The 56943-nt window shown below is 40.0% G+C and overlaps 2 protein-coding genes across 3 annotated transcripts; one reads left to right on the top strand and one right to left on the bottom strand.

Moving 5' to 3' along the window:
* Positions 1 to 1476: 1476 nt before the first annotated feature.
* LOC136962249 (neuronal vesicle trafficking-associated protein 1-like) lies at positions 1477 to 7408 on the top strand. 2 transcript variants are annotated; one of them, XM_067256081.1, is made up of 5 exons: positions 1477 to 1595; positions 1922 to 2071; positions 3133 to 3249; positions 5033 to 5143; positions 5443 to 7408. In XM_067256081.1, exons 2-5 carry the CDS (start codon positions 1943 to 1945, stop codon positions 5641 to 5643), a joined length of 558 nt encoding a protein of 185 aa, XP_067112182.1. In that variant the 5' UTR covers positions 1477 to 1595; positions 1922 to 1942; the 3' UTR covers positions 5644 to 7408. The 2 variants fall into 2 exon arrangements, with proteins under 2 accessions (XP_067112182.1, XP_067112101.1); XM_067256000.1 differs by having other exon boundaries at positions 5440 to 7408.
* Positions 7409 to 7431: 23 nt separating this feature from the next.
* Positions 7432 to 34667, bottom strand: stx18 (syntaxin 18). The gene is made up of 11 exons (XM_067255883.1): positions 34484 to 34667; positions 11716 to 11783; positions 11148 to 11263; positions 10858 to 10935; positions 10392 to 10458; positions 9944 to 10041; positions 9601 to 9692; positions 9329 to 9387; positions 8950 to 9019; positions 8778 to 8858; positions 7432 to 8353 (listed from the first exon to the last, which is right to left on the bottom strand). Exons 1-11 carry the CDS (start codon positions 34634 to 34636, stop codon positions 8258 to 8260), a joined length of 978 nt encoding a protein of 325 aa, XP_067111984.1. The 5' UTR covers positions 34637 to 34667; the 3' UTR covers positions 7432 to 8257.
* Positions 34668 to 56943: the final 22276 nt, after the last annotated feature.

Below are 56943 nucleotides of genomic sequence, written 5' to 3'. Positions count from 1 at the left end.
TCATAACCTCGCCAGACCCCTGCCAGTGGCTGCAAAGCTTAGGGGACACCCCCTTCTTCCGGGTGGGACAACACACCCTGACTTTGTCCCCAGGTATGAAGGCCCGGCACCGGGTGGTGTAGGTCCTCTTCTGCCACCCTCCAGGGTTGGCTTGGGTACAGCAGTCCGGTAGGACCACAGAAACGGGGGCAAGTGGCGATCCTATTGCACCCCAACGAACCATCATTGTGTATAATTTTACCCAATACAAAAACAAATAAAAATGATTTTCTTGATGCTTCACTTTGTTTTTGTATGCGGTAAAGTTGTCGCAATACAACGGTAATACCCACACACCACTGCAAACATGTAGGGTGGAGGGTTCTGTAGGGTTCAGGTACAGGGGGTTCTGTAACCTTGCGGTTACAGAAAGGACAAAGAAGAGAATATGCCAAGTGGACAAGTTAGCTGATACGTTTCCCTGAGAGAAAGACTGTGATTGTAGGCGAGGTCTGAACATTTCTGCCGTGGCAGTGGCATACACATTGTTATGGGTGCATCAGAATACCAGGACATGACAGCATGAGTAGACCAGCTGTATGTATATCCAGACGTGAAGTGAATTAAGGGGGTTTTGTATGATGAATGAATTAAATAAATATGCATGCCAAACTCATACATTTTATATTGACATTTGAAGTACTGGTTTAGGAAGAAGAGACAGGGACGGAAAAGGGGGGCAAGAGGGAGGGGGGCAGGGAGGTCTAACTAAGCTACCTCAAAGCTTTTATTGTTTAATGGTACCAGCTTTTTATATACATGCAATACTCTAGACTGTCATCCATCTATCCCCTGCCATGACAGAGCTTGTTGCTGCTGAGGCCCTTCATTTCTCATCTAATAATAAATACAAACATTAAAAAAAATCCCAATCCCATAAATAGCATTTTAAGATAATGGAAATGTTGTGTTGGCAATGTGCAGACTGATTGCATTTTTTGTTATTCCCAGTTGTAAGTAGTCCATCCTATTTAGCAGACACAAGTTATTTCTTTTTGTCCTTTGCGCTTGAGCTCTCCCCTCTTCTCCATGGCACTGTAGCTTGGCAACAAGCTGAAAGACATGCATGATGAAATTCATGCCATGGGAAGGTTCTCAAGGTTCACAGCACAGTTGAGGCAAAGGCTGACCACTAATCACCCAAAAGCTCAACCTAAATGTGTTCTGTAAAAGCCTTGTTATAATGCACAACCACAGGAATGTGAGTCTGGGCCACAGCAATTAAGTTGAGAATGGTCCTTTTCAACTGTATCAGCATATCTACTCAATTCTTCAACAAGTTTCTTTCTGCCATTATGAACAGCATTATATTGATTGTTATAAAACAAAAAGTAAAATCAAAGTTGTTGGGTATGATTTTTCAAAATTGGAACGTGCAGCCTCTTGTCATGTTTAGTATGGATGTGATGTTGCTACGTAGCCTTGCAGTGCACAGACCTTGGCCATATTGTGTATCCACCTCGTAAATCGGCTGCGTCACACCTTCACTGACTGTCTACCCTTTCCTTAACAACAGTCTAAGAAATCCACTCGGAATAACGAAATAACGTGAAAAGGTAAGCACTAGACTAAGTTTGTTTTCGAAAGTGCAGGCGTCTTTCATTTAAATGTATGTGTTTTATATCTGCGTGGACCGCTAATGGAAAGCAATTATTTACTGCGCTTTATGGATAGCGTATAATTATTTTCTTAAAAGAAATATGCCAAATTCATATATCTTTACAGATCTATCTTTAAAGATAATCAGATGTGATATATTGTGTTTCGATAATGTATTCAGAAGAATTGCACCAAAAGCTAAATACGGAAACAATCATGGCATTCGATATTTAAACGACACAGGTCGTCAGACAGTCACATTTTGCGGATATCTTCTGAACAGGCATCGCAATCGTCTTGGAAAATGGTAAAACTGGGAAATAATTTTAGTGACAAGAATAACGCAAAGGCCGTTTCCGAAGATGGATTCGACACAATTCCTCTCATAACACCGTTGGATGCTAGTCAACTGCAGTTCCCTCCACCAGAAAAGGTAAGCTAATCAAATTACTATGTTAAGAACACAATGCATGCTGCATGGTCAGTGAAGGGTCCTTCTTTCCTGTCCTTTTAAATGAATAGGTAAGAACAGTAAGACCAAGGGGCCAAGGGAAACATACATGGTTGAAATGTTTTGTAAATTATTTTCCATGGTGCCAATATAGTGCGCAAGTCAATCAATGTGTCATCAGGGAAAACATCTGGAAACACTATACATACTTTTAGCTATGCCTTTATTTTATTTGTTTACAGTATATTATCCCCTCTCATACAGCAGACAAATGTAGCATATATCATGGTTTCTCGGTGTGTATAGCTATAGAATAGTATGTTGTGTTATTGGTACCAAATTAACGTTTGGTGGAACTCTTTAGTACCCTGTGTGTGGATAGGAAGATAGACGTGTAGTTTAGCCAATAGATACAGTACCATTGGGGTAAAAAAACATTTAAAGGTTGGTTTTTACAGAACGTTTTTTAGATCCCAAGATAGAAGGGAGATAACAAAGACATGGATTGCTGAAGATTTCACAACATTCCCCCCCACCCTTGTATACACTGACACCAATACACATTGAGAAAGGGTTAGGAGTTAAACTCTTGATGAATTTCATTTAGTGCTTGAAACTGAAACCACATGTATGACATTTTTGGAGAGTACAAGTAGTATACTGTATACTGTACATTAGAAAGGAGTGTCTACATGTATGGACACTAAATAGCAACAATGCTATGGAATGTGTTTTTTATGGTTCAAAAACAGAAATATAAGCATTTAAATGGCCATGTGGCTTCCAATTAAATAAAATGTGGTGCAAATTTGCTGAATTCTGAATTCAATGTATAGGTGACACTTTTGAAACATCATAAAAACCAAGGGTACTTAGCCTCAAATACTTAAAACATTATAGTTGATTAGTCTTAAGGATTCAGTGTAACAAAGCTAAAAAAGGCCAAATAGTAGACACTGTAAAAACAATCACCTATGTAAAGCACTTAATAAAGTAATGACAATGTTTTATTTCCTCTGACACCTGTGATATGTTCCTTACAGGTGGTGGTAAAGACCAAAACAGACTATGATGGGGAGCACAAGAAAGGCAAGCTGCGCCCCCCGAAAATAGCAGAGTTCTCAATAAGCATCATTGAAGGTGTCTCTGAACGACTCAAGGTAAGACACACATGAGGCTCATAGAAAGTAGAAAACCTAAATCAGAAACAGAATCAAGTTCAATCGGAAAGTAAGTGTACACAAACAAGGAATTTACTTTGGTCGGCAGGTGCATACAGTTAACATATAATAAACATATAAGAATCTTAAAAAGGTGCGTGCAGTCCTTATACAATATAAAAATTAAAAACATGTACAACAAAATACTGACAAAACTGTACAATATAAAATATAAAGTCAAAGTCTAAATAAAAGAGTACAGTAGGGCTGTATACAGTAAAGTGACACAGTAGCATTCATTTAACTGACCATCGTTCTGTTAGCTGTACCTGTATGATCATTTTAAGAGACTACATAATCTCTTAAATACTGCAATGGGCACATGAATACAAATTCCGCCTGGCACTCGTTCAGACAGAGCACCTTATCAGGGTTGTCATAATACTGTAACAACCGTCTACAATATTTTAAGCTGTATCGCTAAGAGTCAGGGGTGTTTCTGTCTGCTTTGCTCCCCCTCCCCACTTCTTCTTCTTCTCATTCCCCTGTTAGTGGTGCTATCCTGGGAGAAGAAATACATTGTGAGTCATTTAACCCCGCCCCAACCCTTCATTAATTCAGCTGCTGCTGCCATGGCAATGCCCCCTCAATGCTTGCCACTTTATCACTTCCTGTAACGTCCCTGCGACTGACGCAGATATGATGCTTATAGATCACCTCAAAGGTGTTTAGATTTTTGCAACATATGGTCATGGGGTGAGTGGTTGTGTCAATAAGGGCCGTGATTGTGTTGAAAGGTCAGAAGAGGGGGATGGGTAAATTGGCCTGGTAAATTAAACAGTAGACAACAGATGAATACATTTATGGATCATACATGTTCATACATTCAAAATGATGTATGGTTTGCCACTTTTTGATAATCCTCAATCATTTGATCAGTCCCACCAATTTGCTCCCGTCAAAGAATGTCGGTCATTGTAAAAACACTATACATGATTTAAAAGGGGGGAAAAATCATAATAGATTAATGTGCTTTCAATAACAGACAGTAAGAGACAGAATTGGTTAATTTACTTTACAATTTTGCACCTTTCCTATTAGACTTTGGATTTATTCATTTGATTGTTGTCTGCAAGATTGAGACGTAATGTTGCACTGTCACCTGATGGCTGCCTCTGGCAGTATTTTACAAATACTGCAGTATACTGAACGTTCTGAGGTCTGAAATTCAGATGTCCATTTAAATTCTAGCCATATCTATAATACATCAATAGATGATCTGGATTTACACAGTAGAACCAAATCTACGCTTACTCATGAACATCAAATACAAATCTGTGTGTGCGTCTTGGGAACTAAGATTGAGCCTCATCAGAGAAACTAAGTAGGACAGCCACCAACACCTCACTCGCCTTTCGTCCCTCACTCCTCTATTCCTTCACAGACCATTAGTCATTACTCAAGTATCTCTATGCAGTGAAATTTAGAGATTGCAACATGTTACAGATTTCTCTTACCTGCACTCCTCTCTAGACACTTCTAGATCCACTGTTTGATGGGAGAGATTTGACCTCTTAAAGTAACTTTTACCATATACTTTTTTTGTGGTTTTACATTGAGAGCAGTGTGACCAAAATGCTAATAAATTAGCCTACTGATTGTAGTTCTAAATAATGTGAACATCTTACAAATGCATAATTTCATTTAAACATAAACTACTTTGGGTTTTATCAGAATTTCTACATTTATTGAGTAAAGCCTGACATCTTTTTTGTCTCCTCAGGTCACTCTGTTGGTGATTTGTGCGTTGGCCTTCCTGGTCTGTGTGGTGTTTCTGGTGGTCTACAAAGTCTACCAGTATGAACAACCTTGCCCCGAGGGCTTTGTGTACACAGTAAGTATCTCCTGTAACTGAATAGCCATACCTTTACTGATGCTACACCACCCTACAAGTACTCTCTTGTTTAGCCTTCTCTTTATTCTCATATTTTTGTATTGTCTTATCTAGAAGCAGAAAGTGTTATACTGTAACAATTGGTAGCAAAATAATAAAAACAATATATCACAGCGAGTAATTTTTTTTTTAATCAGTTACCACATTAGGGGCAATTAGGGGCAACATTTTTTAATCACTCTCTCCCACTCTCCTGTTATTGCTGTCCACCCCTTTCCCTTCCCCCTTCCCCACAGCAGCAAGGCCGGTGCATGCCAGCGGGGATGTATGGCTACTACCCCCCTCAGGGCCCAAGCGGACGTGGCCGTCTCTTCACCATCATCAACCACTACAACATGGCAAAGCAGACCATCACCAGGTCTGTGTCTCCCTGGATGACTGTCATGTCCGAGGAGAAGTTCACCCAACAGGAGACAGAGACCACCCAGAAGCTGGCCTAGGAGAGGGAGGGGGATCTGGGTTCTGACTCAACCATTTAAAAGATAATGTGGTGCAATTCAAGCAAACCCCAAATCTGGTCATCATGGATCTTATTTGAGGGGGTTTAATGACAGGTCCTTAGCTGCGGCACTGTTTTAATCGTTAAAAAACCTTTACTGTGTTGTGTTTGAGAACTACAGAATTATTTCAAGTGGGAAGTGTAGTCATATTGAATTTGGCTATTTCGGGCAGTGCAGGGACATCACTTGGGTGGATTTCTGGTTTGTTTGAATGCTGTAGCATTTGTGGTTATTTATTATTATTTTTAAAAGTGGCAGACACTTACACAAAGAAACAACTCGCCACTGGTACACAAATATACTGACATGGACACGATCGCAGACACACCTTTGTACATACACATATGTAACAGAGCAACTCTCAAATTGTGAAATGACTGTCAAACATTGTGTCTGCATATACACATGCACGCATGACTTTAAGCTACTGCCTTCCACACAAAACATCTTTAACAGTATTTAATACCTTAATACCAAGTACTACATATCAGAAGTCAGAGCATGCCAGATTTTGCCTATGATATCTGGGAATAGGCCTAATCTTTCATTAATTTACTCCCATTCAACGTTTAGTAGAAAGTACTTAAAAATTACATTGCAGACTGTAGTATAAACTGAGTATACTCAGATATATTTAAGATTATAGTCACATTATATAATGGGTGTCCTTTTAAATGTCATATTTGGGGTTTGGCAGTAAAAGGTGTAAAAACACTATTGCTGTTTAGAAAAAGTTGTTTTACCAACAATAACAACAGCCAATTGGCCTTTACATATTTTTGTTCCTACACACTAAATTAATTCCACATAATGGTTTGGTTTTCTGTGCAAGAGTTAGGACTAGTCCAGCACTAATAAAACCTAATTTAATGGATCAATCTGTGTCAGGGAAATTAGCTCTCAAATTGGCAACAAAGTAGACCTTCAGACGCAGTCACTCTATTTCACGGCATAACGTTAATGTTATGTTGTTGTCTATGCTCGTGAAAATAATTGTACAGTGCTTTTGGATGATTTACGTAGCTGTCACCGTAGAAGGCTATGTATTATATACCAGGCAGAGTGAAGCATGTAGTGGAAGTCCAGAAGTCACGTAACATTGCTGAGAAGTACTGCAGTTTCACGCTCTATTGATTTTACATGTCTTACTGTTTTTAAGTAGCGCCTTTTGTTGGTGCGGAATGTGTAATTTTGTTTAATAATGAAAATCTGAGGACATGATCTGTTACAAAGAAGGAAAACATAAAAAATGTCCACCTTTCATTTCCTCTTCATATTTTCTGAATCCTGAATGTAAAATTATATTCCAACAAGAAAATGTGAATTCAACTTTCCTGAGCCTTGGTGTGTCAGTAATGCTTTAATTTCAGTCTAAAGATAGATTAAATAATAGCTTTTTAAACAACCCTGTTTCACTTAATCAAAGTAATATTTGGAAGAACTGCACTGCTTTCACTGGTTCGGATAACACAAATGAACAGATTGTCAGAAACATAATCTCATGAATCCCCCCCCCCCCTTTCTAAGCATGTTTTCTGGAACATAGATGCTGCCTGAGCCCACATTTCCACAGATCTTTATGTAATCCACATACTTTTGATTTGACAGCAAATGATGAGGAAAGCTCAGTCTGTATTATCTATCAGCTAGTGAATGTGTGGTTCTCATGCTGTAATATGGGGTATGTAATAAAAAAGAAAAGTGGACAATTTCATTGATGAACTGTATTTTGTTTTATTGGTTTAGGGGACCACATAATAGCCCATGCAGTGCAAAATGTTAATAACAAGAGCAATGTCAAAACATAAATCCTATAAATTTGTGTTGCAGCCATTGTACAATGGCTATCATTTTGGAAAACTGACAACCCCTCTTGAATCATAGATTGGAAGCAAAAGTTGTACTGTAGAGAATTTTGAATCTGCCCTTGGCGGCAAAACAAGTTTTCATTATTTAAAGAAATACACATATCTACAATGGTTTTGTACAGCATGTGTGGTGAGATTTCTTTAAATTATTTCTAAAACAGCAAAAGTCTACATAGTACACTCATGTGCATTTAATAAATAAAAGAATTTAACGGATCTCAAATGGTAACCCAGATGTAACCATTACCGTGTTATTCAGAGTGTCATTAAAGACCATACACTATGATTTCATTTGCAGCAAAACAGTAACTGTTGTTGTAACTGTTTAAAGCATGGTAGTGGTCTTGATTACAGATTGGACATATGCTCAGTGCAAGATGAGAGCACATTATATTTGGCCAGCACCATTCTTCCCTCTACAGGAAGTGCTTCCATGTCGCCGTCTGGTGGGTGAAAGTTTGTGAGTTTGTCATTGAGTGCACTGAAAGGACAGTCCTGGACAGTTAGTTCCAGTCATATCAAAATTGTTAGCTATTAATTAGCACAAGCTGTTCTAGATTCAGTATTGTAGCCTCTTAAACCTTCCATTTAGTCCAATTGTATCAGTATTTCAATGTGAGGGCCAACCAGGGCGAGTCCCATGGTGATGTCCTTTCCTGCAGGGAGCTCTGTCAGCAGTATATGGGTTAACTGTCGTACCAATCCAGGAAAAGCAAAGAGAACGAGCACATTACAAGGAAGAAGAGGATCCAAACACGAAAGCCGGCGTTGTTTTGGATGGCCTAAATATGGAATTCAAACATGAAATTACTTTACATACATAAGGCACTTGCTCAGTAGTGACAAGTCAGTCTTCAATACAGCGTTTTACAATGGTTTGGTTAACAATTATATCTGCGTTTTTAAACGCAGATATTTTTTAAATTCAGAATAAAAACCAACAACCACTCTGCACGCTAAATATCATAATGTTTGATTTTAACTTAAACATGTTGTGTTGCATATGTGCATAGGCAAAAAAACTAATTAAAATCTAAGATGAGCTAGCAAACAAGGGATTGTTTCCAACAGAACAACTTTCCTGAAATAGGACACTGCTCTTTTCATCTGTTGCAGTGGATGTGCGACTGATGTTTCAACTGCTGCATTTCAGTATTTGCAAGGTCTGTCTTGCTTGAAAAAATGTAGGTAAAGCTGTTCAATTACCTCTCTAATATCTTCATTTCCTTCTTTGACATTCTCTGTGGCGCCAACCACCAGCTGGTGGATACTATCTATTTCAGTTTCCTGTAAAAAAAAAAAGAGGGTTGATATGGCAAATTTACTTTCAATTACATTTTAAATGGCTTTCAGAGGACGGTACAATGGTAGAACTTACTTGTTGAAGCACCTTCTCTGCAAATATCTCCTGAAGACGTGATATTTCAACAACTTTACCCTCTATTTGCCTGGAGGATAGAAGCAGGGAACAGGTCACACACCTTGGACGTGTTTGAAAGACAATTTACACACTGTGGATCATTAACAGTTTCCCTACACCTATAAACACAAAATCGAAACATATTTATGGAAGTGGATGTCAAGGGAAGTTGTTGTGGATAATTCAGAGATTGCATATTTCCATAAAAGTATACCAGATGGATACTTCAAACAAAAACAAAAAACAGTGCCACATTAGGCTCTACAGCTCTTGCGTTACAGTAAACAAAATAAGACGACTCTTAAGGGGAATAGACCTTATAGGGTACAAAACTAACCTCACTTCATCCACCAGGTTGCTCATCTCACTCACCAGCCTCTGGTTCTCATGTTCAAACTAGACAGTGAGAGATAGACAAAAGAGTAAGACGGAAGAGTGAAACACATTCAGTAAATTACTTAACTAATCAACTAACTAACTAATAACTTAAAACTGGAATCAACTACAGTACAGTTAGTGTGTAGGGGTGGATGCATTTCTACATTTGAACTTAATGTACTCAATAAATGGGTAGCAATTTTTTTTTGATTCCTATGAGTGCATCTGTACCATTTGGATCTCCTCAGGTGAGAGTTCGTCCTCCACCCTGCCCTCCTCCCATGGGTTGATGCAGCTCTCTGGCACCTCGGTCACACTTCTCTCTATGGGGAAACAGAAATAGAAGGTCAGTGACTTCACACTCCTCACCAAGAAAGTGATTCTCTTTCTTGTGAAAAGTTGAACAATACATGGCTGATGTGGCTGTCTTGAACTTACCTTTCTACCTGGACAGTTTACCAGTAAATTGCAACTGACTAAGACAGAATCAGCCATTAACAGCCAGCTTGTGCCTCCATGGAGCAGCCTTCACCTGACCTTGTTCCTCCCTACCCCCACCCCTCTCTTCTCTCACCGGTGCTCTCCTCCTTGGCCGTCTTCTCCTCTGTGTGCTCCATCTGCTGCTGCACACCTTTCTCCGCCTTGCTGTGGTGCTCCGGCTCAAGTCTTGACCTGGAACCACGTCACAGTGGTCGTTTTGGGCTATGCGTTGAGTGAATTAAATGTGCTACGTTCATTACAGTAAATGTATCATTTGAGTATATTGAAAGTAAAACGTTAAGGCTTAAAAACCTATTAAAAGCTATGCCACAATGATTTTAATTCAACTACCAACTGAAGTAGTCCCGGTGCTTTGGCCACGTGAAATATGTTCACTTTTTGTAACACTATGGCCCATTAATAAAAATCCACCAGCAGTTCCCTTCCCTACTTTGCTATACACATTTTATATACACATATGTGAATGAATAACAATGATTAATCTATATGAATGTAGTATTTACAGTTCCAGAGATACTTACAGTCTCTTCTTGTCCACGACTCTCTTCACCCTTATGGCCCTCTGCTCAGAGTACAGTTTACACACTTCTAAAAACAATTACAACCAACATTGGGTTAACTTGTTGTAGGGGTGCTGATCATCTCTTCAGAATAATATATTGGTATGAAATCTATTCTGCCATCAATCATATCCAGACACTTGTCACCATTGGTCTATGTTAAGTAAAGCACTAGTTAGTACATCTACTTGAAATGAACACAACATAACAAGAATACAGGGGGCATGGCAAGTATGTCTAATCTAGACCATCTCCATGATCCAGATGTTCCCCTGACTACATACTCTGAACAGTAAAATCTAGGGGCCCCATTGGGAAAACCAAAGTCCATAATCACTTTTTTTCTTTTCTTGAGGATCATATTTTTGACCAGACCATTTAGATGGAAAAGGAGTGGAAAAGGCTGACCTATCAATGGGAAACTCACCTTTTAAATACATCTCGATGAGGTCTAGAACCCCCCTTCTGTGCTCCTTTATCTGGGCTGACAACACCTGCTTATCGGCTGTAGGGGGAAGAAAACACTGATTGACTCTGGCTCCTTTCATCAACCATGATTGTCAGTACAATAACACCCTCAAAAACTTGTTCCTGATTTTTTATCGAGTGCATAGTGAACACATCCAATTTTAAGGGCCCTGCATGATGGAAGTCATGTAGGCAAGAGACAATTTGTTGTGAAAGATAAAGTGCGTTCACACGCTCCCTTGCACACACCTTCAGTGCGTAGCTGCTTGATGGCCTCCGAGCAGGTCCTCATGAAGATCTGGGCATCCTGGTCAATCTGGTCTCGCTCATTGTCCGTCATACATGTCAGGTCTGATGAGATGAGACTGTGAACAGACACACAGTCAACTCATTCAAAGACTCCGAAAGATACATTGAGTATAGTGCTGTCTCCATAGTGGAATGAAAGCCTAATGTCTCTCTATGCTAGAAATGGATGTCTGGTAATTGGTGTCAGTAATCCAATCTCTCAAAAGTACACTTAGGAGCAGTAAATAACCTGTCCCGTCACTTCTAGCTTCTGGTCTGGGAAACCCTTAAGGGTGACATTTTAACTAGGTCAGCTAGGCAACAGCTTGCAACTCGCTATTGGGAGAGTGGAGTTGAAGTGGAAATGTTGGTAAAATGAAAAACTATTTATGCAAATATGTTTCAATAAGTTACATCTTACACCTATGTAAGATGCTAGTTTTCATGTTAGGCAAACAGAGAATTGTACTGTGCTAGTCAAATGAATGCCAGTATAGACTTTGCACCAGTTGTAAGTTTTACAACTCACCTTCCTGCATTCACATAGTCTTTCCTGTGCTGGAGAAGAAAGTCTTTCAGCTTGGTAATGTTTGAGATCTGCCAAAATGAAGGGAAAATATTAATTACATTCAGTATGTGTCTGGTTCATCATTGTGCTTATGTGTGTGTCCCTCTCAACTCCTAGCAGTTTCTGCTAGGAGTTGGTTCCTCTTCTAAGGCCTGGATCTGTCAACAAAGCTTAAGAAAGCTAAAGAAAGTCGCTGGCTCAGGAAAAAAAGTACTTTTCGCTAATGTCTTTCAAAAGGCCAGTATAAACGTTTGAATTTGTATTTATTGACCGTGACATGCCATTCTAAATACATGCATTCCCATCTGCATGAATTTAGAATGTTTGCTTTTTAACGTTAATTTAACTACAGGACATACCTAAATCAAACAGGCAATTTCCTTGACAAATAACTTATGTAAATAAAATGTTGAAGTCCTCTATATAGGTCTCTGACTGAGGAATCTTAAATAAATCTGAAATTCATAATCGGTTGACTATTTACCACAGGTAAAATGTCCAAGAATATGTGTGCATAAGTAGCCCAACAGGAAGCTTCATTCCATCCAATATTTGCTCCTGTAATTTGGTTGAAAAAGACAAAATTGTATCCCTGTCCACAGAGTGGTGCTGGAAGGATAGACATGTGAGTGAGGGCACACACACAGGCTAAGTTTTAGGAAGAAAGAAAATAGAGGGAGACAGAATCCAGGAAAGCCAGGGATTGAAACAATGACACAAGGAGTTTGATTGTGGCTCATAGCACCCAAGATAATTTTGGTAACATAACCACCGCTGTCTCCAACCTAGTCTGTTTTGTTTTGCTACCAATTAACATAATTGACAAATTGACATACCACAACCTAGTCTCAGGCCTCAGATGGCATGTCTAAATATACAGGCATGAAAAGAGACAAGAATGGTTCTTGGTCTAACATGAGACAAAGGTGAAAGGTGATTTTTTTGTACTTGAGTAGACATGAAGATAAATAAGCTGTCAACATTGAGCTGTCAACATCTGCCTGGTTGGCGGTCTGCCAACGTTGGCAGACCGCCAACCAGGCAGATGTTGGGACAGTAGGGCTGTCCCCGCTCAGTTGACTAGTCGATTTTCTGGTCGATATGCTCTTGGTCGACTAAGATTTTTTTAGTCGAGCTGCCTATGGCAGTGTGAGATCTGATTCCCGCTTGTGTCATCATTGCTGAATTAACGAAATGTTCTACATAAATTGTAGATTATATTATTTAAGACAAATAAAGCAACTCTAAAAATATATAATTTAAAAGAAAAGGTGTTACTGTTTTCCCTTTCGTTAATCTGCGCTTTGTTTTGTTTTGGTATTTTGCACACGGCACAAGCACAATTGGCTGCCGAACTACAAACTCTGCCATAGCCTACTTTGTCGGTGTTATTAGTCAAAATGGCAAAGAAATCTGTGTTATGGCAGCATTTCATTAAAGTACATTTACATTTACGAAGTACCGGGTGACTCGAAAAACGTTGAATGCAAACTCTGCCAACAACGGTTTATGTTTCATAGTTCGACGTCGAATATGATGTAGCCTACCACCTGAAAAACGTAAGTTGGCCTAGCCCTACTTCGCTCATGCTAACGCGCTGAGTTGAAAAATGAATATGCCTATTATAAGAATCACATCCAAATCGAATGACATTATCTTCTCCGGCCAAGACAACAAAATCTTTCTCTGTTGCACCGTTCCCCACTCAGCTTCCACGTAAGTTCGCATGCTGCAAGTTTTCAGGCAGTGATAAGCGTGCTCTGATTTGCATGTTAAACAAACAATATTTTAAATGTGTAGTACATTGTAAGAGATACATTCGGTTACAACAGGACTGGTGATACGAGCCTTATGATTAGTAGGCTATTAGCGGCTGAATCTGCAATGAACAGCAGCCATTAAGTCAGATTTTTTTGTGAAAAAAAAAAAGCGTTTCAAATTTCGATTAGTCGATTTTCAGACGTTTTAGTCGAGTCTTGGTCGACCAAAGAAAATCTTAGTCGGGGACAGCCCTAGTTGACAGTGAATATCGGTCCCCTTTGACAGACAACAGGGAGTTCCTGGTCCCTTCCTGTCCATCCATCTACCGGCTGCCTTATGATGCTGCGCCGATCACACGCCTCCAGCCCTGTGGCTACCACTGCTTAAACTGACAATCGACAACTCTGACCGGAGTTGAATTTTGTATTTCAACATCCACTGGCACTTTTCGTTTTTCTACTCCTGATGTATGTTTAGCCTGTGTTCTGCACCTCTCCGCGTTCACTCACCATCTCTGGAGGAGGGGACCCATCACTGAATTGATACCAAGGTTTCTTAATTTTTTTTTTCTCAAATTTGTTTCTCAAATATACAAATAACAATTGATTTTATTTGAAATAAAAAGAATGCTGCAACTAACGTGAAGTGTATCTCCTCTCTTCGAAAGCAAATAGAGGTATAGAGTTGCTATATGTTGCAAGTGAAAGGCTGAGTGAGGTGGGGCTTTGCCCTCAGGTGAACTCTTGTAATAATACAATCATTAGAGGTCAAAATGTTAATCGTTGTTCTGAGCACTTGAGCTCCTGGAGGTTTGAGAGCTTTTCACATGGTTGAAATGTATGAGGAACATTGTATTGTCAGAGCAGCGTCTTTTTGGGCTCAAGACTAACACCATCTCAAATGACCTAAACGCAGTTCACAGGCTCTAATTATTATACTTTTGTAGACTGTAAAACTGATTGAAAAGGCAATGAAAAAAAATCAGTACAATGACACACTATTGCCTCACAATGTTGCCAAAAGCAAATACGCTATAATTTCTTGCATATACTGTATACAAGTGCAATATTTTCATAAAATCGTTATTAGGTACAGGTCCAAAGCTCATTGCAAAGGACCCCCCTCTCCATCCAACTCTTCGCAACATATCTCTACCACCAACAGGCGGCAGTAGCTTCACATTATTGGGGCCCACCGGCTAATAAAAGGTGTATAGGAAAGAAGAAAATTCAAGAGTGCTGCTGTAGGGGCTTGAGTCATCTCCTGTGTATACACAGGGGCTCAAATTCCCACTGCAACCTCAAGGGTTTGCAGGGGGTCATGGGGATCAATTGCTCTTGTAACCTAAGACTCTAAAGAGCGAGTAATACCCAAACAATGAGGAAAGGGGTGGCCCTGTGCTTGCTGCCGGCTGTAAGAATGTGAGTGTGTATATTGTGCTTGATTGAAGGTGTATGTGTGCATGTGTGTGTGTGTGTATGAAAGATCTTAGTGAGGCAGGAGGAGACAGTCTGCCGGGCTACATCTAATCTCATCATCATAATCAAGGACCCCCACTTTAGCTCCTAACTTTCTCCCTACCCTGCAGCCTATACAGAGCACAAACAAACCATCAGTGGGAATTATTATGAGGTGGAAAATAAATAAGGGCGTAGCCAGGAGATTTTGGGGGTTTGGATAGATCTTTCTTTAGCTTAAAACATTGATAATGACTGGCCAACAGCTGTTTGGGTCTCGTCCTGTCTACCCCCCTTGTCATGTTTGTGTATTAGAAACTGCAAGTGGCAGCTCGGATCTAAGATGGACTCGAGAGACCGCAGATAGAGTGCGGCTAGTTTGGTTTGTTAAACGTTTCAGATCAACACTTGTATTATTGTTTTTGTTGATTTTATGTAAAGCACTTTGAGCTGCAATTCTTGTATGAAAAGTGCTATATAAATAAAGTCTTACTTACTTACTTACTTAAGCTCTGACCATTGTCTATCTATTTTCAAGGTTGCAAGGCAAAATATGTTTAACTTAAGAGAATCATGCCACATGTTGACGCTATTATGGTGTTTACGTCTCAATCACACAGTATTTTCTGGAGTTAGGAGCTTTGGTCAGTTGCAACAAGAGTCAACAACTTAGGACCACACAGAGCACTTAGTTGAAATAGTGAATGAAAGTATGTGCAGTCCTCTGCTTGTCACTACAATCTCCTGAAGACTTACGTTAATTTAAAGAACAAATGAGAGAAGATAATATTTGGCCAATACATTGCCCAATCATAGCCTTGTGTACATAAAATCTGTGGCCAAAATTGGCACTCTTTATCTGCATTTTATTCAGTCAAGGTTCGGGCTGATAAACGTAAAATAATTGTAGGTAATTTTGTATTTTATTTTTGCCCCAGTCAGTTCAGTACATTTTGCTACTTCTCAAGGATTTGCGAGGAAAATGACAAAGCGCCAGATTGACCAATCAACAAGCTGCATCAACTGCTATCGTTTGCTGGCAATAAAATGCTCAGAAATCTCCAAAAATGATGTGCCACACACTTGATTGAGACTATATTGAACATATTTAAACAAACATAACTACCTAGCTACAGTATAACAAATATTCCCAGTGTAGGCCCAGATGTACTGAAAAGAAGTCACACCAAACAACGTATAAAAAGTGTAGAATGAAGTTGTTTGCTGCAAACACTCAATAACAACTGAGTGTTTATAATAACAAATACTAATAGACAATAATACTTTTTCAACAGAAAAGGCCAAGTGCTTTTTTGTATTCTTTTTGTGTTGTCAACATACAGAGCTTTATTTTGGTCGCATATGCTCCCGAAATTGTGTCTTTGCAACCTCAAAATATCTTTGGGAGCATTGGTGTGAGTGCAAATAATTGTTACGGTGCAACCTGTTTGTATTTCTTTACAAAACTCTCACTAATCGCTAAAATAGCAGGAAAAGTTACCCCTTACCCCCTTAAATAAGCATGAGAAATATAAGGTGTTGAGACTTGAGAGCCCTGCATCAGCGTTACAGACTACAGAAAACTAGAAATCTAGAATACCTTGTATCAGGGGTCGACCGATTATCGGCGTGGTCGATTATCAGCGCCGTTATTAAGCATTTTATGGTTATCGGTATCGGTCATTTTCAAAACAGATTTGCCAAAATCTTTTTGTTCATTTTTTTTCTCTTCATTATTTGTTCATTTGTTGCTTGTTGTGGTTAACATTTACTTCTGCAGACACGGTCAGTCATAGACAACTGTGTGTCAGCTGTAAAAGTTGCTCCCGGCAACGTTGTGGTAAGTTTGAATGCACGGCAGTGGCTCTATGAGGAATACTTTAAGCCCTGACCCCTACATTGTATACCTTAAAGCCTGTATGTGATTGCAAATGAACTAACACAGTGTTTCCTCTAGGATTTTTTTTTAGCAGTGGGGGCAGGTCTGTCTGATACATTCAAGCAGGAGGAGAGCGCATCTGTGTCCAGGTGTGTCTCCATCAGCGCAGATGATCTGGACTCAATTGAAAGGAGCCGACATGAAGCTAATACGGTGAAGCAAACGTTGTGGTCCGTTGACTGTTTTAAAACATGGCTAAGTTGGCTAACACTAACATGGCTAACACTCATCTGGAATGTTGGTTACGTGGCAACCAAGACATTGACAATGGAACTATTGTTTTTGTTGCGGAGAAACAATGGCGAAATAAACATTTTTTTTTATCAATAACTGCGTGTTTAAATGTTAATTAGTTGACTATAAAATTGTTTTAGAAAAGCAATATAGTACTCAGAGTACTATAGAGACTGAACAGATGCACTCAGTCTCTCTGTATCACAACTCAAGTGGTCATATCGTAGCTGAATACACAGCTATGACGATAATAAACATAGGCCAACAAAGTCGACAGTGAGACCACAAAAAACAGGCTTTTGTAGGAACTTGTGAGATGTGAACCATATTTTATTAACTTATTAAATTAACAGATCCACAACTTATTAACTTTAAATTAAACAAATGCTTTGATACTCAAAAAGGTATATTGGGAAAAAAAAATATATAGTGCAGGAGACTTGCAAAGGATCTTCCATGAACATGATAACATCAGTGGACCAGAAGTAGTAGTGTGCAGTATTGGAGCATGTCAAGCCTACTTCCTTTTATAAGTGTACTTCTTATAACGCGGGGGGGTATCTGGAGCTGCCTGCGCCATTCTTTCAAATCGACTCTCCGCCAAGAGACCCGCCCTCCTCTGACTCTGATTGACCGTGACCCTGCAACAAACGGATCAAACCATCATTTCCAAATAAATCTCCCTACCCCTCCATTTTAGTAAAGTGCTGGCTGACTGCCGCACCTTTGAGGGATACCTTCTGGGAACAGCCAGTATGACTGCAGAAATGCAGAGGCCAACATTATTTTCGACACAATATTTTAATATTTTGAAGCAACCGCCTCTAATTGAAACTTGATATGGCTGTGGATGCTGTTGTGAGCATTGAAACTGAGATCACAGCACCCCAAACTGACCCCTAGGAGAACAAATTTTTTCTACCAACCCAACCAAACCTGTATATACTAGCCTTTTTGTAAGTTAACTTCTTAGCTTCAAAAGATGTCAAAGTTTCTAACATTTTGAATGAAGAAAGAATTCATCAACTTTTCCCATTTTTATCTCTTTTTGAGGAACGTCTTTGAAAAATAGGAGAGCCCTGCATGTCTTGAAGGGCACACATCTGTTGTACATTATGTGCAGGCCGTCAACATTGTTACTGGGGACCTAATTTAATATTTTCTGTGTTTTGATCTTCCACCTTTAATCACTGGCTCTTGGGAAGGATCGGCTTTCCCAGAGAAATTGTTTGAGAGCCGAAAGAAAATGTTATTGCAGCATGTTTATGGAATCATACATGCAAAGAGAGGGCTCTTGCAAAAAACTAAAATGCAACCTTGTGCGTTGCGCAGAGAGAAATATGGGGGGTTGCATAGTCGGATGAAAGCCACAACATAACTGTACACAGCCACGACATTCCAAACTTCCAATTTCAATTTCTTTCAATGTTGGTTTACCGAGACAGTTGCTGATGATATCTGTAGCACGGGGGTTGTGGGTCGAGTTTGGGTGGGGGGGTGGGGGGGGGGGGGGGGTCGGGGGTGGAGAGAGCCAAGGGCAGCCACCACAGACGAGGTTTAAGTTTCCTTGAATCAGCATCACCGTTTTATTAAACCACTACTTCCAATATCAACTTAACAAGGATGCACAGAAAGTAACAAAAGCATGGTTTTGCTGAGCTAGATGACTGAATGGATTTAAAGCACTAAAGCCCTTGGGACAAGTAGGCCTAGTTCCTAAATTTGAATCCTAGCCCTACATTTCACAGCCATCAAGCTTTATTTGGCTACTTATTCTATAAACTAGTGGTTTGAAGAAGCCCATCTCTCCTAAATTCAACACCTTTAAGATAATTGTTTAGGCTAATATGCAAATGTTTCATACCAGTGATCTTTAAAGGGGTTATTGCCTGAAAAAACGAGTTTACCTTGTCATAGTTGAGTAACGACAGTTCGGTGGGTAAAATGGACATACAGTGAACCTCAAAGTCCATTGACACCTCTTTCCTATGCATATCTCACAAACTGCTGCTGGAAAACGGTCGGTTTCCAAAAAGGCTTGAACCTTTTTTGTCTCTGGTCTGTACCTTTTGTCACACCCCAAAATTTAGTTAAGTTAAGACACTAGTTTAGCTGCGCGCTCTGTGTACTTCCACGTGAATTACAAAGAAGGAAGTTTGAACGTTTTTCAAGGATATTGAAAATGGAACAAGGTCGTAAATGCAGTGTTCCAGGCTGTACAGGGAATGCTAACACTTTTCATAGTCTTCCCAAGGAACCAAACACACGACGGGCATGCCTTATGTTTGTTTATGAAAATATCCCTGTGAAGTTCGACACTCAATTATTAATTTGCTCGAACCATTTCACCAAAGACAGTTTTGAAAACCTTGGACAATTTAAAGCAGGATTTGCTAAGCTGCTGTTGCTGAAAATATGTGCTGTTCCGACCGTATTCTCATCACAATCGCAAGCTGTAAGTATTATTTTGTCGCTAATAGTTATTAGCAATGCTAACGTCTCCTGTATCTAGCATAGGTAGAATGTGTGATTTAGTTTATTGTCAATGGGGCTAACGTTTTTTCATTTTACTGACTGTTTCAGACAAATAAATAACCTGTGTTGTCATGTAAATATACAATTCACGATGCATGTTTGGCTATGTTGCGTCTTTGCTCTGCAGCTTCGCTCGTTGTAAACCAACCAATCAGCGTGCATCATGAGCATACCATAAAAGGGAGAAAACCTCTAGTTTCATTCTAGGGCTATTTCACAGGGTTGCATTAGGGTACATAGAACAGCACCCGGGCCATTTTCAGCCCAACCAATGTGTATACCCTATTCGGAGACTTTAAGGAACAGTGTGAAATACCCTATAAAATCAGTCAATGACCCCTTTAATTAAGGTCTTGGAATTCACTGCACTCATTGTGCATGATTCCATCAGATGGGTAGGCTAGTTCTTTCTTACATCACCTGTAGCCTTAGCAGTAAATTACTGCATTTTGTATTCACCTACTAAAAGTTAATGATTAATGTGTCAGCATTTAACATGGAAATTACAATCTCTCTTATAATGCCAGGAATCTGTGTGTGTACAAATTAGAATGGGTTTAGTTTCCCACGATCAGCTCAAGAACCGGGCACTCTGCAAAGTTCATTTTCTGCATGTGTCCTCTTTATAATCCAATGGAGTGCAGTGCCGCGATTGACATTGTTTGGATAGGCATTTCAACATTAAACTAGAGAGGGTACAATTTCTGGGGAAATTGTAGGCCGTTTTTTAATGACATTTTTACAACTGATATTTCTGTATATTTTATATCAAAAATGCATAACCTACTTATTATTTATAAAGATTACATAGATTTAAAAGCATAATTTTTTCTGCTCATTCACAACTCAAAATACTAAGGCCACGTTGAAGGCCGAAATATGCTTCTGCGTCGCCGTTTACGGATGGGCGGTCGCACGGATACGGACGGATAGACTTTGTTTATGGTTCTCCGTAGGCTGTGGGTGCTGAAAACGATTCACCGCCAGAAAAGTAGGTGGCGCAAAGTTTTTTTGTAAGTCGTTGTCGAGTGTTTAATTACCTAGGTTATCGAGAAGTCGGAGCAAATTTACAAATTAGCCGTTTTATCAATAAAATACGCAAATTTTCAACAACTACACTGCCCATTTCTCGTCACATTTTAATTCAGATGCTGATTTACATGTACTGTTTAGCTGAAATATGAATTCTAAAAACTTAGAGCAATGGCGGTCAAAGGATTCTGTTCGTCCTGTTTATTACGGCAACCCCGCCCCTGACGCAAGCGGTTCTTAATACTGACCAATCACAGCCATGGGGGACTCCGTAGCTCTGAAATTACGACGGACAGTAAGAAAATTCAGGAGGTGCACGTCAAGGTGTCCGAGGCTGTCCGAGGGCTGACGGAGAGCTCGTAGAGGGCGTTCCACGGAGACGAGGGCGTTGCCATGTGTCCGTTTTTTGAAAAACGCAGAAGCATATATCGGCCTTTACACATACCCGGGTATTTACAGAAACAAATATTTCTGCCCCTCCGTTTTCAAAAATAACGTTGTACACACAAGATCCGTTTTCAAAAATGTTTCTGTTTACATTAACCCGCATAAATACGCACCCGAGCGCTATCATAACTATGCCAAAACCTGTAGGCGGCAGTGTAACGAGAAGGATAAAGCCATGCAAACCAATCAGAATTCTCAAAATCAACAACAACTACGAATAACACGATCAACTTACTTTTCCTTTCAATAGTAAATATGGCGCGAGGTTCATTTGTTTGGATGATTCACAAATAAATGTAACGCTTTGCACAAATGTAAGGAGGACCGGGGTTGATTGGCACACTTTTCACTGTCTGCCATATTTCTTTGGCATCATTTATGTTAGAATATTCTAACCAGCAGCAAATTAAACATTATGGTCTAAGCTATAATTAATATATAATATGTTTAAAAGTACACAAATATTTTCTAAAATGTGGTAATTTGTGATAAAGTCATGTTGTGCATTTGTGCCAACCAGCCCCAACACGGGGTTGGTTGGCACACAATATGGGGTTGGTTGGCACAATGTTAAAATGCTATAGTTACACAAAATGAAGCAAGCAATAGAAACAATTTGAACATTTAATAAAATAGTTTAACCAATTAATCATTCCATAACATGTTTTATGCAATTCATTAGAAGGAATGTATGTATTAACCCTATCCCTAATCTACAGGATTAGGCAAAAAAGACTGAAGAACAGAATGTTGACAACAATGTTCTTATTAGACAACATTTAAAAGGGACAATAACCCCAACAGTAGCCTAACAGTAGCCCTCCTAGTAGCCCCTCTCCCCCATCACACCTATAATACATGTCTTGCCACTTTTTGATTAAATTCCTATATCTTCAAAATCACTGTGCCAACCAACCCCGCTCAAATTTAACCCAACTTTGTGATTAAATGATGTTGGCTAGCTACCATCACTCATTACAAACTTTCCAATTTTAAATGAAAATGTAGCTGATTCCTATGTCTATTAACTACATGTAAAAAAATATATATATATAGCTTTAGCTGACACAGTTATATAATACATTTTGTCCACAGACCACTTTTTTACTTTTGATACTATAAAAGTGAAATGTTACCCTCACCAAAACATTTTGTGATTTTCAGATGTTTTAACATAGTAGATGAGTGCAGGTCGAGAAAGCAAACATTTTGATGTTACAATTTTGTTTCTGTGACCTTCAAAACAACCAAAAAATGCTGTGTGCCAACCAACCTCTGTAGCCCTGCAAGAGGGAATGGTGATCAGCAGCCTCATAGTTGAACCAAAACGAATACATTTGGCAGACTGATGTAAAAATGGACCTAATCTCTATGACTTAAACGTAATTTTAAGTTTTTCCCTTGTGACATTTTCAGGCATTTAGCCTAAAGAATGCATTCATTCATTAATAAAGAACCCCCTTTGAAGCTTATTCTAACAACGACGTTACCGGCAGATGGAATCGCGTTTCAAACAGTACCATCTGCTAACTGAAAATATGCCCCCAAAAACGTAAATAAGCTTGACATTTATTAAGGGGAAATCCCTCATTCATAAAAAGCTCAATGGTAGCGATCATTGCCAGAAACAACGCAAAATGAGATATAGCCCTGTGTGGAGAAGCTGCCCCGGTAAATTGTACAACTACAGTACAGTACTAGACTGTGTTGTCTTGGTAGCGATTGCGTTGGTTGAATTCGATGTAACGTTCCGTTGTACGGTTTAGGCTGAAATTAATTATTTTCATGAACAGATGGACAACGTTTAGGCTGTGGCAATGGAGTTCAGGTTAGTAGTCACAGGTCAGATAGTTTCACCTATTGAAAGACTTTTGATTTAAGTAAGGGTAGTGCCGAACATGTTCTGTCGCCGTTTGACTTCCTACTGTAAACAGCTGTGGAGATGTTTTTGTTAGCAAGCTACTAGTGTTTCACGTGGGCTACAGGCTGTAGCCTACAGCGTTGCAATGAGCAACACTGGTTTGAAACCACAGGTAATGATAATTTCACCCACAAATTGTTAACTTGTAATCTAATGTCATAATAAATCCTACAACGAAAATGCATTTGTGAGGAATGTTTATTTTAACGATTGAAAACAGATGCATCATAGACCACTGTAGTATGTGTTGCCCGGGCAACAGAGGCTAATGTCACCATGCTAATGCTTCAGTGAAATAGTAGACTACTGTTTCCGAAAGTAGATGTACTTCCTTAATAATATCAGCTTATATTGTACATTACACATCACAATTGTGTGTCATATCACTAACAGGGTTTTTCCTGCATAGAGAACATTTTGGCCCTAACCCAGGACACCAACTTATCCTAGTGAGCTATTCTCAGTGCTGGAAATCAGATTTCAGTGAATTGTTCCTGTGGCAAGCTGTTGTCAGATTTGTCTCAAGTTTAAACAGCTGTAATTCAGTTCTATTTTGACATGTCAAGGTGATTGTGGTCTGAAGATAATTTGTGCCAAATTAGGTGAATATTTGGTATTCACCAAAAACGTTTTATTCATTCATGGCAGTCACATCAATTCAGCTGGTATCACAATTTAATATGTGTCAGACACGGGATCGCCCCCTAGAGGTTAGATGACACAACCTTTTGTGGACCTCTTTGAAACAGGGTCCCGAGCACCTGTACCAAGTTTGTTGTCAATTCAGCGAATATTTCCTGAGATATGATCTTCATCGCCGACTTTGATCAGCTTTACCGGAATGTGAAAAGGTTTGTGAGGCTTGATCTGAAGATAAATGGTGCAAAAAAATTTTTTATTGCAGCGCCACCTAGAGGTGAAATGGCATGACCTATTTTGGACCTCTTTAGAACAGGATCCCTAGTCCTTATACCAAATTTGGTGTCAATGCAGTAAAGAGGTGCTGAGATATGACCTCACTTCTTTTATGGTGGCTAGGTTGACGACTTTGATTGGCTGTTCCAGTCAAAAGGTTTAGATAATCAAAAAACATGTGATGTCTTTTGTGAGGCTTGGTCTGAAGATGATCTGTGCCAAATTTGGTGAAGATTGGACAAACTTTATAGGAGGTAGCGAAAAAACATTATATTCAAAATGTCGGCCACATCAATTCAGCCACATCAATTTGATTGGCTGTAACTAACAAACGGTTGCGAAAATCAAAGCTCCAGGGGATAACTTTTGTGAGGCTTGGTCTGAAGATCATCTGTGGCAATTTTGAAGAAGATTCATCAAGAATTGTAGGAGGAGTAGCGAAAAACCGCTTTTCCTTAACATTCAAAATGGCGGAGAATCTATATGACTGGGTATGACGTCATAGAGTGCGTTGAACTTGTCTTGATCCAGGGAATACAATGATACCTCATTTTGGAAAATGCGGCATATGGTTCAAAGGTAACGTGTGTAAACACACCTTCAACTTTGACCCATTGGTGGCGCTAGATGGTTAGAATGGGAGACATGAAACTTGGTGAAATTGATGATGGGATTGGTCCCAAAGAGTGTGCCAAATTTCACAACTTCTGACCATGTGGTTCTAGGGGCTGCCATAGACTCCCATGGCAGATGTAAAATAGAAAATAGAATAGAAACACTTGAGGTGGCTGCGCCGCTTCGCGGCTTGGCCACTAATAATAACTAGAGAGGGTACAATTTCTGGGGAAATTGTAGGGTGTGCTCACTTGCGTCAGTTGCAGGTGGGTTTGTCCCCTTAAGTTTTTCCCATCTAGTGATATTTTCAAGCATTTAGCCTACTCAAGAACCCCCTTTGAAACAAGCTACTGTAACAACGTTGTCACCGGCAGTATTTCAGATGGAATCGCGATTCAAACAGTACCGTCTGCTAACTGAAAATATGCCCCCAAAAACGTAACAAGTTTGACATTAATTTAGGGGAAAATGGCTAATTCAAAAGAAGTTTGCTACGAGCAAGCTAGCTGCTGTTGCTAGCCAAACGTCATGAGGGGATTGTTTGAAAGCGCCGGAAATGAGAACATTAGTTTTGACACAAAGTTTAGGCTGTGGCACTGAAGCCAGCGACGCACCACACAAGCTTGAGTTTAAACTTTACATACATTCTTTAATGTGACATTACTTACTGTACATGCAAGTCTTGATTTGCTTAAATGTATGATGCTGCTAGTACACCACGGCACAATACGATACTCGCTGTGCAACAGCACATCAATCCATGCGTCGTTGCCAACGTCTGCTGACGTGGTGACGTAGCTAGCACTGAGTACCCTTCGTTGACTAAAGGCATTTTTTGCCACAAAAACGTTCTTGCAAGCATCCTTGCAAGAATGGTCTTGCAAGTCCGCAAGTCCGCAAGGACTTCTGGGAAATCAGAAGCGTTCTCGCTGGTCAAGTCACCATCCAATGCATCCTTGATAAAAGGCGCGGATCAGGAACATTTCCGGGTATTTTGGGCGTTCTTGGTGACTTGTGTTCTTTGGATTGGAACTGTACTTGGGCAATGAAAGGTGACGTCAAACGAGTTCGCAAGAACACAAGAACGGAAAAAAACGTGGATTGATAAACAGCCTCTGTCTTGTGACTCCACTAATCAGCTAATACCAATCACCTGTGTGAGAGACTGAGTGGTGCGTGTCTGTCGTTGCCACGGTGATGGTGCAGCTATGATTGCTAACGCGCTGAGGGCAGAGAATAACAAATGTAGCTAGAATCCACACCTCAAACAAGTTAACCTACACGCAAAACTATACGTCCAATCCCAAAAATAAGGATATTTTCCGAGACCCCAGACTCTGCCGAAACCAGAGATGTCCGAAATACGACTCTACCGGCAGTTTCAAAATCTTGTTCTTTTTGCTTTCTCTGACGATGTTGTGACCAGATTTGCATTGGTCTCTATGGGGCGAGAGTTGGACTTTGTCTCGCTTTCGTGGGGCTCTGAACAAATGTGTACGTCTGTTGGATTCAACAGACCACTGTCTACGACCAGCACAAAATTAGCTATCTATTGATCCAAAAACAAAGCATGAACAGCGAAAATTGTGGCAATGTTGGCAAACTAGAAATATTTTTTCAACGACATCCGAAGCTCCCATCCACTCTAAAGGCCCTTGCACATTGAGTGCGAAATTTTCGTATTTGTTTTTTCGCAATCGTCAGCCTCAACATTCGGTGGCTCTGAATTGCCCAAAAAACTATAAAAATGCTGGCTATGGATGCGAATACGCAGAAAATCGAACCCGATCCTAACTTTTTTTTGCCGGACGAAGGTTTCGGAGGCAGTGTGTCAGCGCGATTGACATAACGTGGTCGTATTTATTTTTTTACGTGCGAACATTTCGTATACGAATTTCGGACTCAGTGTGCAATGGCCTTAAGCGTTTCAGTCTGCACTCTAGGGTTTCACGTAAACACCCATGTAAATCTCAGAAACGGCTTGAAAAAGTCATGAAACATAATCAGTGATATTGAAAAAAGTTGAATAGATATCAAAAAGCTGAATTATTAAAAAATAGTTTAGGGTTTTGTCAACATTTTAAAGTTTAAATGGTGGCTCTAGCTGAAAGATTGAGGAAGAAGGATTTGGAAGTTGAAGAAGTTTAAAGAAGTTTGAGGATTTGAAAGAAAACTCCATTGGAAACCCATGTTAAAAATATTATGAATATTGATTTATATTAATTCAAGCATAAGAGGTACAAAGCTGAAAAGTCACAGCACCCATGGCCTGAAACTGCTGAATTTTTTGATAGCTGAACGGTTTTAATAGCTGAAGATTTGAAGACGCTGAAAGGTGCCACGGAAGAAATATAAGAAAAACTAGAAAGGCATTTCCTGCTGAAAATGCGTTGGAATGCTGAAAGATGAAATTATTTTTCTTAAATTGCAGAAAATACAGAAATGAGAAAATACCCGCAAGCTGAAATGAATGTCAAAAATGTGTGAGTCACACAAAAGAGGCAGTGTGGAAACTGAACTGCATCATCTAACAACGCTAAGAGCTGAAATACAATGCGGGAGAAGCTGAAAGCTGAACTGTTAAACAGAAGAAGAAGTAGGCCTAGGCTAGCTAGTCATAAAAAGAATATTATAGTGTTAACAGCTGAAATTATAGTTGGGATAGTAATAGCAGTAGCAGATGTGTGCATTGAGTGCGTTTACTCGGCTTTCTTAGTAGGATTCAATGTGTTGATTGAATGAAACATACAGCAGTAGGGCCGATACAGGAAGACACGGCGACACTTTGTTGCTGAAGGATGATGGTGCAAGTTTTGTCCGTGGAGCATACAACGATAAATAAAAAGAATCATGTAGACGCGCTTATTGAGTAATCGCATAACTAACTAGAAAAGGCTGTTCCTGCGAAACAGCAGTGAGAATGCCGAAAACCTGAATGGGGATAGCTACTACTAATCCTCTTCGTCCCTAATGGGACATAAGGCTTCGATGATCTGCCTCCATCTGGACCTGTCTTGTGCCGCATGCTGTGCCTCGGCCCAGGTTAGGTTAATCTCCTTCAGCTCCGCTGTCACCGTTCGCCGCCAGGTGTTCTTGGGTCGGCCTTGCTTCCTTTTCCCAGGTGGAGTCCATCGTAGGGCGATCTTGGGGATGCGGTCCTGGTCCTTCCTGAGAACGTGTCCGAGCCATGAGTCGGCGGCGTTTGATCTCTAGCACCACACTGTTGCACTTAGTCTTCTTGTATAGATGTGCATTGGTTATTTTCTCAGGCCAGAAGATTCGACAGAGTTTCCTGAGGAAAGCCATCCATTATGGAAGGCTTCGACTTTTTTCATGTCGTAGGATGCTACTCGCCAGCACTCCGAGCCGTACAACAACACAGATTTTACGTTACTGTTGTAGAGTCGGACCTTTGTTCTTAAGCTGTATTGCTTAGACTTCCAGATGGAGTGTAGCCTAGCAAAAGCACCCTGTGCCTTTCCGAGTCTTGCTCTAATATCTTTTTGTGCAGAGTTGTCTTTGCTGACGAGGCTTCCCAAGTATGTAAATTCCTCAGCATAGTCAAGAGCGTGCCCGTTCACTGTGATTGGTGCATCTGGGGTGGCATTGATGCACATCACTTGGGTTTTGGGTGCAATTATGTTCAGCCCTACCTGTTGGGCAAATTTGTTCAGTCTGTCAGTTTTCTCCTGCAGGTGAATGTGCTTTGGTGCAAGGACAGCAAGATCATCGGCAAAATCTAGGTCTTCAAGTTGGGAGAACAAAGTCCACTGGATACCCCTGGGTCTGTCAATTGTATTCCGCATGACCCAGTCTATGGCAATCAGGAAGAGAATGGGGGAAATAGTACACCCTTGCCGCACACCAGACTCCACAGTGAACCATGTGGATGGCTCACCACTAACAATGACGCTGCATTCAAAGTGACGGTAGAACAGCCCTATGAGAGTGACCCGTTTTGGGGGGACTCCATAGGCCCTAACAATCTTCCATAGGGTGTCACGATGTAGGCTGTCAAAGGCTTTGCGAAAGTCGATGAAGTTGATGTGCAGGGGGGTGTTCCATTCTACGCACTGCTCAATAATGTTCCTCAGAGCAAAGATCTGGTCTATGCAGCCCCTTCCTCTCCTGAACCCTGCCTGTTCTTGCCGTAGCGTCCGGTCAATAGCAGCATCAATTCTGTCCAGTAGAATCCTGCAGAAGACCTTAGATGGTACTGACAGCAGGGTGATGCCCCTCCAGTTGTCACAGTTTTGGAGGTTTCCTTTCTTGGGGAGTTTGACAATCAGGCCCTTGTCCCAGTCTTGGGGTATTACTTCCCTCTCCCAGATGTCTTTAAAGAGATCAGTAAGCACCTTGACCGAGGTGTTAAGGTCAGCTTTCAGCATCTCTGCATGGACAGAGTCTATGCCGGCGGCTTTCCCATTCTTCAAGGCTTTGATGGCGAGTTTGACCTCTTCCTTACTTGGGGGGCTGGTATTGATGTCAAGGACAGTTTCTGCTGGTGGAGGGTTGGCAGGGTCGTCTGGCTCTGGGCAGTTGAGTACCTCACGGAAATGCTCAACCCATTTCGCGATCTGGTCACTCTCAGTGGTGAGGATGTTGCCTTGCTTGTCTTTGACAGGGGCCGGCTGGCTGGTGTACTTGCCTGTGAGTTGCTTTGTGATCTTATAAATTGTACTCAACTCGCCCTGCGCAGCTGCACGTTCAGCTTTCTCTGCCAAGTCCTCAACAAAGGCCCTCTTGTCACTCCTCGCACTCTTCTTTACCTCTCTATCCTTTTCCTTGTAGGCTTTAACCGCTTCAGTGCTCTGGCCAACCCTGCGGACAAAGACTTGGATACCCAAGACAAGTGGGAGAACATCAAAAAGTCCTACGTAGGGGCAGCCACCAAAGTCTTGGGCTATAGAAAGAGGGGTAATAAAGAATGGTTAACACCTGGCACCTGGGAAAGAATAGAAGAAAGGAAAAAGCTGAAAGCCAAGATGCTTAGCACCAAATCGCCCGGGCTCCATGAGCAGGTCCAGAAAGCCTACAAGGAAAAAAATGGGGATAGCTGACCATGCTAAAAAAGCTGAAAATAGTGAACATTTAGTAGAAAGTTATAAGCTGAAGCTTCAAAGCGCCCGAAAGGTATTTTTGAAAGGGGCAGGAGCTGGACGAAGGCATAAAACTACAGAAAAGAGAAGAACAATGCAAAAAGAGAAATAATTCAGAAGAATTTGAAAGTTTAGTAGAAAGTCATTTGCTCAGGTTTCAAATTGGTCTGAAATGTATTTTAGAGAGGACCTGGAGCTAACTGATTAAAATGCTGCTGCAAAAAAAGTTGAACTATTGTGGGTAGTAAATAAGATCATGCTACATCTAACCAGTGGATCATCTTGCAAGTGTGTCAAAGTGGTATTTTTACAGACTGTATTAACACCGTAGGTGTGAATATGCATGCATAGTGATTGTTGTCCATCTGTAGCCGAAGCTAAGCTAGAGAGAGGATGCAATGGGAGACTTTCTACAGTAAGCCATATCCACTGCTTCAAATTGAAAACGGAGACCATCTTTTGATTAAAGACAAGTTCCTTAACCTCTGTTGTCAATCTCGCCAATAAAAAGTAAATACTCTTCAATTACGAAGCATTTGTTTGTAGCTAGGTAACGAATATTATGTCTGGAAAAACGTAGCTAGCTATGTGACCTGGTTTCGCCGTATGATGACAGTCGTAGTGTCACTAGAATGGCCATAACAAAAGATCATATTTCAAATCTGTCTGCTGTTCTACATTGCCCACACAATTCAACTCTAACATGGCCTGTATCTTGAATCGAAAGTGCTCGAAAATTAGCTCGTCTAATGTATGGTGGACTGAGAACATATTTGTTAGTCAAAGCAGAGCGTGCGGATGTCGTGGGAGAATTCCTACTGTGTTAGATTTACTGCTTCAAATTGAAAACGGAGAATATATTTAGAGTAAAGACAACTTACTTAACATCTGTGTTCAATATCGTCAATTAAAAGTAAAAACTTTCCAGTTACGAAGCGTTTGTTCGTAGGATTAACGCCAGCTGCAGCAAACACATGCCCCAGCCCCGGTTTTTGGCTGTTCGTGACGGTCAGCTATGACAGTCTTGAGCCTCGATTTTTGCAGATTTCTGTGAAACTTGCTAAAATAAAAACGATCTAGCTAGATTATGTACACTTTAAGCTCAATGTACATACCTTGTTTGGCCAATTTGGTCGATTGTGGAAAAAAAGTTGAACCGTTTTTAGTTATGGGGAGCCATCGCGCTAGCTCGATTATACGAGAGAATAACAGAAATGTAGCTAGAATACCTCACACAAGTTAACCGAGACGCAAAACTGTACGTCCAATCCAAAAAATAAGGATATTTTCCGAGACCCAAGACTCTGCCTAAACCAGAGATATTCTTTAAATGTCTGTGCAGTCAGAAATACGACTCTACCTGCAGTTTCGAAAACGTGTTACTTTTGCTTTCCTGGTGCGTGTCTGTTTGGTTGCCACGGTGATGGCGCAGCTGTGATGGCTAACGAGCTAGGCATAGAAAAACGAACATTTACCTAGCATCCACACCTCAAACAAGTTGACCTAGACGCAAAACTATACGTCCAATCCAAAAAATAAGGATATTTTCCGAGACCCAAGACTCTGCCGAAACCAGAGATGTCCTTTATATTTCTGTGCGGTTAGAAATACGACTCTACCGGCAGTTTTAATATCTTGTTCTTTTTGCTTTCTCTGACGATTTTGTCACCAGATTTGCATTGGTCTCTATGGGGCGAGAGTTGGACTTTGTCTCGCTTTCGTGGGGCTCTGAACAAATGTGTACGTCTGTTGGATTCAACAGACAACTGTCTACGACCAGCACAAAATTAGCTATCTATTGATCCAAAAATGAAGCATGAAGAGCGAAAATTGTGGCAATACTGGCAAACTAGAAATATTTTTTCAACGACATCCGAAGCTGCCCTCCACTCTAAGCGTTTCAGTCTGCACTCTAGGGTTTCACGTAAACACCCATGTAAATCTCAGAAACGGCTTGAAAAAGATGAAACATAATCAGTGATATTGAAAAAAGTTGAATAGATATCAAAAAGCTGAATTATTAAAAAATAGTTTAGGGTTTTGTCAACATTTTAAAGTTTAAATGGTGGCTCTAGCTGAAAGATTGAGGAAGAAGAAGGATTTGGAAGTTGAAGAAGTTTAAAGAAGTTTGAGGATTTGAAAGAAAACTCCATTGGAAACCCATGTTAAAAATATTATGAATATTGATTTATATTAATTCAAGCATAAGAGGTACAAAGCTGAAAAGTCACAGCACCCATGGCCTGAAACTGCTGAATTTTTTGATAGCTGAACGGTTTTAATAGCTGAAAAAAGTGGAATAAAAGTGGAAAAAAAGTTGAACCGTTTTTAGTTATGGGGAGCCATCGCGCTAGCTCGATTATACGAGAGAATAACAGAAATGTAGCTAGAACACCTCACACAAGTTAACCGAGACGCAAAACTGTACGTCCAATCAAAAAAATAAGGATATTTTCCGAGACCCAAGACTCTGCCTAAAACAGAGATATTCTTTATATGTCTGTGCAGTCAGAAATACGACTCTACGTGCAGTTTCGAAAACGTGTTACTTTTGCTTTCCTGGTGCGTGTCTGTTTGGTTGCCACGGTGATGGCGCAGCTGTGATGGCTAACGAGCTAGGCAGAGAGAAAAACGAACATTTACCTAGCATCCACACCTCAAACAAGTTGACCTAGACGCAAAACTATACGTCCAATCCCAAAAATAAGGATATTTTCCGAGACCCCAGACTCTGCCGAAACCAGAGATGTCCGAAATACGACTTCTACCGGCAGTTTCAAAATCTTGTTCTTTTTGCTTTCTCTGACGATGTTGTGACCAGATTTGCATTGGTCTCTATGGGGCGAGAGTTGGACTTTGTCTCGCTTTCGTGGGGCTCTGAACAAATGTGTACGTCTGTTGGATTCAACAGACCACTGTCTACGACCAGCACAAAATTAGCTATCTATTGATCCAAAAACAAAGCATGAAGAGCGAAAATTGTGGCAATGTTGGCAAACTAGAAATATTTTTTCAACGACATCCGAAGCTCCCATCCACTCTAAAGGCCCTTGCACATTGAGTGCGAAATTTTCGTATGTGTTTTTTCGCAATCGTCAGCCTCAACATTCGGTGGCTCTGAATTGCCCAAAAAACTATAAAAATGCTGGCTATGGATGCGAATATGCAGAAAATCGAACCCGATCCTAACTTTTTTTTGCCGGACGAAAGTTTCGGAGGCAGTGTGTCAGCGCGATTGACATAACGTGGTCGTATTTATTTTTTAACGTGCGAACATTTCGGATACGAATTTCGGACTCAGTGTGCAATGGCCTTAAGCGTTTCAGTCTGCACTCTAGGGTTTCACGTAAACACCCATGTAAATCTCAGAAACGGCTTGAAAAAGTCATGAAACATAATCAGTGATATTGAAAAAAGTTGAATAGATATCAAAAAGCTGAATTATTAAAAAATAGTTTAGGGTTTTGTCAACATTTTAAAGTTTAAATGGTGGCTCTAGCTGAAAGATTGAGGAAGAAGAAGGATTTGGAAGTTGAAGAAGTTTAAAGAAGTTTGAGGATTTGAAAGAAAACTCCATTGGAAACCCATGTTAAAAATATTATGAATATTGATTTATATTAATTCAAGCATAAGAGGTACAAAGCTGAAAAGTCACAGCACCCATGGCCTGAAACTGCTGAATTTTTTGATAGCTGAACGGTTTTAATAGCTGAAGATTTGAAGACGCTGAAAGGTGTCTTGGAAGAATGCTTGTTGCATGATATTTGTTGGAATGCTGAAGCAGCATAATGGAATTAACAAAGGCATTCGCAATGAAATATATGTGTGTCACAGACCACATTATAGTGGGCACTGTGCCCTAACAGGAATCTGTGTGTGTGCCACCAATTTTATCACGGGGACTATGCACTATCTATAGTTCAAGGACACAATATTTGTGTTTCACTGACATATTCACTGATTGCATCAAGGCACTTTGCACCAGTATATCCGAAGGCAACTGTAAAGCAGGCAGACAAGACAGGTTCTGTTTGATTAATTCTGTCTCCATTGAATTAGTGGAAACTTTCCAGAAATGTATAGGGAAAACTACTTAACATGAACGCAATAAACTGGTTAAATTCAGCTTCATACAAGCCTAAATTTCATGTAGATGGAGTGACCTTTTCGTCAACGCTGTGACTGTTCTGATGATGGATTAGCTTCAAACAGGAGGCTGATTACAAATGTATACAGCTCGGTGGCTAGGCTTCATCTGTTTAGAGAGCTGGTAGACCAACTGGCGTTCGTTTGTTGTAGTTACACAACAATATAACATTCATCAGATGACTAGTGATGACTTACTGTAAGTCGCTCTGGATAAGAGCGTCTGCTAAATGACTAAATGACTAGGCAACAATATTATGTTAAATTATCAGAATCTAGGGTAGCAAGACAAGGTTTAGAGTAGATAGTGACTACATTGAATGAAAGGTTTAGCTGTCGCTAGATACTGACTTCTCGAGTCCAGAATGAATCAAAGTTGGCCATCTAGGGCTAATGATCTAGCACCTGCGGTGTGGAAGATACTCGTAGTAGTAGCTGGTACTATGAGCACATTTTCGCACCCACAAAGATTGAATAGTAAAGAATATAACTATACTGGCGTGAGTAGTAGTTAAGTAAATGTAGAAGTTTAGGACTCAGTACTTGTAGCCAGCTAGTAAGACTGGCGTTAGAGCTAGCTACAGACAGTAGAGTTAGCTAGCTCTAACGAAATTGTGAGAAGACTCACCACTTCCTTCGCTTTGGGAGAAAATCCATTCTTCGTTTTGCTCCTCTTGAAAATGTCGTCTTTCGTAGATTCAATCCCAACTCCAATGGCCTTGTTCCTTGTTTTGACAGTTTTCACACTGGCTTTAAAAAGCAGAGTTATATCAACAGCCATGTCTAAGTAGTGAGATATGCTAGCTAGCAAAGTTTCCTGAACTCCACTGTCAACAAAGACACGTCACCACAGAAAAACGTCATACTCGTGCGACACACCTCACGTACAAGAGCACTGATAAGAGAAGCGTGGCAACCATACATATGGTTGCAACCTCGACTAAAATGGGAATATGCAACAATTAGGCTAACTAATATTAATAACAAGTCATTAACAACAATCAATTGATTATTTATTAAAGTATACATGTGTATTTATATGCTACTGTAGTGCTAATTATGATTACATTTTAAGAGTAAATTCGCAGATCAACATTGCATTGACAACGATTGATTAATGACGTTTCAATGGAGAGTTGGGTCATCAAAACGATACCAACAAATATATGAGAGAAGATTAATGCAGCGTTTATTGGCCTAATGTGAACTGATTTTATATTGCATCAAATGGTGTGCAAATGTTCTCCACCTGCCCTCTCTCTTTCTATAGGGCTCTGGAACTGCCAGTCTGCTGTGAACAAGGCAGACTTCATCCCAGCGTTTGCATCTCATGCTTCTCTTCATGCCCTTGCGCTGACAGAGACATGGATCCGCCCTGAGAACACTGCATCCAGCTGCTCTCTCCGTCAACCACTCCTTCACTCACTCACCCCGCTCAACCGGGCGGGGTGGTGGGACAGGGTTGCTTCTTTCCCCACATATTAAATACACATCCACACCACTCCCTGTTACTGCCAAATCATTTGAACACCATTATGCGATGCTAACTGATCCTATCAAAGCATGCTTAATTGTTCTTTATCGCCCACCAGGCCCGCTAGCCGACTTTGTGGAGGAGCTGGACATGCTCCTCAGCGTCCTCCCGGATGATGGAACCCCCCTGATAGTCCTTGGGGACTTCAACATCCACCTCCAAGGAACTCAGGCCGTCGACTTCTTGTCTCTCCTGACCTCCTTCGACCTGACGCTGCTGAGCACACCGGCGACCCACAAGGCAGGCAAACAGCTAGACCTCATCCTGACACGTAACTGTATCACTGACTTAACCTCTGTAACCCCACTGCATATTTCTGATCACTACTTTATCTAATTATCTATCTCTCTCCCTCCAACTCCTTCTACCTCCCATCCCCTTGTAACTTTCCGGCGCAACCTCCGCTCCCTATCCCCCTCCAATTTCTCCTCTATTGTAACATCCTCCCTCCCCCCCATTGACGAGTTCTCGTCCCACCCCACTAACACTGCCACCGACACCTTGTTAACCACTTTAACTGCATCACTTGACTCTCTCTGTCCCCTGTCAACCAGGCCTGCACGATCTTCTCCCTCCTGCCCGTGGCTTACGGATGTTATTCGTGAAGAACGGTCCATCCTTCGGGCAGCTGAGAGGAGATGGCGCAAGTCCAAAGGCGGTCTGGACCTTGATAAGTATCACTCCCTCCTCAAATCCTTCTCTTCTCACATAACTGGTGCTAAAACCCTCTACTTTCTGAACAAAATTAACTCTGCTTCAAACCCCCACAAACTTTTCTCTACCTTCTCCACCCTTCTTAACCCACGTCCCCCACCCCCCCCTCCACCCTGACAGCAGACGACTTCTCCTCCTTCTTTGAGAAAAAAGTCGCCGACATTAGCAGTCGGTTCCCTAAACCCACCTTTCCTACCCTCTCACCCTCCATGACTGACCCAACTAAATGTCTAAACTCCTTTTCTCCCATGTCTGAGGCAGAGATCTCTGACCTCATTCTCTCTCATCGCCCCACCTCCTGTCCCCTTGATCCTATACCCTCCCCTCTCTTTCAAACCATCTCCCTCTCCATCATAACTTTTCTTCTCCATGTCCTAAACTCCTCTCTTACCTCTGGCACCTTCCCCTCTGCCTTCAAACAGGCTAGAGTTACCCCTCTACTCAAAAAACCCTCCCTTAACCCTGCCGTTCTCCAGAACTACAGACCGGTATCACTGTTACCCTTCCTTTCAAAAACAATTGAACGTGCTGTATCTAACCAACTGTCTAACTTTCTCTCTCAGAACAACCTGCTTGACCCCAACCAATCGGGCTTCAAGACTGGCCACTCTACAGAGACTGCTCTCCTTTCAGTCACCACTGCCCTCCAGTCTGCCAGAGCGGCTTCCAGGTCATCCGTTATCATTCTGCTGGACCTTTCTGCAGCGTTTGATACGGTTAACCACCAGATCCTGCTCGCCAGACTTTCTAAGATGGGCATCACTGGCACTGCACTCCAGTGGATCTCATCCTACCTGTCGGGAAGATCCTACCAGGTTTCCTGGGGAGGCAAACTGTCAGGCCCTCGCCAGCTCTCCACTGGTGTCCCACAGGGCTCCGTCCTTGGACCCCTCCTCTTCTCTCTGTACACCACCTCACTTGGACCAATCATCACCTCCCATGGCTTCTCCTACCACTGCTACGCTGACGACACGCAGCTGTACCTGTCGTTCCCCCCGACCGATCCGGGGATCTCAGCTAGGATTGAGGCCTGCCTCACAGACATCTCCGCCTGGATGACCGAGCACCACCTCCAGCTGAACCTCGCCAAAACAGAACTTCTCATCATCCTGGCTAAACCCTCCATCTCCCACGATCTCTCAATCACCCTGGGATCTGCGACGGTGACCCCTTCATCCTCTGCCAGGAACCTTGGGGTTACCATGGACGACGAGCTCTCCCTCACGGCCCACATTGCTGCGGTCTCCCGGTCGTGTAGATTCACCCTCTACAACATCCGGAAGATCAGGAGATACCTGTCTGAGCACTCCACCCAGCTGCTAGTCCAAGCACTCGTCCTCTCCAAGTTGGACTATTGCAACTCGCTGCTCGCTGGTCTCCCAGCATGTGCAACCCACCCTCTTCAGAGGATTCAGAACGCGGCGGCCCGCCTGGTCTACAATCTACCCAGACGCTCTCATGTTACCCCGCTCCTCATCTCTCTCCACTGGCTACTTATCATGGCCCGTATCAGATTCAAGACCCTGGTATTGACCTTCCGAGCAGTGAACGGGACTGCACCCGTCTACATCAAGTCTCTCCTGCAGCCTTACACCCCCACCCGTCACCTACGGTCTTCTTCAGACAACCGCCTGGTGGTCCCACCGCTCAAGACCGCCCGGTCCCAACACAAGCTCTTCTCCTGTCTGGCCCCCCAGTGGTGGAATCAACTCCCCACCTCCATCAGAGACACTGACTGTCTCTCCACCTTCAAGAAAAGGCTCAAGACGCACTTGTTCCGGGAGTACAACGGTACTTAGGAACGGTTCGCTTGACCCGATGTTAGTTTCCTCAAGGATCACAATGACTCTTGCTTAGAGACTTGTCGCTCTTGTGGTTAGTGGTAACTGACTTACATTTTTTGTACTCGCTGTGATATATTGTCTTTATTATTGTTGCTTGCTTTTTCCACAGGTACACTTGCACTTATAGCGGTTCATGTTGTTTAATTGTAACTTGTTTAACTACATGCTTTTATGGTTCTTCCCTTTGGCACTTATTTTGGTTGGTCACAATGTGTGCTTCATGTTTTGGCTACTCGCAATGTTTTGTGGCTATCTTGTTGTTATGATCAGTGACCTATGCACTTTGTAAAGCTCTCTCTTGGAAGTCGCTTTGGATAAAAGCATCTGCTAAATGAATAAATGTAAATGTTAGCCTGGCTCTGCCCTCCTACGTACTTCCGCTCAATTTGGATTTTGCTTCTGTACTAGGTCTGGGATTTCAGTGCATCAGTCGGTTTTCAGAAACACATTTTTTATAGGTCCAATCAGCGAACAGAGGGAGTGGCTGAGAACGATGACGTTGATGTCGTGCACTAGTTTGAGTTGTAGTTCAGTAATGGCGGCGGAGAAAGATGCGAGCAAAGCTATTCTGCGGTTGTGGCAACGCTGCCGAATATCCATAAGTTAAAGCCGGAGCAAGAACAATCCTTGCTGAGTTTTGTTGGTGGTCATGATGTTGTGGCCCTCCTCCCCACGGGGTTCGGGAAAAGTTTGATTTTCCAGCTACAGCAGCTAGCTCCGTGGTGAAGGAGTTGGCTAAGGCGAACGCTAGTGATTGGTTATGGCAGATCAGAGTGGCTCTGGGCAGATCCAATAGTTTCAAACTTCAACAGAGTACCCGCCTTCAAGGAAGTTAATGCTTGTCAATGGAGCGATCCCAGACCCTCTGTACAAATGAAATGTACGAGGGTCTGGTTAGGACCAGGCTATGCAAATGTGTCATATAAGTGGAAATTGCAGTCAAAGTCTGTTCATTATTTTGTGAAGACAATGGAACAGTATGAATAATAGCATTAGTATGACCTTCTAATATGTGCCTTTTAACATTAATTATATTTTTATTACCAAATATTTTTTATTTCCGTTAAGCGTATAACTAAAATCCCTGTGTATGCTCTATGAAAACACGATTTAGAACTTTACCTATTGAATTGAAGAGTATTAGGCCTATTACAAACTTTGAAGAAATGGCACGATAGCATTCTGGCTACTGATGGCATTTTCATCTAGAGTTCTCAATTTAAAATGTAAAGTTTAACAAATATTTGCTCTTGTCATTTGGAGTATTCACCAACATACATATAAGCTACAACACTAAAACTGTTCAATGCCAAGATAAGTAAGGCTAAAATGATATTCTGTCCAGACTAATGTAGACATTTTAAATTTAGTCATTTAGCAGACACTCTTATCCAGAGCGACTTACAGTAAGTACAGGGATATTCCCCGAGGCAAGTAGGGTGAAGTGCCTTGCCCAAGGACACAACGTAATTTGGCACGGCCGGAAATCGAACTGGCAACCTTCAGATTACTAGCCCGATTCCCTAACCGCTCAGCCACCTGACTTTACATATATGTCTTATAAAACCTGTTTATTTGCATTTCACTTGTGTTGGCTTTTAGATGCCTATTCAGAGGGGCCCAAAGTGTTGAATAAAAATGTATTTGGTGTGTGGTTTGCTCATTTCCTTTGTTAGTGTAGCACCAGATGTTACAGTGGTCTCCTCTTCTGCAGACTCAGCTTTCTGAATGTTTATGTCAGTCGATTTTTCCCCATGCAAACTCTTGCCTGTAAAAATAGTAGAACCTTCATGAATAAAGTTTATTGCCATAGAACTGTGACAAGACTGGCTATTTGAAGCAAATGTGTCACTATATTATTATAACCAAGAATTCTAGCACCTAATAAATGTATTACATTCAAAAATACCATAGAAATGAAGTGAGGTGATTCCATTAAATATACCTTAAATTAGTTACTTTCTGTATAATGTACAAATATTGTTTCCACACAAAAACATATATTAAAATATATATTTAAAATATATACATTGTTTAGAAATAAATGATTTAAAGCTTTTGTGAAATTGAATAATTAGTATGTCTAAATAGCTTAAACCTAAACGTATAATACTTCAGATAGATCTTCAGAGAAGAAAAGTCTGTTTTGACAGGGAGGGGGGAATACGTATGTGATGGTATCTACTACCTCTCTGACAGATGAGTCATGTTGTTGCATGCCCTCTGGGCAGTCCACTTAACTTCCTAAAAAGGAACCCCTTAATCTCCACTTTCTCTTTGTTTGGATGATTATCTGGCCTGACAGTTTTGACCATCTTATCTTCAGAGGACTCATCCATTGACTGTTTGATGTCACTTGGTTGTATCAAAGGCTCTTATCTCTCAGGCCAGAGGCTATATCCTTCTTCTGACTGTTTGGAATGGAAAAAAAGAATCATTTGAGGGGTGTTTTGGATGTATCATTTGTTGTTTCATACTTTGTATCAATATTGTAGATGGGTAATTGGAGTAAAACAAAAACACATTTTGGACTGAAATGCAATTTAAAGTATATTTTCAGAAGGTGAATGTCCATTTGAGTCAATTGCAAATACTCTTAGTAAATATAAAGCTACACAATTATCTGAGGTAGGAATTATGACCTGACAGGGTAAAAAGGCCTTTTTAGTTTGATAATTCCACACATTCAATGCTTATAAACAAACTATTGGTCCCAGCACAGTTCTGTCTACACCCTGTTCCATTGTCTGATAGGACTTTACTGGTGTTTGTACATTGAAACTTTAAATCATGACTCTACTTTAGTCCTGTCACATACTGCTAAAATTAAACAAAAGAAAGAATAGAGACTCATTATACTACTGTCCTAAAGGTGTTGGGCACAGGACTCAGTACATTACAACTCACACATTTACAAAAAAAAGTAGATTGTAAACTCCCAATACAATCATAGTGTATTTTGAATGATTTTCTATGGTGATGAATGAAACAAAAGTTATTATAAATAACATCACTCAATATTAAAGTGAATCAGGCTACCTTATATGTTTTGTGCATGTGTCATGAAAGCTTGGGTGCTGACAGATTGTCTTGCATATTCCCATTGTTTCCATGTCTGAGAGTATTTCAATAATTCTTCTCCTGAGATAACAGCTAGGAGCCGGTTTAGCACACAAATCATAATCTTTGCATGCTAGTTCATGAACATGCAAAATTAGCATGGAAAGGACGTGATGCTTAGCTACTTTTGGAACAGTGTAACCACAGAACATCAATGTTGCAATCCCAACTTGGATTTTCTATAACAAAGTTGTTGCTACAAATACTTACTTTAAAATAAAAATAGCCTATTTGTAATGATGGTCATTACAAATAGGCTACCTATTTACACTCAGTTTATGTTTCTTCATTTTTTTGTCTTTAAAAGAAGTACAGAATTACATTTACATTACAAATTACCAAATTATAGAAGCAGCTACTCCTTTCTAACCTTTCTACTCCTTTCTCCTCCTAACACATCTGGAAATTATAATAGTTTTCATGATTGTAAATGAATATGTACTGTAATTTTTATTTATCTATGAATATATATTTTTTAAACAAAAACGGCCTTCTCTTTTTATCTTTATAGAATAATACATTGTATGTAGCTTGCAATAGATATTAAATATTGTAAAAAAAATCTAATTTGACTTTCTTGTTCTCTGAATTAGTTTTATAATACCCCTCACTACTTGTTGATTTTGACAAATGACTTAAATTGAAAATATATAATAATGGTAATTGAAAATGAATGATCAAAATCCAGCAGAATTTATTATGGAAAATGTTATGGCCAAGCTGCAACTAACTATCCTTGTTACAATTGTATTTTAAAAAGGTTGTTGTAAAAAAGGATTCTTAACAGCGGTACGTCTTCAAAACTGGACAGCATTGCACCATCAATGGAAAGGGGATCCTCTTTGTGGTTAAAGCCCAATAGAAAATTGCATGATCTTTTGCAAGTTCCTTATTCACATTCCAACATAATATGACGTTTGAAGCTCTTGAAGTTTTTTTTGCAGTCCCAAATTATAGCTTTCATCAGACAACCATAGGAAAATAGCAACCTGACATCTTCAATAGCAACGTACTCAGTCATAGGCCATATAATTATCAGTAGACCTTGAGGATACTGTACTGTATGTTGGTGCACACCAGCTGTCCTGAGAAGGCATAATGCAAAAAGGTAATTGAACACTTAATTCTGACATATGGTACATACCTGTCCCCTCAGTATAGTAATTTATCTACAAACATCATAATCATATCTCATCTTCAAAGGGACAATTATTTCTGCACCCATCTTCTTTTCAAATGTATCTCAAAAGTGGTAGAAAGCATTTTTTATCCTACATATTGTGAAAACATTGCAATCTGAGTCAACAGTTAGATAGGATACCACAGTTTTTTGTGCATGTGTTTTTTTCACTAGTACTTGAAATTCAAAAATGTATAACCTCTTTGCAGTTTCATGAAACATAAGCTTCTCTGAAGGCCAACTCACTTTTTCAATTGTCAAACCACAGTCTTTGTCCAGTTGACTGCGGCAGCAGCTAATGTGCAGTGCCCAAGTAATGACCAAGTCCAGCTCATGAACAAAGCCTAGTTCAGGTATAGCACTCAGGTAGTGCTGGTGATCTCCCTCATCAACTACACCTGTGTTACTTCAACCCCATAGAACCATGACCAATTACACGGCAATATAATATATGTTGCATGGATACATGTGTACTCAACCCCGGTTGTTGTATGATTCTGTGCTGCTTCTGCCCTCCACTATCCCCATCTTCTTCTTTTTGTCTGTATGTTACTGTCCATCAGGTTTTTTTTTGTGTCTCTGAAATTTCCATGTCTCTGATCATCAATAAATGGTTAAATCAATACATGAGTGTCTTGATTTAACAGATGTTTCTAATTTTCACATTGACACAATAGTCAGAAAAGGAAAAAATAGCTTGAAAATAAATTATTGTAAAGCCATTTAAATTTACAGGGGGCTTGGTGACATTACGCATGGGTTTAACAATGTGTTTAGGGTCCAGCCAGACAAAACAAACTTACAGTGCAGTAAAACTGACTTACTGACTTAAGACTGGGAAGTCACCGTAATATTCTTTGCATCATAATGCCCAAAACAATAGCAGACAATGGCACTTCCTTTAAACAAATGATAGGCCACTAATTTGCATTTATGTGGTTTATCGCATTTTTAACCCCGGGCTTAGAACAAGGTCAGTGCTTTGGGAACAACTTGATGGACCCAGATACGTGACTGGAACCATATAATGTTCGTTAAAAGTACCTGATCTAGTGACAATTTACTGTGGCACATCTATCTGAGATTTGCTCTGTCTCATGCCACAGTTGTTCATGAAAGACAGTAATCGGAGAAGGTCAGTTAGTTGCTAGTCCAATAACAAAGTGATTGTAATTTGAAAAGTACATGTGGGATCTGAGGAGAAAATGACTTTGCCACCATACAATTCAATTACATATAATTACAATCATTCAGCTTTGTAAGATAGTTCATTCAGTTGGTCAATTAATGGCATGAACATTTATTGTGATGTCCTCTTTTTCTTTTCTTCTGACACTTTCAGTTCAGAGTTGCCAATTATGTTATCTTCAAGTTTACATGGAATAAGCAACCCCAAAAGTCACTATCCAATAATAACCTAAATCTTATGCTACTGTAACTTTTCAAAAACCCAAACTGTTCACCGAGTGCTTATCTTTACTAGACAAACCATAGTAACTTCCATATCTGGAAAATATTTTTTCTTTCATTATGAGTAATAATCAGGTCAAGTCAGTATTGGAGGAATGCTATTTTGGGTGTGCATGTGTATCTTCCTTTTTTAGTCTTCTTCTACGAAAATAAAAGATCCTATACTCTTTTTTACATTTTAATATTTGCAAGAAAGGGTAGAATTAAAACATATTGTATTGAAATAAAAACACACTCAGCAAATACCAGTATATGTTAGTATAGGGGCTTGAGATTGTGGAACAGTGGTTTGTACTATATCATATCTAAACACTGCAGATCCTGTGTGATTTACAGTCACTTCTTATTTTATGTAGCACTCTCTGCATGTTTTTCTGTTGAAATATAGTTCCCTTAACAAGACTATATAGACGTGGGCCATGAGAAGACTTTGAAATGAAGCAACCCCTGAACCAGAAAATAATCAGGGGACTTAGACATGGCACTGTGGCCGGAAATTCACTGTGAATATTGGTTTCAACCATGACCGTTTTGGAACTCGCCTTTTTGTCTTTCACATAGATTTTTGTGTGCCTTCCTCTCCCTCTTCTCTTATTGTATGTTACAAAGTCAATTTGAGATATTTCTGACCTAGAATCTGATGAGAGACTTCTCTGTTTTCAAAAAAGCTAACGTCAGGGAAAGACTAATTGATGTACACTTACTATCTAGACCTGTGGTGAAGCTTTCACTTTAACATCCCGGGAATGGTTACTTTTCAGCTTGTCCAGGACAAAAAAAATCAACTTTTCTTGAAACATATTTTTTTTTGCTATTCCTCCTCATCTTTCAGCTTGGAGAGGCTTTTTAAAATCTTGGCCAAGTCTTTTCCACAGCTTGTCTTGATTACTACGTAGACTAGAAAGCCATGGTTGGATGAAACCAGGTATCTCTGGTTGCCATTTCCCTCCCTTCATGTTTTAGTGAGACAGCTCTTTTGGTGACAGGGTCCTATAGTTTGTGAATGCTTGAATATGACAAACATGATTAATTTGACAAAAGATTGGCCTCAATTAAAACATTTTAATACAAATTATTGACAGGCACTCTCAAATAAAGTGTGGATGCTCAGCTACTCCACAGCATGTCGATATACCCTTTATTTCCCTGGTAAGGTGTAATGATACAGTAAATCCCTTTTCCTCCCATTTCTTCCAAGCTTCAACTTTAGTTTTCCCCCCGACATTGTCAATGTATCCCTACAGGTTCACCAGAGACAACACAACATTTGGTATGTATTGATAATGGGTAAAAACTGAATGGTATGATTGAGAAGATGAAATGTTTATGGACCCAAAGAATGATACATGTATAGATTGACTAATGTACATGTGAATGACACTGTGTACTCACCAAGGTAAAAAAAAAAATCACTGAACTGACTAATTCCCATGCTTTTTCATTGTAAAGTCACCATATTGGAAACTGGGTTGACTGTTTACAAACGTAAAAATATTTATTCTTCTCACGCTGCCCTTCCAAAATGACTTGACACTGTCTGCCCACCCCTCACCTGGTGGATGTACTGTAGTTCAATCAATGAGAAACTGTAACACTGAGGTAACAATACAGCTAGCATCACCTGGCTAAAAGACATGGCTTATTAAGTTAACAAATGTCATTTAATGTCATTTCAGCTCTTTAGTCAGGTGGTCCATTTACTGGAAGTGCAGCTCTTCAAGGCATTTCATGTCAGTTATCTGACATTCGTTCATGTTTAGCCCATTGAGAATCATTAGGAAGGCGTTTAATAAAACGGCCTCGGGTCAATAACAGATAATAAACGGTCTCACTATTTCATGGAATTCCCTCTCACAGCTCTTTGAACATGATACCTAGCTCAACCCCAGATTCTAGACATTCCTGCATATTTACGTCAACAGTCACTATAATGTTTCCCCTCTCTGCTCTCTTTGAACGGTCAATTATCTGATCACTGTTGTGCTTCTGTATTGTATCGCCCCCCAATTGCTTTCCAGGCAATTAGTACAGTCAAACAGAGCAACAATCAGTCTCAAGCTTAATGCACTGCAAAGCTCTGGTAGTAAATACCAACCGATACTCAAAAGCATTGTTATTTAAAACACCAGTGGCTCTGGTCTTTGTGCAAAAGAAAGCCTTTTAAATGGCAGGCCATGCGAAAACACAACTTGTTTGTGCCAGGAATAAAGGCCAAAGGTCTTTTTTTCCTTTTAAAGACAGATTATGGCTAAGTGAGTCTATTATTATCTGAACAGATTGTGTTTTATGGAGTAATGTGGCTAGGTCGCGGTACAGACTCTCGAAATGCCACGTTTTCTGTGCTGAAAAGGAGACTGATGGATCTCTTTCTTTACCATCTTTTATACAACTGATATTGTTGGCTAACATTCAGTTTTAAACAATTGCTATATCACTTCTATCCAACCTACAAACTTGTCCTGATTTTGTTGGAAAAACAGGGCGAAAACACCTAAGAACAAGCAAAGAATGTCTAGATATTCAACACAATCTATCTAATTCTCTGGATAAGAGCGTCTGCTAAATGACTAAATGTAAATGTAATTCATTTATCCATGTACCTAAAGGAAGTTGTGAAAATGAATACATATAAATGTTTTATATAAAAAAATATGAAGCGTAAAATAAGCTAACAATGACAATCTCACAGTGTGCATTTGGCAACAGTAAAGAAAAGTAACCTAGCTACTCAAGGATCAAAGACCATGTCAAAAGAATGCCCAGCAAAAAGATAAAATGCTTGTATGCAAATCAGCAGCCTTTGAGCCTACACAGGACCATGTGAAAGTATGCAAGGCAGCGTAAAGAATCACAGGCACATCAAAAGCATGGGAACTACAGTTTCCTAGTGGTGGTGAGGGCCACCCTCTTCAAGACGCTTTCAAACAGTGTTTTACACAGAGAAAGAGAGAGAGAGAGAGATGAAGAGGGCAGAGAAAAAGAAAGAGAAAAATTGGGAGGGAGGGTTAAGAGAGGGAGAGAGAGGAGGTGCAGCTAACTACCATTGGGGGGAGACACTCGCCTTGCTGGAGACAGGGGTGGGGGTGAGCGTGGGGGGGTGAGCAGAGATGGATGGAGCAGCCCCATGCAGGGAGTGCGTCTCGGAGCTCCGTCTCTGACTCCTTCGTGCTCCTGTAAACACAGAGGGAGTGACAAAGGCACCCCCCGCCACCACCCAAAAACTTGCCTTGCTCCCCTATTCCTTCCCGTGCTTTTTCTCATGAGCTGTCTGGTGACACCTGATCCTTGCCCCCCCCCCCCCCCCCTTTCTTCTTCTCCCCCCTTCTTCTACCCCTCTCCCTCTCATTAGGTGCCATTCTCACTTCAAAGTCGGCCCATTATCAGCCCTCTCTGAGGGCAATTAGGAAGGGGTGGCTTTGAGCGGCAGGCACGGACACGGCATAATGGGTACTCATACCCCCGTCCCTGCACTTTGTGGAGGCCGCCAGGACAGTGATGGAGAGGAGATGCAGGCTGGACTTAACCTCCTTCTCCCAAAGTTATGAGGGGGGCTGCATTTGGATGAATGAATAGAAGGGGGTTGGGGACTCACAATGGAACAGAAAGGGGGAACTCGCGCTCCAAGCGAATGTCTAAGCCAATGTTTACGTGCATGTCTAGATGGTTTGAGCTTGTTAGAGTAGAAGAGGGGCATGTGTTGTCATAGTACTGCTTGTGGTTTGATGAGAGCTGTTGCTGTAAGTCAACCAAGTAAACCATGTGGCTACTAAATCCTATTTCAAATGTGTTTAAAAGTGTAATAAACCCTTACATGAAGGTTTATAAAATCAATATAAGGACCCTCATAAACAATTTATTATTAAAATGAGCAAATAACAGAAAATACAAGCTAGTAAATTACTGAGAAAAGCCTGAGACAAGAAGTCTCAAGTTTGGCAAGTGGAACTTAAAAAAAAACTTTAATGTCCCTTTATGAATATGCACGAAACACAAACAAAAATACGTTGTCATCAACAAATATGGGACTATTTTCCATTAGACTGCAGTTTCACTTTCTTGCTAGCGTCATGTGGAAGCTATGCAACAGAGGCCCTTGGAGTTGAGTGTTATATGGGTTTGAGAATGGTGGTTTGTGTAAAGTCAACTGGATGGCTATTACTGTAGTTTTGCTGTCAAAGTAATGAAAAGGGTTAACAATAAAGTGCACAGTGAAGACAGCTGCGTAGCAAGGGAGACCATTGTTAAAGGGAGAAATTATATATGTTTCTTAAACATGAGTGATGAATGAAGTATAGCGGAACAGTATGGGGGGAGGTTTAGCACAAACACATTTAATTGCATGCAAATCATTCACTGTGACCATTTTGAAGAGGCAGGAAGAAATTGTCAAATAGTATGTGACGTGTGCTTGTTTGGAAAACCTTTAATTTGTCTTCTCTGTTGCTTAACTTTACACACAAAGTAGCACAGTCTTTACATTTCAGTTTTGTACCGGTATATCTGATTTCCACATCTAAACCCATCTTTCTAAAGCTTTTTTAATACACAAATATTGTTGGCATTAAACATTAAGTATGTTTACAAAACGTTTACAAATACCTTTTTCTGCTTATTTCTGATGTGGAGGAATGGTGGTGTCATCATGGCAAACTCATTTAGTCATTCTTTGATGCTCCCCCTAGTTAGCCACCTCCCACTGGGCAGGGACATCCTGATTGACTGAACTTGTCAGCAGGAAGTCTTTTCTAACTCTCTGCTTAGTCATAATATGTCATGTGTATGTGTGTGTATGTGTGTGTGTGTAAGCATCAACTGAGAGGAAAAGACAGAAAGAGAGGAAGAGAGAGGAAAAGAGAAAACATGACAGCGCAATCCTCAAGACAGAGCAAAACTTAACACAGTTCATTGTTCCTTCAAACATACTTTGGCACTATGCCCATGCATTCAAAGCAAGCATAAAGTTAGCCGGGAACAAAGTGCATGCCCCCAGGTGATATGTGTAACCAAGAAGACAGTAATAATAGGAATTAGGGGTAATTACTTGTAGGTAATTACCAATACTAACTATCCCGATAAAGTCATTCACATAGCCTTGAAGGGATTTTTACACTGTCATTTAAATGTGGTGTGGAATCAGGTTTGACTTAAACCTGGTGTCACGACATCTTAATTACAGAGTAAAAAGCTGGTTGGTGGTTGGGGTTTTAAATTACCTTAATGACATCTGAGGTAACAAACATCTCTTGAAAAAATATAATTAATGTGGCTCTACCTGCAAGTATTTTCATATGTATATTTATTGCTCAGGTTAGGTCACATACAATGCTCTCTCCCTATGTAAATATAGAACTAAAATAATTATTCAGTTACCTATGAATTGTTAAAAAAATATTATTCCATTGCAACTCAACAAAGTGTGGTCCCAGTTCTATATCGCACACACTCACATAATCACATTTCACCCACTATCCTCTTCAGTGGTGTGTCTGGGTTTGTGTCTGTGAGAGTGTTGAGGGGCGCAGCTTTTTTTCGTCAGCCCCCCCCACACACACACACACACACACACCTCCCACACCCCCGCTCCTCCAAGTCTCCAAACACAAAACTGTGAAGTCCTAATGAGTCATAATCCCCACTCCCCATTCTACCCCCAACCCAGCCCTTGCTAAAAATCAAGAGTCAAACAGTGTAATTGACCTGGCTCTTGACAGCACGTTCCAAAGATTAGGCAAACACTGGTAATTGCCCCTGAGATCAGGTTTTGTTTTGACTGTTTGTCGTTCTCTCACAGCCACGTCCACTGATGTGGATTTGATCTCCTGGCACTCCTGCAGTCCCTGACTGCAGCCCTCTTTCACTCCATACATTGCAAAGCTCTCTGTGGAGAGACAGATGGCTAAGGGTGAGCCGACATGCTAACTGGGAGGTAGTCACAATGTTGTTAAGGTAGCAATAAGACACTGTAAAAATGTGAATTAGCAGGCAATTACTTGGTGACGTGTGAGCAGGCTATTTTGGTGAATGGTTATGTGTCAGTATTCTGAAGAGACATTCTTCTTTCTTAGAAACAAGAAAGTGGATTTGACGTCTCATTCTAAATGTACATTCATTCCTGTTCTCTTGAAACGCATGGCCACTTAGACACACATTGCTCATATTTACACAATAAGTATATACTCTGCGTATGATGCTTTGTACTTCCCTGGTGAAATAAGGATTTGTTTCATGTGAAATATGTGACTAAACATACTGTGCTATCTATCTGTCTTTAAATCTTCAGTACGTGAGAAGTCTTTATATTCTCACCACTTTCATTCATAAAAAAAAAAAAGAATTGCTGCATAAGGCCCCAAAATATAACACTACATTATCACATCCTGGAACCATTTGGAGATTGATGTCAAAAAAATGTACATACAATTTAATTGTTACATGCTGGTTAGTGAACTTAGTGAAAAACAACTATTTCCAAAGGGCTTTTTTGTTGCAAACAAATCTTGTACAAGCGAGTGCACTGGTGTTCTAACAACAGTTCATATTTGTTGCTTGATTGTCCAGTAAATTGCAAGCACTTACTAAGCTTACAAGTGTACTCACATGGTATATATAAGGCCTCTAGTAGGTAAAAATAAAATTGATAAGCCAAATCAGTAAACCATAAAAATAAAATAAAAATAGAAATCTTCTCTTTAAGGTTAAAGTCTCGTAAAGAGCAAGGTATTGTAGCAACCACAAAAGTGATTCAAATTTATTTTCAAGACCTCGCAAACACCTTGTAATGACCTCATAGTACCCTTTTTGATACAAAGGCATACATTATTGTGCAAATGTGTACACTGGGATTTGACTACCAATAAGATATTACAATAGACAACATTATTTCTATGGGGCAGAAATTGATTAGGCACAAAGGAATACAGTAAGTAATTCTCAGTCCTTTTTCATCTATTGTGTTGTGAAGTTCTGAAATCATTAAGGAAGGAGGGTGTTGCAGTGTTAGTTATAACACACTCTTAGAATATCTTCTTGCGAGTATCTTTCAAAGGCATACTATCCCTCCCTGAATAGTCCCTTGATGCAGACTAATATTTTCAATTAATACAAACATTGCATTTACTACTGTAGCTGTAGTAATCAATTTGCCAATGTATATTTCACCATATCAAGTGACTGGTTTGTACAGTGTATAAAGGTTAAAATAGATAAAAGAACCCTAGTCTTCAAGCACCATCATTCAATCAATCAATACTGGAGGACGAACCATTGTAATGGATGAAGACACAAATGTAACAGTATCATAAGATAGTAATAGGCACATATACAATAACAAATTGAAAAGTCACATCATGTTTGTGTAAATTGTTTTACTCTTACAGATTACAGTTCTAAATGGTTAAAGTCCTTTACAGTTAGTTGTATCAAAATTTGCTGATGTTCACAAAACAATTCCTGTCATGACAATTGATCGAAGATCATTTCAGTAGGCAGCCAACTTTGACCGTGCAGATCAAAACAAAGAAGGCAAAATTTCCTATGGAAACAATCAAATGATCTGCTTTTCATTTCAACCCCTGAGTCACCTGGAAGGTTTTTGTAATAAAAGTCACTTTATCCAAATTGTAAGACCTCAATTATTGTGGATTTACTGTTATTAGAATGATTGCTCAAATGAATCACGTTTGTAAACTCAGGTCTATGGGTTAAAGAGAAGGTTGACATTTCTCACGATGGAAACGCAAACTGTAGGGGTTTTAGTTGCCCTGCCTGTTCAACACATCACAGACCTTTTAGCCGTCCTTTTTCTTTGTGGATTTTGATATTGTAAACTTTGCTAAACTTTCCAAAGTTTATATAATAAGTTATATAAAAAACGGTATCACAAAAAGATACCAAAAAATTCCTCAAAATATTTAATGAAAAGCAATAAACATAAAGAACTCCACACTGAGAGTAAAGTAAACTGGATGTTTTGTTCGAAGTACCCATATTGATTAAGTACATTATGACACTGATTCTATGACCTTATTGGTGGTTACTTGTGGTTAACCATCTGTGAGCTAATGGGAAGACAAGCATGGGAACGGTTCTCGAAGAGTGAGTTCTAATGACAGGGCCTAAGGCTAGGCTAACGCTAATAAAACTGCGTGACAACGCTACAGGAATGTTGCTGTAAATAAGGAGCCTCCCCTGCCGTCCATCTGTCTGGTGCCAAGGCACATGTGGAACCTCTAAAAAACTGTGTTCCTAGTGGTGCAGATTATCCCCTCCAACCAGTCACACTGGGATATCAGGATGCAGCCTTGACTGAAGTTTTAAGGCTCGTCGCGGGATTTGATCAAAGCTTTAATGTATACACACAAACTAGCTTGTGAGCACATATGGACAAACACAAATAGTATACATGGACAGGAACTCAGTTTACTGGGTATCTTCCTCAAGATCATCCAATGGGATATCCAACACCCATGTGAGGGAGGAAAAGGAATGTTTTGAATGTTTTTTGAAAAGAGATTATTGACCAGAAAACGAGAAAGGGAGAGAGAGAGATAACAATAGACAGACTGAAGGAGAGAGAGAGAGAGAGAGAGAGAGAGAGAGAGAGAGAGAGAGAGAAGAGAGAGACAGACAGACAGACAGAGGGAGGGAGAAAGACTAAGACTGACAGGGTTTAAGGTACTAGGAAAAGGGGAAAGACTGACTATGCAGGAGAGGAGAACAGACACAACAAAGTGGTGTTGCGAGCAGCATGAGGAGACGGGTGGGAGTAAAAAGGAGGAAGGGGGATATTCCAGTAATTGGTGAAGCTGCATGGGGGAAAATCTATAGCCTAAAGCTGATATTAAACTGACCAAAGAGGAGCAGACAATACAGGTCTCTAAACAGCACTGGCTCCACTGTGGAATGAGCCTCCCAGTGGCCCTCCATGTCTTAAGAGGACGTTCAAGTCTGTTGGTTGTTCTGTTGTTGATTCAGAAGTTTAAAATAACTTGTCTATGAACTTGTCTTAGAGCTGTAGATTTTGGACTCGGCCCTTTTGCAAAACTTATAGAATTTCTTCTCTTCCTTTCTTTGTAATTTATCAACATTATAGCAATTTACAGCAACAGTTATCGTGCAAATTAACAAAAGCCACTCTCTCTATATATTTGACCAATAAAAGTGGACCAATATCCATAATATAAAAAAGGAAATATAAATGCGATTGCAGCCAAGCAAATCATGATAATGAATCAACCTGATTGCCTTATTATTGTGACAATCAGAAACCATTACAATATTCCAAAATGCCTTGAGTCATTAAACTACTTTTTAGCCAGTTTTGATCATAACAGGCTAGTTTGCCTTAGATCTTAGCTGGTTAAAGCATAGCACTACCCCATCAAACCTAAATTGGCAAGGCCCAGGGCCATGACACTGATAGCCTAAATACATAACGTAAAAACTGAATAATAAAAAGGACAGAGCATAGATAATCTGTGATAATTCTGAATTTAGTCAGGAAGTAGAGAATCATGTGGGGCTAATGTACAGTGAGTGGAAGAGAATGCTATGCATGCATACAATTACATGCATCGCTCATGTAAACATGCCGAACTAGAGACATCAGATATATAAACATACGTTGATGTTCTTGTTGTCTACTTGTAGTGCTTGACTGCCAAGCAAATGCATACTGAGACACACTCAGATGCTTTGTAATTTCTAGTTTTAAAGACTACAGAAAGTTGCAGTAGGAATGTTATAAGGAAAGGATCCTATAAAGTCCTCTGTACAATGGAAGCTGACAGACGATCTGACATCTGTGCACAGAACAACATTGTTTAAGCATACAGTTGACTGAGGAAGGCAGATTGAGTTGTTTCACAACATAGAGCACAAGATAGTCATGAGAGGCTCTAAAAACCCTGCAGTGCAGTTCTCACTCTCTTTCACACACAAAAACAGAGAGAGAGAGAGAGAGAGAGAGAGAGAGAGAGAGAGAGAGAGAGAGAGAGAGAGAGAGAGAGAGAGAGAGAGAGAGAGAGAGAGATAGGAAGGGAGGGAGGGAGATAGAGAGATGTAAATTATGGATAAGACATTCCCAGCCCTGTTTGATAATGTGAGTCCCTGCCCTTTGGCATTCCACAAGTCTTAACACCCATGCTGAAATATATGTGCACAGTTGGAAAAGGAAAATTTGAGATGGCCATTTGACCAAACATTGTTCCTCTCAGTTTATTACATTTACATCATGAATGTGTGTCTATGTAAATGCATTAATGTAAAAATATATATAATACAACCACAAAAAACAACTGCAATTGTGTGAGTGTGTGTGTGCATGGTTGTTTATAATAGATAGATATGTAGATTACTTGATTGATTGATTAATTGATTGATTGAAAAAACAGTAAATACAATCCAAGCAGGCTATGCACATTAGTTTATATGAGAGTATACAACCCTATCTGTCCTTGCATGTGTTGATTGCTAATGGTCGGTAGTGCCTTGTTGATGACTACCTTGGCCTGACACCGTAGTTAACACCATCACACTGGCTCCACAGTGGGTGGGGTCGCCAGACAGTACACCTTGTCCCAGCAGCCCACTGTAATTACACTTATTGAAGCTGTCACTCACAAACCCGCCCAGTCCAGTTCTTAGCACAGAGGGGGATTGCTAACTTCAAGGGGAAGGCGCTACAGGCAAGCCTCTGTAACAGTTACCCTTCAAACGCCACGGGCAAGAAGAGGTATCCTTTACTGTTTCAATAATGCCCCTTGTCACATACCTCTGACAGCGCTCCATTTTCAGATTTTCTTTCCCTCTTGAGCTTTTTTCCTCCCCTTTTCTTCTCATCCTGAAATGTGTTTCAACAAACTGATTGTCCCTTGGCATGACGTGATGTAATGAGGGACACATGTTGCTGGAGAGGAAGAAATAGAATATGAACAAGAATTGTAGCTTCAAAGTAGGAAATCAGATTTCAGGGACCAAAATGTAAAGTGAAATGTTACTGTACAGTCTTTATAAATACCTCAGAGATGTTTTCAATGGGATGGAATCACAGACACAAATGGAAATGTTACTAAGCACATTCAATATTTTTTTTTCAGAATGTTTCACAAATGTTTCATAGGACTATAATTTGGTCAAGCTTGCTTTTGTTCTTAATCTGCACCTCAATTTATCTGTACACTGTCAACACACCATCCCATCTACACACACATTTCACTGAAATGCATATTTATAATATAGCAATTTCCCTAAATTACAGTGATAATTTGTTGTCAATATAATACACTTATAAATGTACGAGGCACAGCAAAACTGTTTTTGTAACCAGTAGGGAATATGTAAACAGTGTCTGTTGAATTGTTGTTAAATTTGATGTTGGATTTCCAGATGGCATCACAATGTCCAGCAATGCATCTCTGTTTGTAGTTGTCTCATCACTCATAAGATAAGCTTCTAATATTACACCAGTGGTCACGAAAGAAGCACAGAATAACACAGTTTAGAATGATAGTTATAAATGTATTACTTTATATGGGTGACATTAAACTTCAGAGGACTTGTCATGTGCAACAATAAAGACAAAATACTGTATATTCATGTGTATGTGAAATACACTACAATGTGGTGAATGGGATGTAAATGTTGTACAATGGGTGTTTCTAAGCAATGTTTCAATTTGGCAGCTATTTGAGATTTAGTCATTTGATCCCAAAAATATTTTTTGAGTTGAAATACAAATTTCTCTCTTTAGAGAGATAGTTTTAAAGTGATGGTTAGATTTTCATCTTGTCTTCCTCACAGAGAAAAAGTTATTTTCACAATTCTCATTACTAAAATTAACAGTACTTTAAAGTACAAGCCCCTTCACATCTTGAGTACAGACTATGATGTATTTACTTTACTATGATAATGCACTGTAACTAAGTTTTTCAGGAAGATCTGGACAAAAACACATCATGATTGATAACACAGATTTTAAATAATAAACAACTCCTAAATGAACTCAGTCTGTGAAAAGGCTCTTGAAGGATTTTGAGAAAAGTACCCCCATAATAATAAACTGCTGATAAGGCAGTAAAATGGCTTTGTTACAAAATTTAGAGGTAACCATGGTCTTAATTACATTCATTTTGCTCCCAGCCGTTTTATGGTAAAACACTTAGCTATGGAATTTTCATTCCCTTTGTACACCATTGTAATAAACACAAACCCAATAATTGTTTCTCAGCCATGGGCACCAACTTTTCTAAATGTCCATTGTGTGCTCAGCTGCCATGCCAAGTTTCCTCAGGTAACTCAGGGACCTTGACTGAGAAAGAACCGGGTAAAGTTCCCAATGACAATGGTAGGGCCATTGCCCTGTAATGAAGTTCACTAGCTACTTCACCTAATTTATAGTATGTATAACGTAATATAACCTAACTTTAAGAATAGCCTTATGGCAAAAGTGAACATTTGTATGTCAGGCATGACTCATGGCCCTGACATAAAAATACCTCATGTACAGGTAAAATCTGTTACAGATATAAAAGGGCCTCAAATAAATACAAGAACAAAAACCACACATTTGTTATTTTAATGTACTTGCCACATGTTTTAAGGTTGATGTTCACGGTTTCATTTCTTTAATATTTTACAGACTGGAAGTTATTAATGTAAAAACACTTTTACTATTGAGTTTGACACAGAGCTTTACAAGGAAGAATGGACAAGGGCTTTGTGTGTAATGTTGCACAGTGCACAATTAAAAGTGCCAATGTTACCCTTAACATATATATTTTACTAGATGTATGCTCTTTTGATATGTTTTTCACAATCAACCTATTTCTGGTAGTTATTTAGACTAGGAGGAATATAGAGGCAGTTCAGCCAGAGTAACTCAGTAACTTTTTGATCAAATTCAATCCAAATGGTGAAATGTGATAGCAACAGTCTTCAATGCAAGCCCTGAGGGTATTAATGCCAAAGAGAAAAGGAAGTCATTGGTTTTATGGGGCTCACTACCAAAGTATGTACCTCTTCAACTAGCTGTTATTACAGTGCATTACTACATTGTAGTGCATCTGCCAGCTGTTTCCATGCTTCATAATGTGATGATATATTTTATATTGGGGTGTACACTTCAAGTGAGAATATGTCGTACATTACATGAATATTGTACCGTATTAGACCAAACTTTTGCTTATGAGGTCAAATGTAATCTTTTTAAAGGAAATGTTATGTAATTT

This window comes from Osmerus mordax, chromosome 1, assembly GCF_038355195.1.
Source record: "Osmerus mordax isolate fOsmMor3 chromosome 1, fOsmMor3.pri, whole genome shotgun sequence".
NCBI classification, from domain to species: Eukaryota; Metazoa; Chordata; class Actinopteri; order Osmeriformes; family Osmeridae; genus Osmerus; species Osmerus mordax.
The sequence above is the reverse complement of the archived record's forward strand: the minus strand, read 5'-3'. Positions and strand labels throughout refer to the sequence as shown.

Excerpts from the sequence above, each read along its gene's own strand:
- LOC136962249 (XM_067256000.1), top strand. The coding sequence starts at position 1,943 with ATGGTAAAACTGGGAAATAATTTTAGTGACAAGAATAACGCAAAGGCC. Across the intron at positions 2,072-3,132 it reads AGTTCCCTCCACCAGAAAAG|GTGGTGGTAAAGACCAAAAC; the intron begins GTAAGCTAATCA and ends TGTTCCTTACAG. Across the intron at positions 3,250-5,032 it reads GTGTCTCTGAACGACTCAAG|GTCACTCTGTTGGTGATTTG; the intron begins GTAAGACACACA and ends TTGTCTCCTCAG.
- stx18 (XM_067255883.1), bottom strand. The coding sequence starts at position 34,636 with ATGGCTGTTGATATAACTCTGCTTTTTAAAGCCAGTGTGAAAACTGTC. Across the intron at positions 10,042-10,391 it reads GTCGTGGACAAGAAGAGACT|GTCAAGACTTGAGCCGGAGC; the intron begins GTAAGTATCTCT and ends ACGTGGTTCCAG. Across the intron at positions 8,354-8,777 it reads GAAATGAAGATATTAGAGAG|GCCATCCAAAACAACGCCGG; the intron begins GTAATTGAACAG and ends TTCCATATTTAG.